Source organism: Aptenodytes forsteri, unplaced genomic scaffold (genome assembly GCF_000699145.1).
Source record: "Aptenodytes forsteri isolate BGI_AS27 unplaced genomic scaffold, ASM69914v1 Scaffold2, whole genome shotgun sequence".
NCBI lineage: Eukaryota > Metazoa > Chordata > Aves > Sphenisciformes > Spheniscidae > Aptenodytes > Aptenodytes forsteri.
In genome coordinates this window covers 14,004,332-14,059,531 of record NW_008795695.1, presented here as the reverse complement: position 1 = coordinate 14,059,531, position 55,200 = coordinate 14,004,332, and the positions used below count along the sequence as shown (strand labels likewise).

At 47.2% G+C, this 55,200-nt stretch overlaps 1 protein-coding gene and 1 long non-coding RNA gene across 2 annotated transcripts; one reads left to right on the top strand and one right to left on the bottom strand.

The window, feature by feature from the left end:
- Positions 1-10,982: 10,982 nt before the first annotated feature.
- On the top strand, positions 10,983-14,087 carry LOC103902024. The gene is made up of 2 exons (XR_657766.2): positions 10,983-11,719; positions 13,518-14,087. It is a non-coding gene; the product is annotated as an uncharacterized LOC103902024 (long non-coding RNA).
- Positions 12,696-28,851, bottom strand: CUNHXorf36 (chromosome unknown CXorf36 homolog). Its single transcript, XM_009283020.2, has 5 exons — positions 28,466-28,851; positions 23,303-23,567; positions 16,563-16,736; positions 14,482-14,770; positions 12,696-13,315 (listed from the first exon to the last, which is right to left on the bottom strand). Exons 1-5 carry the CDS (start codon positions 28,687-28,689, stop codon positions 12,975-12,977), a joined length of 1,293 nt encoding a protein of 430 aa, XP_009281295.1. The 5' UTR covers positions 28,690-28,851; the 3' UTR covers positions 12,696-12,974.
- Positions 28,852-55,200: the final 26,349 nt, after the last annotated feature.

Genomic DNA, 55,200 nt, shown 5'->3' with positions numbered 1-55,200 from the left:
TGGGCTGCACCGCCCGGGCTCCCCTTCACGCTGAGCCGGAGGGCACTGCCAGGCAAACGGGGAACGTGGAGACCTGTGAGGGAAAACACCAAGTTCTGCTGAGAAAGGGTCTTGGGAAGGGATAAGGAGGTTCGTGCTGGCGGATTTTGGCACCTAAGGGAGGATAGAGGGGTGGAGCCTTTTGCTTCAGTTTCCTTTCCTCCTTGCCAGTGATAACCTGCGTTGAGCATTTCTGCCCTCAGAGCAAACCCCCAGGGAGCTCATGCGCTGCACGGGTGGTGGATACAGGGCAGCGGTGGATATATGAGTTAAAAAAGTGGGTTTTCTGTGGCTGGGGAGAAGGGAAGAGCATTTCTTCTCATTTTCCAGAAGCTGGGTGGTGTCTCTGCTTTCAAAAACTTGAAAACACAGAAGGAAACCTTACAGAGAGGGAGAGCTGCTCACTGCTCTGTGTCTTTTTTTGCACCTCCTTCCTTGTCCAGTTACTTTGGCAAGCTATCAATCTGCCATGGAAGAAACCCTCTTCCTCTCTCTTCTGGCAAATTTTTTTGCTTCTTGAATGTCTGGTATGCTTTATGTCCTAATTTCAGTGCTTTTTAGTGGTTGGGCTCATCTCTTTTCTCAAAATATACATCACCTTCTCTTAACATTTATTTCCATGCTGTCACTGCCAAGCATCCTTAATGTAGCCTTTCTTTGCATTGACACGCTCGTTGTGTCTCAGCCATGCTCATCACCTTCTCTCAGTGTATTTAATGCTCAAAGGGGAGCAAGAATTTGGGTTTGAGGAGCAGGTTGGCATTAGGAGAAACTTCCAGGCCAGAGGATATGATAGAGAGATTAGCTCAATACTGTACATAGATCTGTGCCTGTCACTGACAATGGCAAATCCACCGGGATACAAGAAAAATAGTTCTTTTTAAAATAGGCATTTATTTGTCTTGTTGCAAGGTGACTCATTTGCTTGGGCTGTCTGAGAAAGCACTAAGTGTCTTAAAGTTTTAAAGATTGTGAAGGCTTAATGTCCCTTCAACAGTCCTCCACCTTAGTCTCCATTACTGAAATGCTGTTTTAAATGTTGGTTTAACTTGAATTACTCTGTGATTCTTTATTTGGTTTTCTTCGGTTTGCTTCTTGTCATGCTAAAATGCTCTGACTAGAGTCATCGCTTCCCTGCCGCACAGGTCACATCTTTCCCTCCCCTGCCTCCATCCTTTACTCCCTCCATCCCTTTACCAATCTTTATTTGGATAGTGACCTGAAAATCTATACTCTTCATCCTCACTTCTTCAGCTGGAGCTGTATGGTTTTTGAAGACACGTGTGCGCGGTCGCATTTCCCCTTCTCTGCTACAGCCTGCACATCTGGCCCCATGGGAGGCTGCTGCTGGCCCATGCCAGGCTGGGCTTCGTGCCCCCTGGCACTGCGCTCCTCCACCCAGGGTGTCCTCCCCATATCAGAGAGTGTCTCGCTCCTCTCGCTGATCACCTCTGGGTGCTCCTGACCTGCTCCCCTGTGTCTTGGCTTGGTTTTAGGTGGTTCCATACAGCAAGTCTTTCAGCTGGGAAATGCCTGAAGTTGTGATGTGCAGTGTCAATTTAACGATGTGCAGTTGACGTGTCGCGATGGACTCTGAGCTCAGCAGGCAGGGGCATCCCCCGCTTCCAGGGGGCTTGGGAAAGGGCCGTGGGACAGGAGCTTTGCTGGAAGGGACGTTATTTTATTATGGCCTTTTCCCCTGAGGTCTGCAGTGGTTATCAGGTCAGTAGCGGAAGGAAATTGTGATCCAATTAATAGGAAACAGACTAGAAAGAGTTGGGCTGCATTTGCATTTTTTTGCGGTTTCTGCCCCCTGTAATGTATTTGCTGTATCTGTTTGGATGGCAAGCTCCCCCCGAGCAGAGTTTATCTCATCTAGCTTGGGGTGGCACCGGCAGAAGCACAGCACCTCATGCCACGAGGTCCTCTGTCCCACCTGGGGGGGGGCACGTCAGGGTCATATAAACAACCACTGAGCAGAAAGTACTCGAGAAAGGGGGTCAGAAAAAAATAGAGTGAGAGAAGAAAGCATGGGGAAGGTGGGAAATATAAAGAGAGAGGAGAGAGTGGGGGTGGTTTTCTTTTAACATTTTCAATTATGTGGCCAGGCCACACTCGCTTAGTTAAGTTGGAATTGGAGGACCCAGTGGTTTGGGTGATAACGACCTTTCCCTAATTCTCTTCACAATCCGCTTTTGTCTCCTCCAGCATGCACCCAGAGGAAGTTTTTCCCCTGGCCCTTCTCCAGCGACGGCAACTTCTAGGAAACAGTTTCTCTTCCCTCTTCCAAGCTGCCAAAGCGGCCCAGATCTCAGCGATGCCCGCGCAGAGCTCCTCTGCAGCCGGGCCCCTGGGGAAGAGCAGTGACCTGGCAGCTGGGGCCGGTGGCAAAGGGGATATCCCCTGGGAGCAAACAGGGTGATGGCTACACTTCATCTCAGGGCGGGGAAAGGTGTCCTCCTCCCCGGCTGCTTGCCCCTGGGCAGAGCTGGGGGAGCACCACCGGGTGCTCACCAAAGTCCTCTTTTGTTTCAGTTCAGAAAACACAAAGGTCTCTGTTTCTGGACTGAGTGATTGCCCCTTAGCAAGGAGGCTGGGGTCTCTGCAGTCCTCCTGGAGAAATGACTCGACCTCAGCAAACATAAGGGAGTGAGGATGGTTAGAAGAAAAAGCAGCCTTACAGCCACAGACGAAGCTGTTTTGGGTAAAAGACATCAAGAGAGCACGATCATGGTAGTTAATCTCTCAAAAAACCCAAGGAGAACATGAGGAGACAGGAGGAGGGACAGGTTCCTGAGCTACAAGGCTTCACCTGGGAGGAAAGCAAGTTCTCCGAGCCCAAGGTTTCCAAACCCTAAAAAGCAAACAAACATCAGATCAACTCTCTTGGACCATTTTGAATCTATCAGAGGAGAGAAACTTGTATTAATCCACGTACAGCCACTGAAAGCTGTTTCAGATATCTCTTGAGGGTTCCTGCCCTCTAAAATTAAACCGGATTCATTTTTGCCTGATGACTTGCTTTTGATTATGACGAAGGTTTGTTCTGAATGAACATTTCCAGGCATGCAAAGCGGCTAGGCTGGCAAACAAATGTTTTAATAGGTCTGGGATTTCAAAGCTCCCATGTGCCATTACGCAGTGCTCTCTCCCTCCCACTCACAACACTGATGTTTAAGATGGTTTCTCTGGATCAGGATAAGCTTATTTCCTGCAAGTTGTTTTTTTTTTTTTCCTCCAAAAGGCAATATCAGTGGAAAATTAGGGTGTTTCCTTGAGAAGACAGTGAGTCATTAGTAGCTACGTTGCAATAGCTTTATTCATAAATATTGTTAAATTCTTCACATCTTTAACTTTATGGACATCACAAAGCTAAAGACTCCTTTTCCACTGAGGAAGATGTTTCCTCAGTCATCAGAAGTGGGTGCCCGGCCACGAACTGCTGCTCCGCTCCTGTTTTTCTCCCGATGATAAACGTCTGCCTTGAACGGGGTCGTACCCACCCTGTATGTCCCCTGCCTTGGCAGCGAATAACTGAGCAGGGTTTCTCACTCGCACCCCCGGGTAATGTTTCCATCAGACCCGTTATGTGCCAACTTTCCTACGGAGCAGCAGCAAAGTCTTAGTCGAGGCAAGGTGCATGGCCTCCCACCCTCCCCAGGCTTCTTACCCTGACAAATGGGCAGACCGGGGTCAGTTTTACCTGATTTTGCTCTTAACAGATTCGCTTAAGTTACTACTAGTTCTTCTTTGAGACACCGCCTGTGAATGTAATTGGAAAATACCGATTTCTTCGTTGCTTGGGCCTCCTTGCGCTGAGATTGCGTGCTGGCCACAGCAGCTCTTCTGGCAGGCTTGCTGCTTCTGATGTGTCTGAGAAAGGGTTTATTGTCAGCCTCCACGCTGTTAGCAAGTAGCTCCTTGGATTTGTCTTCTGGGGCTGCCTTATTGTAGTCTTGCACCTAATTTGCCTAATTTCTGCATTTCATTTCTACTTTTTGAAGGGTGTCTGTTTGCTTTGAATCGTTCCGTTGTGCTGCTGTTTAGCCACCTGGGGTATGTGTGTATTTATTTTTTTATTTATTGTTGGTACACATTTACTCTGAGCTTCTAATGTGGTGCCTTTAAACAGATCCCACTGTTGCAGGGCTCTTCAAGGAAAACTTGGGCAGACATCACAGCGGATCAGGCTTTCCTGTTGGCCTCCATATATGGCTTAAAAAGTTAAGTCATGAAGCAGCTCACAGCTGTCCTTGCAACCTGCAAACCCGGCCTCGACAAACCTCCCTCTGGATGAGTTCACTTGTCTGCCATGTAGCATCCCTCCATCCTCGTCCGGCAGCAGGAGGTGCTTTAGGGGGCTTTGCCCCCACGTGCTCCAGAAGAAGCTGGCCAGTATCTCAGAGCAGGAATGGGTGTGCTCACAGATCCAGGTCTGCAGCAGGGAAAAGAGGGACTTCGTAGTCACAGCTTTTCCAGTAATTCTTAATTTTTGCCTCTGTAGTACTGAGAGGCCTCTGTCCTCTAGTTCAGTCTGTGTTTCTGTCAAATTTATGAACAACCCTTCTCATAAATCCCATGAACAGAGACGTCCCTGGGGATGAGTCTTTTGAAGACTCTGGTCCAGGTAGAAAAGTCCTGGTTGTTTCCACGGCTTTTGGCATTTTATACTACCTCCTTGATTTGCCGGTGCTGAGGGGTTAGACTTTTTTTTAGGTAAATATATATATTTTTTGGTGGAACCTCAAGGTCGTATTTGTACTTCTGTCCTCCATTCAGAAGCTACTCTTTTCTGCCTTCCTTCCCTGGTAACTTTATATTGCTGGACATACAATCCTTCAGTCATGCAAAAGCTGTATTTTTAGAAAGCTCTGCTTGGCTCCTACCTAGGGGCGTGCAACCGTAAAGTTCAGCACTGCCTGGCCGGCCCTTCCCTGCTCTCGCTGCAGCCAGACCTTCACTCTCGTTAGGTGAAACACTCAGTCAGTCGGTAACCCCAACACTACTGTTGGAAAAAAAAGTCGAACAGCTTAACTTTGGAGAGCCTTTCTCAAAGTGCGTTGACAAAGCAAGTCAATAGCTGTTTGTTAGATTTTCTGGTCATTTTGCTCACAGAGTTCAACAGAAGTTGAAGCTTCCTACACAGCTTTTTTTGTTCACACTTTTGTAGACACAAAGAGAAACCCCTGTCAACGTTTGTCCCCAGACAACGCAGCCATTAGATGGAAAGCCCCTGAGCACCGGGCATCACTTGCTCACCAGGCGGCTGCTGCGGTCCTTTGGCACGTGGGAGGTTTAATCCCACGCAGCCTTCATGTGCCAAAGGCACCCGGAGGGGTGCCCCTCTCCACAGGGGGGACAGGCAGAGCAGGCAGCGCCACGAGTGGAAAAGGGAGAGGATAAATAATTCATTTCCTGAAACCTGGACAACTGTTCCCATCCCTTGCCCACTTGCTGAAGGGATTTCCATTTTCAAACACCAGTGGTGATGACTCCCTTCAGGGACGTGTGAAGTGGTGACGAGTGCCCTGACTGGGAAAAGAGATGTTTAATCCCAGCACTTTCCCCCAGCAGCGTCATTCTTCCAGTGCCTTTCTCCTCCTGTCCTTCAGCAGTACCTGAACTGTACACAAATCCCTGCTTTGTTTCGCTAGTAGAAATAGCGCAAACATATAAGGGCACTTTCTTTTCTCTATCTCCAGCTTGAGGTGGTGGAAGAAAAAATGAGTAAATGTTTACAGCTGCTCCAGCCAGAGCAGAGTGAAAACCCAAAGGTGAACTTCTCTCTTGCTCTCCCTGTACCAAGATTATGAACAGAGGGAGGTTTTCATCCCTGTGAAAAGTCTGCCGTTATTCCTAGTGACTTGATTATTTTTTCAGAGCAAGAAAAAAACCACTATTTTAAGACATCACTAAAGGAATGAATTTGACAAGCCTTTATCCAACTGAATGTTTAAATTTTGAAAGGAAAAAAAAAATCAGCGTGACTGACAAGGTCCTTTTAAAACACATAATATGCTGAACCTTACATGACACTTCTGTGGGTGTTAGTCTAAAAAGCTATCTTTACATGCAATGTAGCAAATGAACTGTGTAAGGCAGGGGTTGTAGCTATATGCATCGTTGCTAAGTAGTACTACAGGATTGTAAAACCTGACAAACTTGTTCTCTTACAGCTCCATGTCCCCAGGGAAGAGGCTGTGTATTCTTGTTCTTTAAACACCTGAAAAGTTCGTTTTGGACTAACTATTGCCATTTATACTCTACGTTGCAGGCAGTTGACCCTTAAAGAGGTGAGGGGCTTGAACTTCGAGAGGTGCTACGTGGGGAGCCAGTAGAGGTGAAGGATGACCTCTGGCTCTCACAGGAGCTCATCGTCCTTTTCCCGTTGAGGAAACGTTTGCCTGATCGTTCCCCTCAAAGGTTAGGAGAGGGCTGGGGGTTGTGTAGCCAGCCCCATCCCAGCTTGCTGGTAGGGAGAGGTGAGAAACTCAGTGGTGGGATTTTGGTGACCCTTAGGGCAGGAGTGAGGAGTGCCATCAGCAGTGGGGGCTATTTTACAGGGCAGGCAGCATCCTTCAGCTCCAACTGGAGACCTGTGGAGAATGGGAAACTTCCTCTCGTTGCTCCAGAAGAGCAAAAATCTAAAAGCCAGCAAGTAAAACTATGCCAGAAACACATACTGGCTTACTGCTGCTGCATTCCTCTCGTTGCTCCAGAAGAGCAAAAATGTAAAATCCAGCAAGTAAAACTATGCCAGAAACACAGTGTTTCTTTTTTCAGTGAGAAAATTGGCTTACTGCTGCTGCCCCATCCCTTCTGGTGGTTTATGCACAGATGGGTAACCCTACTATTTTACTCTCTGGATTCAGCCACCAAACAGTCACCTCTAACCTATTCTCTTTTAGGAGGTCTTGTCTCCATGTGAGGTGTGTGGACGGCAGTTTTAAGGGCTGGCAGCTCATCACACATGATAGAGATGATAACTGAGGTGAAGGGGTCTGGCCACCTCAATGTCCCCCCCTTCTACAGGGAAGGATCTCCAGCAGTCTCAGGGCCAGCCTCCTGCCCAGTTCGGTGCCATGTGCAGCCATGTTGCTCTTGCTTCAAGTGTCCCAACGTTGTCCTACAAACGGGGTCCGGTACCCGGTGTGCAATAAGCCCATCTTAGGCACAGAGCCGAGATACTTATTTAGTCCATGTTTGCGCCAAGACGGGTGCTAGGTGGTAATTCCACAAAGCTAGCACACCACACAAAAGAACTACAGCATATTTATATTGTTACATGATTAGCGAAAGCCCGCCTAAATCCATGCTCACTGGTTAGTTACGTTCAAATTAGCCTCGCTTGCTATGTAAATTAGCACGCATGATCCTTGCAGGTGTGGGGGGGCAAGTCTTTCCAGTCTTGAATTGAGTCGTTAGTCGCGATCCCCCCCTGCCGCCTTTACCTTTCCCCTAGTTACCACAGTTTCTTGCTGACTTCTTGTTTTTTTTGGCAATCATCTAGCCTCCGACGCCTTCTAGGGCAGGATGTTCCCCTTCTATCAGTCTTCTAGTTCTTCTTCAAAGGCATAGTCGTCGTAAGGCATGCATTGTTTATACAAGGTAATCAGGCTAGAAAAATGAAGACTACAGTCTAGGATAGGTATTAACCTAAACATATGGCTACACCAATGGTGGAGGCCCTGCAGCTCCTGTATCCATTTCTGTGCTCTTCTTACTGCGGCCCATGTAGCCCACTACCACGTAAGCTCACATTCCTGTCCGCCACTGAAATGCAGAACAGCTTATTCCCATCCCTTTATTGCTTTTTTTTAATTGTTTGAAGATGTTTATCAAGTGTCCCTCCCTAGCTTTCCATCCATCTTTTCCTCTCTCTTCACTTTTTCTGGACTTCTGTGTCATCCTCACCCTTCCTTGGGGGTCTCTTGTCAGTTGTTCAAGTCTTCCTCGAGGAGCAGTGCTAAAAACCCACCAACAACCTCCAGCTGAGGCCATCCCCGTGCGGAGGAGAGCAGATGAGTCTGGCCGTTTTTTCTAACCCATAAGAAAGAAACTGTGCGCGCCTCCCGCAACCCTCCAATGGACTTGCCATGAGTAGCTGTTTTAATTTTATTTTCCTTTCCCTGAAATTCATGTTTGTCTGTTTTTAATTTCAGGATGGCTACCAAGCTCCTTTCAGCACTGAATTAGAGAAACGTAGGATACAGTAGCAGCTAGACTCCCCTATTAATCAAATTAATGTGTCTTGGTGAACCAATTCAGAATACCGTGGCGCTGGCTCTTGTGATTTCATAACATCTCACGACATTCAGTATTTTTGTTAAAGCTCTGCTTTCCAGATTCATGTGATAATGGGAGAAGCTGAGGTTTCACTTAGGCAGAATTAGCAATAAAGTATCTGGAGCACCTGGCTGTAGGGAGTAATTGGCAAATGGGACCCAAGTGCATCCTAAAGTCTCAGAAAACCAAAAGCCAAATAAAAAGCACCTGCAAACAACTGTTGTTGGCTGACCTTGCTGGAAAGATGCTTGTAATAAATGTGCTTGTCTGGCTGCTCCTGTGGTCAGGAGCTGTTGAATGCCGATCCCAAGTTCTCCAAAGTGCTGTGATGTTTTCTGGATAGCCCCCTGTGGGAAGCTGGGAGGGGGATGGGAGACGAGATGCAAAGTGAGGCAAGAAATTATCACCCACAAAAGCTATGAAGTGGGAAACCTGGGCCTCCAACCCCCCAGGACCAATCGTAATGAAAGTGCCCCCTGCTAAAAGGCTTTGGGGTGCTCTGCGTGTTACCAGATACCTCGACTTCAAATGCCTGTGTGGGTTTTCCCAGCAATACCCAGTGTCCCAGCCAAGGTGCTGGTCAGGAGGTGCCAGGAGGTGTCAGAACAGCCCAGACTCAAGGGGCATAGATGTACCTGTGACGTTTGGGAGCACGAGGCCACTTCAGAGGCTTTGGCTCGGTGCCATTTCCCCTGTGCATCAGCCACGTCTGAATAAGAGGGTGGCTGAATGAAGACGAGGGTACAGAGTGAATAGGCACCGGGTGTATTGCTCGTGGAGGGGAACCAATTTTTACCAATTTTCCACTTTCTGTGATGAGGACCTGTTTCAGCCAACGCTGCCAGGGTGCTCTCTCTTCGGTGGGAGGAGTGCATGAAAAATACAATTTAATGCCACCGTTGGCTGCTGTTCCTTCCCAAGGAGCTGTGCGGGGCAGGGAGCAGCGGTGCGAGCACCACGGACACCTGCGAAGGCGCTGACTGAAGATGATACTTAGAGGAGCAGTGAACTACACTGGGTGCAACCGTGACTGTCGCTTGCTATGGGCTGCCCATACGCAGTCCCCATCCCCTGAGAAATGACAGTGTTAAAATATGCCGCCAGACAAAATATGGCAGAAAATACAGTTTTACAAACCTCTTGACATGAAAACTTTAAAAATATGTGGGATATGGGGCAGTAAGAGAGACACCCAATAAACAGCTGGACATAAAGGCGGCTGCAAACTACCCACAAATAAAGGAAGCGCTGAGGCTGACTGCGAGACTGGTGGAAGACTTCTCCTGCCATCCTTGTCCTGCTGCGGAAACGTTTTAAGTTGTTACCAGGAACAGTTTGCAAAGGCTCACACAAAGCCACTGTCAGAAATAACTCGAATGCAGAGAGGAAAAAATTGCTTGAGAGTTCTTTTGGGAAGGATTAGGTTTAAAATAATTGCCATTTATAAATTAATTTCACATCCTTTTGGAGCTTGGCCTACTAGCATTTCAAGGCTTGACTGGAGCTGGCAGACAGGGTGGGCATGGATTCTAGGGCCTGACTGCCAAGAAAAAGGAAAATATTAAGAGAAAAAATTGGCAATGAAAAAAAAAAGGCCAGGGAAATATAGGGAAATGAGATTTAGTTTAGGAAAATCATTGTTCTCTGAGCCATGGACTGATTTTATGGCTGGCATGTTAGTCACAGTCTTACATGAGCCTGGCTTTTGTAATTGATGTCTGAAGAGAAACTGGTGGAGAACACAGCTCCCAACGCTTTAATAATTTTTAAATCCATGATTCTGTTATTTGTTATTTTTAATCATGGGGGGTTTTATTTAAATTCATATCAAAGTCTATTGAAAGCAGTGGGGAGACTCCTCTCAGCTTCAACAACTTTGAATCAAGCTGTGTAAAAATAGATGCCACATGCCTCAAGACTTCTGCTGCAGTCTTGCCAACTGAGTCCAAGCAGCAAAGTAAGACCACGACTCTTCTGTTTCTTACACCCAGCATTTTAGGGTCATGAGTTATTGGGGCCCAGCCGAAGCCCGTGTGACACCTCTCAGTGCTTTCGCCCAATGCTGGATTAGACCTGAGCGATCTGGGCTTGCTCCTGCTGTTCTCTACGGCGCTGAGCACATGCCTTCCCTCTGCATTTCCCTGGGCTGGTTTAATAGCAGAGAGATGCTCTATTGCCCAGGAGGCATTTTGCACAGAGCTGTACAGTAGACGAACGGCTCCTTTCCAAAAGAAAAATGTGCATGGTGAAAATAAAAATGCCCGGGACACATGGGAGAGGAGTGAACCCAGGGTGGAGCCCTGTTGCAAGGGCTGCTCCTCCTTTCAATGCAAGTCAAGCCATTGGTAAACTGGAAAGCACTGTAACAGACGCCAGCCTGAGTCACGGAGCAACTGCAAAGGCCTCTCCACAGACCACAGCTTGGAAATCATCTCTGCTGAGGCATGGGTGGACCAGGCCAGTTCTTCATCTTAGCGCTTTTTGGGTGTTTTGCAGTGTGCGTCTTTAGTTACGACTGCATGAAGAAGGCTGCCCTCCAGCACTGAGAGGGTGCTGGCAGCTTGCAGCCCAGGGTGGGCAGCACCTCACCGCTGACCCTAGCAGAGCAGTGGTGAAGCGGGAGTGAGGCGGCTGACATCCAGCACTGCGGGGGGGAGGCCTCGCTGGAGGAGAGGGCCCGGGGCTAACGCCCAGCTATCAGGTAAAATCGGAGACCGAGAGATCGGAGATGCAGACGGATTCAAGAAAAACTGTTGAAAACAGATTGTTAGTCAGCCTTATGGATCTCAGCGAAGGACATGTTTTTCCTACTGGAAGAGAGCCATGATGTAGAAATAGACTGAAATCAAGAAAGAGGGCTGCAGCCGTAGCTTAGGCTGTATATTTAAACATTTTTGCTGTCAGACCATCTGGGCCTGGAGCTAAATTTACCTACAAATTATTTTCAATGTTTCTACTTCTTGAGAGTTGAAAGGTGCACTTGACACTTTATGCCAGGAGGAAAGATAAAATAAATGTCCTGGGTCAGATTTTCCCAGTGTCAGACCTGTGTGTGGTTTTGGATGCCTAATCTGTCTGCAACTCCTCACTTTAAGCCCAGGCCGGGTGCTCTGCGCACACAGAGCCCCTCCACAGCCAACACAAAAACTTGACTTGCATTCTTGCTCCTCGTAACTCTGGGGTTTTTTCTGCAATGCAAATGCACTCACATCTTTTGCACTCACATCTTTTTCTGCCCTTTTTTTTTTTTTTTTTGTTACTGACTTTTTTTTTTTGAACCATGGCTAAAGGAAGACTATGGGGGATCCAGGAAGTCTAGTTTCTGACTCAGCTCAGTCAAATTTGCTCGGTGACTCTCGCGCACCTGGATCCCAGGAGAAAGCCTCAAACTCAGGTGAGGTCTGGCAGTCCCCTAGACATCAGGGAAGGTTTGGTGTGGGCCTCTGATGCCCCACGGGGAGCACACGGGACAGGGACTGACAGATGCTGGATGAGAAAGTTGTGTTCTGCAACTCTGCAACTTTTGCAACCTTTCCCCACAAAATGAGGCACCTGCATCTAGCCTTGGGTTGGCCACTGCTGTGAAAAAAAGAGTCCACCGCCCCAAATTTTAGGTGCCTGAGTCACTCCTTTGGGGACTGGCTTACTGATTCCTCCTTTCAAAGGAAAATGGATGAAGATGGCTGTACCTCTTGCTGGTCAGGACTCCCCAGCTCTTGGAGGGTGCCCCAGCACCTACACTGGAGTATTGAGTGTTCAGCAAGTCTCATCGGGCTCAGGGTAAACTAATCTCTCATCCTCTGCCTGTGTTGTTTCTCCTCTTAAGGAAATTTTCCCATTTAAATGGTTTTGTGCAAATGGTTCCTTCAGTTTTCTTTAGAGACAAAAGTGTGAAAGTATCTACTGGACAATCACATCCCAGAGTTGGTGTTTTTCTGATCTTAAAACAAGAACCTTTATTAGTCTCCAATTACTGCCCATCAACTTGGGAAAGACTAAAAATAATTCTATTTGGGGAGTAGAGAAATTAAGTCTCAAGAGACATAGGGCCTTTCAGCTTTTTAATGCGGCTGATTGCGCCTTTCTGTTCTGTGTGCCATAAAAGTAATAAAATTTAAATATTTTATAAAAGTGATCTGTGATGGGTGATGGTACGGAACTGATCTGGTGGTTCAGTTTATCTATGATTTTAAAATCCCTACAAGGAAACTCTTAAATGCTGTTATCCATCCCACATCATGTATAGATCATCTCAATCAGAAAGACTTTCTTGGTAATAAAGCTCCTCTATCTAGCTAGTTGTGAGTGCGCTGCCTTCAGACGGTTTCTTTTTAACGGATGGCATGGAAAACTCTTCCAAGGCCAAAATACGTGAATAAGATTTATTAATCCTGTAGCCCCTGTCACTCACGATAATGCTAATAATCCATAAGCCTTACATCATGTCTAACATCCCATGTAACAAATGCATCTCTGGGAGATGAACAATAAATCCCATGTGCACTCTGCTCCCTTCTCCTCCGCCTTGGTGAGGAAGCCCCAGATTTGGTGCAGCTCTTTCCAGCTACCCTGGTTCCTTCTTGCTTCCCGCGCTGGCAGGAGGCTGACACTGCCCCAGCCCTTCCCAGGGGACCCCTCCTCTGAAGCCGTCAGTATTTGTCACTGTATTTGCAGTCAGGGTAGCGGTAGGCAAAACGGGAATCGCACGACCGCAGAGGTTTCAGGAGCTCTGCCAGCTTCGCAACCGCCTCGTTGACGCCCTGGTCATCGGCGAGACCACTGGCGCAGTGCTGCAGGAAGCTGTCTATTTTCTCCTGCACAGGTTGCAGGAATTTCCCCTTCAGGAGCTTAGGCAAAAGCTCTTGACATACCATGACGAGGCTGTGCTTCTCTCTGATGGAGTTACAGGACACAAATGCAGACTGGCAGTCCACAGTCAAACAGCTAAATATGTCTTTATACTCCTGCTGGCCGTCAGTCAGCTGGCTCCCTATTAGAGACAATTAAACCAGTTGTTAGAAGCACAGTAGCAAAATCTTGGATAATCACGTATGTCTGTACCTCTGTATTAACATGGGGTTTGTTACTATCTAAAGGATGCGGCTATCTTTCACCACAAAGTACTCTGTGCTGTAGCTGTGTACGGGCCAATTTTCTCACTCCTGAAATATATACATTTTTCTGAATGACAGAGCTCTGCAGAACCGCCTGACAGAGGAAGTGGAGAGGAGTCTGTTGAGTCAAACTGATGCAGAAAAAGCGAGAAGAACTGGAGTGCTAACCTAAATTGTGGAGTTCCTACAAAAACTACCACAAACAGCCGAACCCGTAATTTTTGCATGTTACCCAAAATCATTAAATTGCAACAACAGCTCATCTAGCTGGAGTCAAGTCAACAGTAATAGCTGTTGGGACAAGAAAAAGAAACCCAGTGGAAAATTCTCTGACAGCTGCTTCTGAATATTTGAGATCTACTCAGCTGAATGTGTGAGCTGAGCAAAGGCCTTTTGAAAATTTGAACATTCAAAATGAAATTGTTGAATTATTGGAGGCATAGTCTTTGACTAGCTCTACTTCCAGGAGTAGACCAATGTAACCTGTGAAAAGTGAATAGTAACTCTTGATTTTATGTAAAAATGACAAAAGGGGGATTTTGTTGTTATAATAATGATTATTTAGTTAATGTGATAAATGCACCTAAAAAGAGTCTGATTTGACCCAATACTTAAAATAAATCAAGTTATGAAATTTCTACTTGCAAATATTGACATTTGTGTGGCAAAAGTTTTAAAAGAGGTGATTTAGGAAGACTTCAAATGAGAGCGTTCAGCACTGTGCACATTGGATGCTGCTGCCACCCACAGAGGGGGCCGGGCAGGACATAAGCGCCCACGGTCGGTTACCAAACCACCGACAGCACAAACAAAACGCCTGTCGCCTTCCCGACTCAGAGCCAGGTTGGCAGGAGCTGCTGATGCTTTTGCTGTCGGTAAACCTCTCCGTGAACTTTTCATTATTTAATTTTGCAAGCGATGTTTGGTTGACTAAAAAAAAAAAATCAGCAGCACGGCCGAGCGTAGCAGGTGAAAGATTTGTTTCCCCTGCCTCGCTGAGCCCTCCTGCAACAGATGCGCGGCCATGGAGCCTGCTGAGTACCTTCCTCCTTGTCGATGATCCCCAGCATGCTGGCATCCCGGATGAACAGATGCCCGTTGCTAAACACGCCGAAGGTGCCAGCGTCCACGTGGGTGAAGTAGAAGAAATAGTTGAGGTCGTTGGTGCCCATGGAGCGGAGGACGGCGAGGAGCTGGAGGGCCAGGTCAGCGGCCACCTCGGGGGCTGCGCCATAGAAGTCACGCAGGGGCCGGGTGCTGGCGCTGACCACCAGCCGCCCGCAGGAGCCCAGGTACCGTGGGAAGGGCCATCCCTCCACGTCAGGGAAGATCTGCCAGGGAGAGCGGGAACAGGGGGATTGCCCCTGCCCTCTGGCCGCTGTGCTCTGCCCGCTCTGGACCCACCTCCCTCCCGGAGGACTTTCCAGTGCCCTGGCCGGCTTCAAGCAGCAGTGCCGGTGCCGTGTTTTGCTTTCTAAAGCAGGCTGCAACCCTTCCTCACCCCAGCCTGCCCCAGCAGCTGGGGAAAGCACTGCTCCGTCCCGGAGTAGCTATGCTGCTTTTTTTTTTTTTTTTTTTTCTTTTTTTAATTAAGGAAGAAGAATCTGATATTTCAAGACTTATTTCATGAGGGAGACTAACCGGAAAGTCCAAGATAATAATAGATTTCAAATTCATGAAAGTTTTAGCCACAGAAGAGCTAATTTTAGGTGTCTTTATGGAGCCTTTGATGGGTCCCTCATGAGCGCTGCATAGCTGAAGTCACAGCTTGGAGGTGAGGTGGGGCTAAAGCAGTTTTCGCTAATTTGGAAGAACTGCCTGGCCGTTTTGTAAGAGACTTTGCAGTCTCAGGGACAGAAGTGCTGGGTGTTTGCTACAGTGGGGACACTTGGGCTGGGCTCCCTGCATCACTGCAGCTCGTGCTAGCAGCGCAGTTTTCCAGGTGGAAAACAAACCTAATGACTTCTGAGCTGTACCAACACAAAGCTTTCTGCCATTTACATTATAACTTGTCTGTCTCCCCAGCGCCCCAGACCCTGCCAAGGCAGGGTTATGAACTCGTTCAGTTTCATGTTTAAGGTTGCTTCTCCCTTCTGCTGTGAAGGCATCTTGGGCACCCACGTAAAACCAAGCCATTTCTCTGCAGCATATTTTTCTCACCTCTTTAAGCTACATTCCCGTATCTTTACAGTGCTGAGAGCTGCAGCCTCATGCCCCAGTGAGCCGTGGCCGGGGTGGCTGACTGACCCCCGGGAGACTCCCAGAGCACGAGCACCGTTCCCCCTCCCTGGGAGGGGGGCAGAGCCCTGTGAGCTGCTGAGGGCAGCAGTGGCCTGGGGCAGGAGATAGAGGCTGCCGCTGCCTCTCTTCTTCGTGGAATCTCAAAGGGTTGAAAGAAACAGCAATGAGGACTAAAGGAGGGGAAGTGGTGGGGATGGGTGAGGATACTCCCTCAGAAACACATGCAAGGAAAGAGAGGAGCCACATGCCAGGCATGCCAGCAGGGGACCAGGGGAGGGGCGTGAGACCTCCCAGCTCTCTGCCTTCAAGCTCAGAGCCCAGTTGTATTTGGGATTCCACCAAACACCTCTGCAAAGCTACACGTTGCTACAGAGAGAGTTACCAGTGGCATGTAAATGGAAGAAACAGCTCTGGCTCATGGAGCCTGGGAAATCAGTGCTCCCCAAGTCCATGTTCAACCTCAACGCTGCGTCTTGGTCCTCCCGTGCTAAAGCATGCTCTTTCTCTTTCATAAATAGGCTGTGATTTTAAGTAATATATTAGCAATGCAAACATAACACTGTGAAGTATTGGGGACATGTAAAGCCCTGGCTTTCACAGTGCGCCAGTGCAATAACCTGTCTGGTTTCTGATTTATTTAAGGGGCTGAGCATCCGTATCTCTCCACAACTTCACAGGCTGATGCAAGGACCACTGCAGGAGTCTGCCTGACTTCAGCCAGCCAACCCCATAGAAGAAACTCGCTTTATGAAGGCTAGGGAGCTTGCCAAAGGGTAGCGCCGGGACTCCTCTGCAGCCAGGGGCTGGTGCACTTCTCATGCGAGGGTTCACTTGCAAGGGGCTGCAGGGTGGCGTTTCAAGCTGGGGCAAAGTGGTACCTACCTGTAACAAGATGGGGTGTGAATTCACTGACAGCGTGTACAGGAGGCGCAGTTTGTCCCGGTCGGTGAGGTGGTCCATGTAGATGCTGCCAGCGTCTGGCACCTCAGCGTAGCGCCGCACTATCCTGTCCAGGAGACGCTGGGACGGGCAGCGCAGCATTGGGCTAGACAGGCCCTGGTGAGAGGGCAAAACATGACAAAGGTGTTTATTTTCCAGCCTGAGATGTCGCAATGTGCTTGGCCCATGCTGGGGGTATGGGGACCTCTGTACTCTGCCCACTGCGCCTCTGACCCCTGTGGCACAGCTGCTGGTGGGTACGGGCACACAGGGGGATCTCTACAGCAAACCCCTCCCAGGAAAAAACGCCATGCCATCCAAAAATGCCTGTTCACAACTCAGGTTTCCAAAATGGCACCCAGTCTTTGCGGCACCGCCGCAGAGGCTGCAAACCCCGTTTCTCCCCGACTGCGTGGCACCACGTTGTTCCGTGCTGGCGGGCCTCCTCCCTCTGCCTGGATTTCCAGCCCTGGCATCCTGGCTCTCTGATGGAGGCCTCCCTGTCATTAAGCTGTTGAGTCACTTGCCTCGTTAAATAATGTCTTCGGATCACTTCACTAGTTGCTTAACCTGTGAGCAGCTTTCTTGGAAAAACTATTTGCTAAGGTCAGTAAACAAGCTTTAAAAATGTAGATACACACTGTATGTGGGTACAAGCACAGGATATATTCTCCCTCTGATAAACTTGCGCATTAACTATCAAAACCAAATTTGAATAGCCTGTGCATATTTTTTGTAAATAGCAGCAACAGATAAAGAACTGTTGGGCTAATGGAGTCAACCATTACTGTATTTCACCTTTCAGATTTGGAGGTTTGGCTTGTAAAATTGCACAAGCAGCCTATGGCTGGGATAAATGGCGTAGAATTTTATACCTTCGTAGTCAAAAGAGACCTTTGTTTTGAAGTCAGTCTTCCTTAACAGCCAAGGAGAGTGGACGTACGGACAGTTGCCCATAGTGGCACAGAAATGCTGCCCTGCCATGCCTATGCTGGGGAAGGGAATCAGGTTTTTGCTAAGCTTTTTTCTTCCAAATGATCCGAGTAGCCAAATTTACTCTTTCGGTTTTTGTTTCTAATTTGATGGCTGGGAGATGTGCTTCGGAGGAAAGGGCACTGGAGCTCACATTGCTCCCTGCCATGCTTCATGTTGAGAGCAAAGATTTGACTCAGGATCTCCCCAAGTCATTGGTAACTCTAAGGTAGGTCTCTCTCAGCCCTTCCTGCGTGAGCTGTTCATTTGGCATAAAACATGGCTTAATTACCCAGCCATGACAAAAAAATGAAGAAACAAGGAAAGAAAGAGTGTGCCGCTCTCCCGGTGGTAGGTGAAAAGGGGGGACTGGACCTCCCACGTCCCCTCCTCTGCCTCCCTGCCAGCCTCAGTGAGGTCCCAACCGCTCCTTCGTTGGCCATTGGCTGCATGGAACAAGCCCTGAATGCCAACAGCTGGTCAAAACTACCTGAAAAACTCAACCCCAACTGGAGCATTGTTTCGCAACAACCGAAGAAACATTTCTTTCCCCAAGACAATAAAACATTTGTCAAAAATAATTCTCCCCAGTTCTAGTTACAAGTCTTCATACACTCCTCTCCTCTGGTGTAGCCTTAGCAAGGAAATATTTTTTCAACTAATTATCTAAAACCATAGAAGGAGGGGGGGAAGGGATGGTTACGGATTTCTGTCTTGCAGCACTTGCAGGCATGTTGTGGCTGACTCTGTCACTTTCCCTTTGGAGGAGAAGTGAGAAAAAATGGGCAGAACAGAGATGTGTTGAAGAAGAGATAAACGGTGGAGAAAGTCTCTTGCAGCTCGGCGTGTATGCAAATATTTGCAGCCAAAGTTAGAAAGCCTTGCTGCCTCCAGGAGTTTGCAATGCAAAAGCTGACACCCTTAAGAGTATACGGTAGGAACCGAAATCACGGTGGCAGAGAGTGCATGAAAGTTGTAATTAGGATTTTTTCCAAGGTCAGACCTCATCCTGTTAACACAGACATGGACATGCGCTGCATGTGGTGGTCACGGCTGCTCGTTTCCCGAGGAACCATTTCAGGCATACCAGCGGCGGTGCGGGAGCAGAGGAGCAGGGCTGGGTGCTGCCTTGATTATATCAACCATCAGTGCGGCTTCCTATGACTTAATGAAGCTCCGATCCACCAAAGCTGGACAGTGGGGCCTTTTGATTTCGGCAGAGCTGTTCAAATGCGTAAAGTTCAGCACCTGCTCAAGTGTTTCGGTGGAGCGGGGCCTCCCCTACCAGCAGACTGATAGAAACATCCATACAGCAGAAAAGGAGCTGGAGTTGTAAAACTGTCAGACAAAAACTGTCGATGGAAGAAAAATTTGAAGAACACATACTTGAAACACTGGAGATACTGATTTATCTGGGAATATCTTAAGTCCTTTGCAGCGTCTTATCACCCCAGAGAATAAGACCTGACAGACAGCCTGATGTACTGCTTGTGATTGATATGGAAAGCGTCTTATTTACTTTGATTAAATACCCACATTTTTATATCTGATAATAAGTAGTTCCTGCAAAGCCTACCTGCACTCAACTGTGATTTTTTTTTCCTACTGCACAGTATGTGATGCATTTTAAACTCCCATGTATGCATATGTGTGCGTATCTAGTGTGGATGCACCCAGAATTCACTCTGACGTAAAGACGACCTCTGGAAGAAAACCTCTCCTCACTCTGCTTTCTCTTCAGCCAGCCCAAGGAGGGACGGCACAGCTCAGGGGCACAGCTCAGGAGCACAGCTGCCTCCTGCCCCACGCGCTGCCGCCTGGGTGCAGCTTCATCAAATGAACAAATTTGGGGTGGGTTCCAGGAGGAAACATTTGGATGTAGATTGTCAAGGCACCTGCAGCTCCTGGCTGCTTTGTTCACCCCCAAAAGAAGGAAACTGAGGACTCCCTGTGAAGCTATGGGACTCGTCCCCACTGCAGGCACCACTGCTATCGTCCTCCTCCAGCAGGAGGTTGGATGTGGTTGGTGCCACCAGGTTTACCGAAGCATGTCTCTGATGGTGAGGTGCAGGGTCAAAAAGGCGGCAGGTCTGGGAGGTGGCTCTGGGAGCCCGGTAATGCCCGTCCTTCCCTAGGTTCGACCAGCTGCCAGATCAGCGAGCTGCTACCTATGCGCTGTGAGCAAAGTGATGCATACCGGCCACATAACCACAGTGCCGGCACATCCGCCGAGGGCTGGCTGAGGGGCTGATCAATAGTTTCAAACAGTACATCCTAGAGAGAGGGGCTGAAAATGGCTGGCTTTTCACCTGGGTACTGCTTTTGTCTCTCTGCCTTCAGCATTTTCCAGGCTGTGCTTTGTAGGCGGGGCTGTAAATTTGCCCTGCGGGCGATCTGTGCTGAAATTAACCCGCTTTTTTTGTTGTTCTTCCCTTTGAACAGGAACAGTTTGAGGGGATGAGCTCCTGGGAGAAGCAGCCGATGGCTGGGGCTACTGCACAGGCTGAGCCCCAGCTAAATCCTGCTCATCTCCGAAGCCGGATGGATTTTAACACTGAAGACTTTGCTGTGTCCAATAAAGATTTTCATTGTGGCGGGTGAAATAATCACTGTGGCTCAGCTGATAGTTTGGTCAGGCAGGGCAGGGCAGGCAGCGTAAAGTGAAAAAACATTACTTCGTGGTCTGTAATTTTGATTCAAGCACGTTACGGTTTGTCGTAATTCTCTGCTCCATCAGACAAAATTACCTGAGCCCATTAGCTTTCCTCAGTGCTGCTATATAGGAAAAACTGTGGGGAGGGGAGTACAAACACCACTGGGGAACTGCATCTTTGTGAAACCGGGTGGGCATCATGTTAGGCATCAACAGCAGCGTGCTGTTAACACCTCTGAGAAGAGAGAGGGGGCAAAAAGAAGCCAGAAGAGCAGTGCTGCAGGTAAGCATTTGCAGTGAAGTATGGTAGCCCCAAGAAACGCCCCCTCCGATGGCTCATGCTGGGTTACCAACATGCGTTTGCCTAGCCAACACCGCAGAGGGGCAGCAGCGCTGGGCTGGGGTGCAGGCAGAGGCGCTCCTGTGGCTTTCAGCTCTGAGGAGGGCAGGTGGGATGGGAAGAGAGGAAGGGGATCCCTGGCTCTGTGGGGCCGGACAGCTTGGGGGGTATCCCTGTAACCTGTGGTGGCCCACACAACAGGGCTGGGGGCTGAGGAGGGTATCACGTACAAACTCAAACACACTGTATGACTGAAATGTTGTTGCTGCAGGCTGTTTTACAATTCAGACCACTGTGAGACCTGCAGCCATTTTGCAGAGCACGTGCCTGATCTTAAATAGTGATTGCTGCTGAAATTTGGAGGGGGGGGGGGCTAGGCCCCAGGGCCTCTGGATTCCTATGCTCCTCTGTGTGTCCAAGCCTATATGCAGTTAGAAGGGATTTATATCCCGGTTTAGGTTTCTCTGCTTGATTTACAGAACCAAAGAACCATGAAAACACGAGCGGAGCATTCCTGAGGCCGGTGTGCAAAGGTCTGGGCCTCCCTGCAGCCTCCTGTGCCCTCTCCAACTAAAAAACTGCAGGGGTTGCTGAACTGTCCCAGGGAGTTTGTCCCTGGGCGCGTCCACCCAGGCTGGCCCCCGAGCTCACTTCAGAGGCACCCTGGAGCCGGGGTCAGCTCAGCTTCCTACTGCTGCATGGGGAAATTCAAGCACCCAGGAGAAACTGGACAGGTGCAAGGCCAGGGTGCCCGGCCAGAGTCTCCACGTGGTGCTGCATGTGCGTGTGTGCGTGCATGCGTGTGCGTGCACGTGTGCATGTGTGTGTGACCCAGCCAGCTCAACCGGGGATTCAGTTTCAGAGAGGATGGGGTAGGGAAAGCTGTATAGCACATCAAGAGCCTTTTAAGGAGAAGGATTTGGGCTCAGCTAATGACTTGACTTTGCAGCAGATCTGAGATACCACAGAGCTACATTTGTCCAGTTACTTTTCCACCCAGCAAATGGAAGTTTTAAGCTCTCCACTCCTCCTGTTTTACATAGCACTGCTATGGGGGCAACACAGTTTTGCACAAACCCCTTGGACACTCCAGCAATGCCAGAGGGCCTGGCACCCTGCCTTGCCCTCCTGCAGCCCCCTGCCATGCTGCCTTGGGGGACAGCGATGGTCAGTGGGTGCCTGAGAAGCTGCTGCCTGCCACCCTGGGAGGAGGTGTCCCTGCCCGCAGCCCACAAGCTCAGGTGAGGGATGCTCTGAGTGGAAGTGATGCATATCTGCCCCCTCTCCCTAGCCCCTCTCCCAAGGTTACTAGACAAAGTACAGTGTAGCTTTGCTACGAAGAATTTCTCCCTGCCTGGCACATGTCATCCTGCACCTCACCCCCTGGGAGGGAGGGTGCTGGCTTCAGGGTGACCTGGGACTGTCAGTGACTCAGGTGAGTCTGTCTTGGAGCAGCTCAGGCACTAGCCGTGGCGCTGCTCCTGCTGCTGCTGCTGTAGCATGGGGTCTCCCGCTCTCCCTCCTCAGGCATGCGGCTCCATGGGGTAACAGAAGCGGAAAAACTAAAGCAGCGTACCTCTAGCGCTCAGCAAAGCTGAGCGGATGCAGCAGCATGCAGGAAGGAGGAAGCAGTTGCCTTTATAGAAAAGAAAAAAGTCCATTTTTCACAACCACTTCTCTCTTGGAAGGGGGAACTACTGGAATAACCCTTCTTTGCCTCTCAGGGTCTTGTTTAGAGTACATCCAGCCTCCACCCTGGCCCCTGCCCCTTGCCAGTGGATATTGCAATGCTTTGCTGTTGTTTGGATGGGCTGGGGGGATGTGTGTGCATTTAGGGAGGGGACTTTTGCTCTCAGATGCAAGCCAGCTGCTGCAAAACACACTGGTGTGCCCAGTGGCCGTCCCTGGCTGCCAGTGGCATCCCTCGGCACAGGCAACACTCAGATGCCAGCTCTCCTCTGGACCCTGCCCACTCTGCCCGCCCCAGCCCTGCCTGCGCGTCCGTCTCCCCGTGCCACGGCCGCCCGTCTGCCTGGTGGCAGTGACACCCCCCTGGCACGCTTGCCCTGGCTTCGCCTGTGACACCCCATGACTGCGACAGAAATGGCAGCGCGCTTCTTCGTGCCTGACATCATCTGCTATAGATGGCAGGTGGATGAGGAATCGAGGCTCTGGCTCTGACTGCCCATGCTGCTCATGTTGAAACATGATGGAAAACTAGAAAAAAACCCAGAAGAAATATTCCCACTCGACTGTCACTATGTTTGTATGCATGGCCTTACGTTATCCCCATGCCTGAAGCCAGCGGGTGCTACGGCTTTCCACAGGCCTTCAGCCTCAGCCTGCACAAGGAGCTGGGATCCAGTGCCCTCCTTGCTGGGGCCAAGCCCCAGCCCTGGCCAGGCTGTGCCACAGTGTTACCTATGTCTAGGGGGTTTGGCCCTGGGCTGGGGTGCTTTTCTTCCCATCAGGGCCTCATTTTGCTTCTCCCCTGCGGCAGGTGGGCTCGGCTGGGGGGACATGGGGCTGCTGCCTCTCCACCGGCCGGGGCAGGAGGGAGAGGGCCGGCCATCGCCCAAACTCACCCTCCACCAGGCAAGTCACAGCCACGTCTCCTTCAGATCCTTTTTTTCCCCCAAAACCATGCAGCACCCCCCTGGGACTCCCTCTCCCCGCTCCCCCTGCTGGTGTGGGGCTCAGGGGCTGCGGGGCACGGACCTGGACCAGGTCGGGGGTGAGGCGCTTGGCCCGCAGCCACTTCTGGAAGCGGTGCGTGCGGCGCAGGGCGCGCTCCAGGCTGCAGGTCTTCGTCTTCAGCAGGGAGGTGCAGATGCGCTTGTCGGCCTGGTCGTGCCGGTACTTGGAGGTCAGCCGGGTGATGTCGACCAGCCACCAGCTCTTGGCATCGTCAGTGTAGTTGCCCGAGTAGCTGAGCAGGTAGCTGGGGGGCAGCTTTAAACGAGAAGAAAGCCAGGTGTAAACCCTGCCAAACCAAAACGAGAGCCCCACGGAGAGCGGGTTAACAAGCCACACGGACACCCGCACAGCGCCAGCGCCACCGCGGTTGCTCCGCCGCACGCCGGCCCCAGGGGCTTTCTGCTGACAAAGGCCGGCCCCGGGCGGGCGGCCGGCCCTGGGTGCTGGGGTGAGGCGAGCTGGCCGAAGCCGTCGGCCAAGGAAACGCGCTTCGGAAAAAATGTCCGTCTTTGCTTCCCACTTAAACCATCCCTTGTCATGAACAGTGCCATGGGGCGGGGGGGGCGAAACGCCCAAATGAGGTCTTTTGGGCCATGTAGAGAGAGGGAGGGAAGGGAGAGGGCTGCAGGGTCTCGGTTCACGGGGAATCACTGGAGTTTATAAATTTCCTTAATCCTGTAGAAATGGACCCAAAAAAGGAGTACTCGACACTTTAAGGGACCCCGCAGAACAAAACCTCCTGACAATAAATGTATTTGGGAATACCAGAATGACCTTTGGTTTTGAGGTGGTGTCCTTAGTACTGGGGTCAACAGGTCCCCCCCTGACGTCACTGGCTGTATTTTAGCAGCCGGGATGAGTGACATCCCCAGGCAGCGGCAGAGTTCGGGGTGTGATGGGGGGCACGGGGGGCTCTGGGCGTGTGGCGCCACTGTAGCCATGGAGATCTTGCACTGATTTGCTCCCCCTACACAGGCACAGGAGGGGAGCATATGGGCCGGGTAATTAGGCTGTGACGATTTTTTTTTGTTTCAGCAGCCCCCTCAGCCCTGCCCACACACACGTCGCACACGCAGGAGCTGAGGAGCGCGGTGCCTGTTTTCTAAGTGTGTCTAACCTGCTCTTGGAAAGCGGCTGAACTCTGACCTTTGGTTTGGCCAATGTCACGCATTCGTTGCCTCTAAAACCTCCTGCCCTAACCTCCTTGCCTGAGCACGCAAGAAAGCACGTTCTAATTTAATCTCACCATAAATTAAAGCCGATAGCTCAGAATTGAAACAGGAGAGGCAAGAGGTTCCCTGCAGGATCAGCTAGCTGGAGTTAGATGAAAAGACATTAACATATCTGAAAGCTGAAGCTGATCTTTCAACTGCCAGTTGGGAAATCGGCACAGAGAAATTTTGGGGGGATTAATTTCCCCTGATTTCAGGCAAATAACTGACTCAGTGATGCTAGCCTCCCTCCGCGATCAGAGACCGACCAGCCTCCTCCCCATGACCCCTCTTGAAGGCAGTGCCTCGGTCCCCTTCCCCACCAAGGACCCTGTGCAGCTCAGCTCCGGGGCAAACACGGGTGCCCGGGGTAGGGGAAAGCCAGTCTCTGCGAAACACTGGTGCTTGCCCTGCTTTGGCTTTCGGCTCTAGCCATGTGCCTCCTTCAAAAAATGTGCCACGGAGATGCAGGCTGGCCAGAAGTCGAGGAGCCCGGCCCCTTGCGCAAGCACGTTGGGGGATTCAGGAATTTCGGTCATTTGGGCGTTTTGCCCAATATGAAATTAAAGCTTCCCTACAATTAGGGCATCTGACATGAAAATAAACACCTTGTTTGTTTTTGGTTTTTTTTTCAGTCTGGTTTTGAGCCAGGACTAAAGAGCAGAGAATAATTGCTATGCCTCACTGTGATTTGTTGTGCATCACGACCCCTCCCAGTGCCTAATCTGCAAAGCAAGTGCAGCGTGCCAGGCACGTACAGGGAAGACTTGGCTATGGGCTGGGTTTCTCTCTGTCTTTCTTTCTTTCTTTTTTAAGTTAAGCACAAATGTACCTTGTGATTTGGCTCAAGCGTGTGTGTTCAGGGGAGCTCACGTCAGGCAGATACCAGGAAAGCCCTGCCTCCCGCATGCAAGCAGCGTATGGATGTGTGAAATCCAGGGCTGAACGCTAATTTGAGCATGGATGGAGCGATTTCCTCCGCAGAGCTCCTGGGGGAGAGCCACGCGGGCCTGGGAACCCGGCATGGGGCCACAGCAATTCTGTATTTGGCATCATTTCTGGGCAGCGCAGCACTGGGCTGGCACACTTGCTAGATACTTTCAAGATTCATCATCAAGTTGTGCTGTAACAATAATTCACTCTCGAATGAAGCCTTTTAGCTAAGGGCCTGAATGTGCTTTAATTAAGTCTTTCAGTAAGATCTGTGTGAATAACTGAGTCACAGATTACAGATTTTAGATCAACCCAGAACTAAACGTTGAAGAAAATCAAACTTGTTTTTCTTTTTTCCTGGATGAAATAAAGTATTTTGTTTCAGCCAAAATAAATTTGCTTGCATTTGGAGTTTTACTTTTTTTAAAAAATTATGTAAGTTAAGACTTAAAACCAAAAATAAAGAAATGCCACATAAAACCCCATCAAATTGAAGCATTCCAGCTTTTTCAGACTTCCTTCCCATTACTTTTGGCCAAAGCTCATCACCAGCGTTGGCACAAGTCTGCAAATAGTTTTGGTCAGCTCAGCTTCAGAGTGTTTTGAAAATATAATATTTTATGAAAACTTTTGCTGCGCTCTGCTCTCAGGACAGTTGGTAGGCAGGCTTTGGTCTTCTCATTTACAGATGGATAAAGTTGGGCAAAGATAAGGGAAGTAAAGAACATTAGAGCATAAGATGAGTCACCAGCCGTTCTGGGAACAAAACCTACATCTTCTTACTTGTTAGTCGAGTGTGAATGCATGTCACAGCTCCCGGAAATGATGGAAAATTAATGAAGCATGTTCTAATGAGGATTAACACAAAGAAGCCCAAGTGCCATCCACCTTTGTGAACATGTGAAAAGGCACACGGGGTGGATCAAAGAGCGTAAGTGCCACTGAAATTTCCCCCGTTTAACCTTCCACTTGCCAAAAAATCCCGGCTGTTCAAGAAATCAAGTGGGAGAACAAGTTCAACCCCTGCAAAGAAAAGCCTGAAGCTGACTGACTGCTCAGGAGAACATTTTTAAAAGTTACCCTTTCCAAAGCGCTCGGAGCAGAACTGTGTGTTATCACTTATTTGTGTGCTGCACTGCTTGTGGGAAGCTGACTGCGGGCTCGCAGGAGAGAAAAAAAAGTCTCTTGTTTAGGAAGCCCCTCTACCTTCCCCGAAGCAGAAGCATTGTGCTGCCACACGTTTGCGGCTCTGCACTCCTGGACCCTGCTCGGACCCTCTGCACACCCACACCCCTTTCCCGCTGTCCCCTGGAGGAAAGCCAGCGTGGGGGCCTCTTGCTTTTGCTCACATAGCACCTTCTTTCCTGCGCCCCGGTGCAGCATGCAGCTGGCCACTGGCCAGCCAGAGGCAGTTGCTCACTGCAGAAGGCTACTGCTATTTTCAACAGGGCTGAAGGAAGCTGCGCGACCCCAACCTCCCCAGCAGCTAAGCAGGAGTAACCGAAACGGTGCACCTGCGACAAGCTGCATGTGCGGAAGCTTCTTTGTACCCGGTGGCAGGTCCCTAAAAACCCTGCACAGGTGAGTGGCAAAGGGGCTGCAGCAGGTTGGGGCATGGGGCAGGAGTCAGCTCCCATGCCGCCCTGCTGCAGAGAATAAAATGTAGGGCAGCCGTACCCTGAACGCACCCTCGGCCCCTGCAGACCCACACCAGCCCGTGTCAGCCAGCTGAACACGCTGATTGCAAATCCATCCTGTTTTTTGGGACAGGAGCCCGGGCTGGGTTGGGAGAAACCCAGCACTGCTGGCCTGGCCCTTCTTAGTTCCTCTGCACCTTACTTACTGCCTGCCCTGGCATCGCCCTCGGCACGAGCTGGGGGAGACAGAAAGCCAAGAGGGCAAAGTGCTGAGGGCTGGGACCTCCGGTCTGCCACAGCAAGGGGTGCCCTGGCATAGCAAAGCCACAAGCTGCCTTCTTCCAGCAGCAGTAAGGGAAGGATGGATGTTTGGTATTACAAGTCCATCCCAGACAAACCATTATGGTTTTACTATGCTACATTTTATAGGATAGTTTAAGACAAAAATGGTGATTTGTCCAATATTATCCTACTTACATTATAGCATTAAAAATACAATTTTACTATAATCATTTCTTCTCCCCCAGGCTTTTATATCTATAAAAGAAAGTGCATTTGGCTCTATAAATCATACCAGACCCAATAAACCCTTCCTCTGCCAAGCACTGCCTTTAACTTTCTCCTCAAATACACTGGCAACATCTTCCCTGCTGTCATCAGATACGCTCTGCTTTGGAGCCTAAAACTGATTGGATCAGTCTGACGACCGCTTGGACAGCATATGTCTCATCGACTTCGAGGCAGATGCAATTTCTGCCTCTGCCTTCAAGTTCTCGCAGAAACCTCCCAAAAGCGTCATAATAATTTAGCCCCATCTATTTTCGAGCACGTAGGTAACCTGATGTGCAAAAGTCCTTGTGCCTCAGGCAAGTTTAGATCACTTTTGATCTTAGTTAATACGCACGTGAAATTCTGCACATTTGTGTTGTTACACATTTGTGTACCACACCTGGTACAAAATTATATAGCATGTTTATATGTTTGTAGTCAGCATAGTCCGTTGGGAGCATACAAAGCTAACCCCCCTTTGCCTTTACTCAGTTGCTCATAATAAAATATTTCCAGTACATCTAAACAAGCTGATTTCTTCCTTCCCTCTTCCCTTCCCCCATCACCGCCTTGAATTGTTTCGGAGCCACTCTCTATGCAGAAAGTTGTGCCTTTTACTCCTGCTTTCAAATTGTAATTCAGGGCTGAAGTCTGATCATGTTTGTGTGACTTTAAAAGAAAAGAGACAAAGCAGCAGCTTATAGACATTAATTAAACTAGCAGGTGCTGTAGTGGCAACCGGGTGCTAAGTTACTCTTTGCTCTGTCGTTCATTAAAGTACTTGGAAATACTAACAGGCAACTTTAGAGTTATTATGCAGAACGCTTTAAAAATTACTGTGCTGAGTTTCTGACCTTATTTCTTCTTTAAAGAATTTCTTGCAAATGGATGTCCCAATGCAGGCGTTGCATTTATCAAGTCCCAGGAAAGTCCGGCCAAAACTGTAGCTGGGTTTGATGTGGGGTGCAGACGGAGAAGCTGTCGCTGCTGTGGAAGGGTTACAGCTCAGAGCCAAAACCAGGAGCAGCATCAACGAATCTGCAACTCTGGAGCGAAGGCAACATATCCAGCGCCCCATCTACAGTAGTGGAGAGCTCTGCCTTTTGCAAGTTACCCCTCTCTACGCTTTCAGTCTCTTTTTGATGACCTCAGCCTGCAGCGGTGAGCCCTGGAACACGGCAAGACACGCTGGATGCGGGAGACCCTGCCGCAGTCCCCATCCTGCCAGCTGGTCACTGGCTCTATCGGCTTGAGGTTTGGGTGGGAAAGATATGATGTAGGGTGGGGATAAGGAAATACATGGAGGATGCAGATAACTTGGGTTGCCATGGTTACCTTTCCTTTACTTGGTGCAGCTGCTTCGGCCCCTGCTGACCCTCCCATCAGCCGACTTGGAAAACAACACGAAGAAGTGCTCATCTGCACTTCGTGCAGACAAATGAAGGATATCCTGTCGTTGGAGCAAAGGGCATATGCAGGACACTTAGTAAAAACTGATTTGGAAGGAATAATAGTGTGGCAGAAATGCACATTTTACCAGAAGCCAGACCCTTAGCGTTGCTTTATTCCTGGAGATTTGCGATGGCACATCGCTTGACTTCTCGGATGCTTTCTTGGCTCAGTTTCCCCTTCTCACAGAAGCGCTGAAAAGACTGTCAGGTGGAATCATCGCCGTTTTGTTTCTTGAAAATAACGTTGTTTAGAAGCGATTGCACCGCAGCGTTTCATGCCATGGAAAGCAGGATAGCCTGAAGCTTTCCAAAGCACCCAGCTGACGTAACAGCTTGGCCTCTAAGCCGCTCTTGAAAAATGGGGCTTTTTAGCAAGACCTGCAGGCTTTTGAATACCTTTTCCCAATGGTCCTGGCACTGGAAAGAAGCTAGAGAAAGGGACAGGGGCTAATGCGGGAGCTTGCCAGAGGTTTCAAATGCGCTTAGAAACAACTGTGATCACACCCAAAAGCTGTTCTCATTAGGCCAAAGACTTGAAAGCTATGGAAACTGCTGGCTACCCATCCTGGCCTGGATGCTGGGCGCAGGACTATGCCTCTCCTGGGCCCGGAGCGGCTGGGGTGCAGGCACGGGTCCTGGCAGGCTGCTGCAGGCAGCTGCTCCAGGCCAGGAAAGCAGGCCTTGAAGGGGCGTCCCTTGTTGTACCCTGGCCCCAGACAGTACAGCACGTAGTGTGCTGCTGTGGTGGCACCAGGCTTTGCTCCTCTCCTGTCCCCAGCTGTCATAGTTTGATTGATGCGGGAGGCTCTCCTGGGCTGTATCTCATCACGGGAGGAGTGAGGAGCAGACTGAAGCTTTGGAGATTTCTCACCCCCCCCACCAGACCACTCACACCATATGGGCAAGCCATTTCCTAGTACATTTTTTTAAAGAAAAAAAGGGTGCGCTGTAGCCATCCTTTATTATCCCCTCCAGTGTTTAACTGCAGCCTGATGGGACTAAGGGACACATGAGCCGCAGGGGTGCGTGCTGGGCTCTGCGATCGCCCCTCGCTTTCCGGAGGGGCTGCTGGAGGAGAGCAATCCTAACAGCGCAAGGCAGCTCTTTCAAACACAGACGCTCATTAGTTGCGGCACTTGGGAGATATGGGGTCTCTCCTAGACTCTGTACCCTTGTGGGAGGTTGCTTCATCTCCCAGTGTGTCCCTATGCACAAAATGGAGATAGTGACATTTAGGGTTTGTCTACAGGGTGCAGCACAGGCAGATGAGGATAACAAGCCCTGCTGAGAGGTAAGGGGGATGTAATGAACCCTGCCAGCGCTGCAAGTGAGAGGGGCTGAGCGGTGCTGGTACGCTGGCCAGTGCATTCAGCACACAGCTCTGCATTGCGCCATGTTCACATTTGGCCTTATACTCCAGTATAAAGCTCTTTGAAATATGCTGGTGGAAAGAGCCATACCAGGGCTAAACACCACTATTAACCGCTTCCCACATCCAGAAGTTTATCCCTGGCATTTCCTATTGCCGGTACATTGCTCCTTTCCCCTCTGCAGAAATCAGCCCTTCCCACTGTTTCCTGCCAGTAGCTCTGCAACGCTGGCCGTGTGTTCACATTGCTCCCTGCCCAGCTATTCCCCGGATGGTACCGAAATTAAGTGCCAGCAATCTGTCTTTATCTTCATTACGTAATATATAAAATACATATCCTTCAATTTCTTTAATAATTTAATTGCCTGCCTTCGGTCTTCAATTTTCCGTTGTAATTTTAGGAGTGGAGACCCAGGCTCCTGCCTCCCGGCGCCTCAGCCTGCACTGCCTCATGGTGACCCATGGAAAGGGGAGGGCTTCAGCCTCCGGGGCTGGTAACCGGGCCTTTCCCACAGCAAACCCCGTGGTCTGGCACAAAAAACCACTACATGGATAGCAGGGTTTCTGTTCTATTTATGATGCCTTGATGGCTGTGTTGTTCTTGCAGTTTTGCATAGTTTAGGCACATGTAAAGCAATGTTTATCTTTCCCTAGGAACAGCATGTCTAATTGTGTTTTCTTACAGTGTAACACACCTGCATCACCTTCAAGTATTATAAAAGCAACTTTTTATTCAAAGAGTGGGAGCTGGTCCATCATACCCACCTCGAGCTTGCTACTGGCATTTGCACTTGCCCCCAGGGTCTGAGCCCCCTCGTTCCCTCAAGCATTTTTGCTTAGGCTGGACTGTCCCTGAGCACAGACGATGTGTGTAGGAAACACTCAGTCACGTTCACGGCACTGAAAACAAAGCTTAAAAATGAGTACACATACCTCTGAGCTAGCCTAAAATGGCAGCCAGGAAACCACAGCTTGCTGTATGTTGTGAGAGGGGCTGTGCTTCTGAAAGCAGCCTCTCTTTTAACGAGGTGGTTCAGCGGTAATGTCAAACCTGTATTCGTTTTCCTTTCCCTCTAGTAACACGCCAGATAGGTATTGTGGTCAGGTGGCAAAAGGCCAGGTCTGCAGTAGCCTTGTAGGTCTTCTGCTTGTGCCAGGTGGGGGTAGCAGGTCAGATTTTCAGGGCACTGATTGCAGTGGGATCTGCTGGAGCTGCCGATGGGTTGGCCCTAACGACCCGATGGGACCTTCACAAACCTTGTAACAAGACACTTCTATGCAACACTATTAACCACATGAGAACATGGAGCCAGTGGCCCTAACGGAAAAACCTAGTTAGTTTTCCAGAAGTTATAGTTTCTAGAAGTTTCTAATATGGACTAAAATGTATGTACTGCCCTATCGAAGTCAGACCAAGTGCAGAAAAGCTTTTGGAGTGGTTTCTACCAACAGAGGTAAAAGGGTTTATTTAGCCTCTGTGCCCTGATCTGTCCTTTCTCCATATGCCACGAGGGGTGTGGAAACCCACCTGGCAGCACAGCCACACTCCTGGCCACAACCCTGCGGGCAGTGGAGCTTTCAGGTCCCAAAAATGCCCAGTCTCTGCAGACCCCAGTGGCTGTGGGTTTGGAGGGATATGGCCGCAGTCTCCAACTGCTCATCGAGGTGGGAGAGGACCTGCCCCCTCCTGCTGCTGGCTGTGGAGGAGATGAGGGGAGGACAGGCTGATTTTCCCAAGTATTCATGGGATGAAATACACCTTTTACTTAACCCCACTCCCAGTCTCTATCCAATCTATTAATGCAATCCAGCTGTTCCCCACTGCCTCTTTCCACCCCAGTCCCTTGCCCACCTCCCCCTGAGCAGCTCCGGCTGCCCCCAGGAGTGGGTTTCATGCCAGCAGAGCTTTGCAGCCACCCCCTCCCCATCTCATCGGTGCTGCTGGCTGGCTCACCCCAAGCAAATGTGGTGCCAGCTCCGTGTTCTGGATCTAACTGGGACACTGGAAATGGCTTTGCAGAGCAGGAGACCTTTTTAATTAATTAGTTAATTAATTAATTTTGGGTAATCACCACTAAATGCTTCAGAACAGACCAGATGCAGAGGAGCAGAAGGTGCAGTGCTGCTCCTCCTCCTCAGCTGACATTGCCACCAGGGTCCTCGCTGCTACTGACCTGCATCTGCTCATAGGGACCTTGCTGCTTGGGCAACCTAAGCAGCGTGTTTCGGGTGTCACATCACCTCATTTTCCTCTTCAGCCCAGGTTTACTGCTGCAAAAGAGCCTTCTCAGCAAGTGCGGGGTTGCTGAGCAACAGAGTATAGCTTGGTGGGTTGCGGGAGGGTTGCATCTCACTGCCACGCACAGAAAAGAAACAAAATACAGGAAAAACCAAACTTTTGCTGGAAGAGGAGAGGCTCCTGCTCTTCCTGAGGTCCTCGGTGGGCCCTGCCTGGATCTTGCTGCCTGCAGGGCCCGGATAAGACCTTGGCCGCTGCACAGAGCGGCTTCGCAGGACAGGGTGGAAGTCAGCTCAGGGTGTGGTGCAACATGATTATTCTTAATAGTATTTTTCATTAATCACATCCAAGATAATCATTAAACTAGTGCCAAGTAACCAGTACAGACTTGATATCGAGCTGCTTATCACTTCAATCCTAGTTTAGGCTGGATGTGTGGATTAATAGCTAGAGCAGCTTGACACATTTTCAATTCTTTCAAAATGAAAAATGTGTCTTTTTGAATGCTACAAAACTCGTAACATTTGGGAGGATGCGATCACTTCCTTTTTCTGCGTTTTCCTCCTGATTGCACGATTATGAAAGAAACATCTGTTTTGAAGTGATCTGCAACAGAAAATTTTTGTTCCAGTTGGATTTGTAATGGAGAACTTCTGTTATACACTTTTATTCTCTCCACCCTGTTTCTTTCCCTTTTTCTCTTGCTGAAAGATGAAAGAGAAAGGGAGAGGAGGAAAAAAAAGCAAGCAGACAAAACCCACTGCCCAGACTACAAATACAGACAGAAAAAGGGGCTGCTGAGGTGTGGGTGGTGTGAAACACCACAGCTGAGCTGGTAGAGCATGTTTGCACTTCAATTCACTACGAGAAGATTTGACGTTGTGTGTGTGTGTGTATGGATTTTTCTACATTTTGAATCAATGAAAATACCAAAATAGGAATAAAAATTTGACTTTTTTTTTTGCCTCACCAGGAAATAATTCCTATTGTTTGATAAGCCTGAATGTAATTAATCAGAAGCATCGATAATCTACTCTATTAGTAATACAAGAGAATAGGTATTGTTCTGTATCAGCGGTATTTTTTTGATTCTCCCTGACTCCATTCTTCTGCTGCAGAAGAGGAAACCTGCTGTTCAGAAATCCCTGCATACTGGTAGGCAGCTGGAAGAAAAAGCCAGCTAGAAGAAAAGCCTCAGGCACTGTGGCCAACAGATAAGGCCAGTTCTAGTTTGTGAGAGGCTGAAATGTCAGTACAAAAGGCCACCAAATGCTATCAGCTACTGTAGTGTTTGCAGCATTTATGGGAGATCGCGCCAAGCAGCGAAAATTGTGGAAGAGGATCCCAGATTTTGGTGCATCAGTGTCCACAGACAGAAAATGAGATACAGGGATCTTGAGCCTGAGGGAAAATGATAGTGAAAAGAAAATTGGCTGCACACCAGATCGGGGTGCGCTGGTCACTCCCTGCACAAACCATGCAGGAAAGAGGCGAGGAGGAGCTGTCTGGAAAGGGCACAAAGCTCCTTGTCAAGGAGCACTTGCCCTCCGTCCGTGGTGGCCTTGCAAACACAAGCGGCAGCAGCGCGTGTGCTCCTGGACCACTCGTTCAGCAAAGCAGCTCCTTAGGTGGAGTCCAAGTCCATGTGACTGCAACTGAAACACTGGCGCGTGCATCCTGATTTTCTTTGACAATATTGCAGCAAAGAAATGGAGCACCCCTCCCCAAGCAAAATCAATCAATAAATAAGATCCTCTTTCTATAGAAAACAAGAAATATTTTCACGTCAAACAATTTTCCAGAAGGGAAAGACCTACCCACAATATTTTTCTTGGATATGTGCTATTGATTCTGTGTCCCAACAGTTAAAAGGATTAAAAATAATGCAGACTTTTTGGTGTTGTAACTTCAGATTTTCTATCAAATTCCTCTGTGAGGCAGAAGCAGGACAAAACAGGGTCATCTGCAATAAAAATGGCATGGCAGGGAGACACTCTCGGAATGGGCTGGCTAATGAACCGGAGCTGTTAAAATAGCAGCCTGGTTTCCAAGACCAAAGTGAAACACATTTAAAATATGGGTATGAAAAGATTCCTTCTGAACTAGTTACCTGGTAAAGGACAAATATTTCAAAAAATATGCCCTGGAAGAATAAAACATGACAGATGTTTGATCCAGTGGCAGACTACTAACTTTGTCAAACCATGTATTTCTTTCTAGATACCAACTGTTTGGTCCCATTTGATTTCTGTCCATCAGATTGGAATCTCTGGTTAATTATTTTTGAGTGGGAGTACGGTAATCCATATTTTTCATCAGCTGTATTGTAACTGACATTTGTAGGTGACAATAGTGGGGACACTTTTTCCACATGCATTAATAATTTTTGGTATTCAGGCATCGATTCCTGTTCAGGTGGGATCAGAGCCGATACAGAACGGGTGCTGTTGCGTCTGGTGCAAACATGAACAGGTTCTTAAAAACTGGCTTAATCTAGAAGTGTATTAATTGGAAGGAAAAATGAATCAAAACATGAAATATATTGATTTTCTTTGTATTTTTTCATCTCTCTCTTAAAACCCTGGCTTCTATTCTCTTCTGGCTATAAATCTGGTATTTTAATGTTTCGGTAACTAGATGTGTGACCTAGGCCACCTCCCTTCCCTTTAGCCATTTTCTGCCACCAGCCTCCTCCTTCCATTTTATAAGAAAGAGCAATCGAATGAAGGAGGCTCCTCCAAAGCCCCCCAGGTCTAAGCAGACTTACAATCTGGAAAACCTTTTCTACATGTAAGCATTGGTGTCTGGGGTCCAACAGTGTGAAGCAGTAGAACATATACATAAATCATATTTGTTTCGGCTTGTGGAGGACTCAGGTACATGATTCAATGCTTTATTACATTGGGGTTTACATGTCTGGATCCAGATTTTCTAGGATAGGCACCAAAATCCCTGTTAATGAAGCAGGGTAAGTAAGTGAATCAATTCCCTGAACGTGATTTAATCTCGGATCAGGTTCAGTCATGAACTCAAAGAAAACCTGAATAGCTCATGCTCCGTGAGCAATGGTCGGCCCCAGCCTGCACAGACTCTGTAAGACAGTCTGTAATGCTTTGGCTCCACATTAAATTGCATATGTTACCAGGCACCTTTGAAGGCTTGTGACATGCTCCAGTACGTTGCCAGAATAGGAGAAAAAACCAAAAAGTATGTTAAAATCTGAGTTTCAATGGTTTTATAGCCAAAATGGAGACCATACGTGGCTTCAGAGGAGAAATACTCTAGAAAACTCCTAGAAAGCAATTAGCAAGGAGGTACCATTTCTTCTCATCAAATTGCTTTGCTCCATCGCCAGTTTATTACTTCTGCCTTTAACTTCCACGGGGGGCAATCGTGCATATCAACCTCCCTTATATCACACATTTATTTTTCCTTCCCCTGCTGCTTTTTCTACTCCCATCTCTGCTTTCCCACTTGCCATTTTCCCTGTGAAACAGCAGCCTTTATGCTAGCTGGGATGCCCTGGGAACCGGCACCGGTTGCAGAGCAGGGCCTTGTGGAGCCCCTTGCAGGCAGGATACCCTTGTGAGGGGCATGGCCAGGCAACTCCAGGACTCAGTGCGCTCCTCCATCCTGGATACCCGTATGCAGGAGACTACAAACCCGTAGCAGAAAGCTGTCCTGTCGATGTGGGGACATAACCAGCTGCTCTTCCCCACTCTTCCTTAACTCTCCTGTACGTTAGTTATTTTCTTGTGATTTTTAGCATCCTTAAAGTAAATTGGTGACTACTTTGAAGATCCATGTTAGAAAATGGAGTGCACACACATGCACACATGCAAATACAAGCACGCATGCACAGACTCATGAAGGTATGTGGGCTGCTCTTCCTTGCATTTCCAGTGACTTTGTGCCTGCAGTTCTGGCACCAAACGAATCTGGAAGCGGAACATCAAGAAAGGGTTAATTTAAAAAAAAAAAGCAAACTTTGCCTTGTTTGCACTGATCTTACATCAGTTTCCATGGAAATGGAAGCAGAACAAGCCAAGAGCAGTGGTGTAGCCAACTTCAGCTGCTGGCTTCTAGTTCTTGCTTCTGTTTCCATGGAAATAGATGCCAAATCAGCAAAAAATAAGGTAACTTGTTTTAAAATACTAGAGTTTTAAAGGCTTGTCCTTATTTAACCTCAGTCAGGAAGATAGCTGGTGAGGGGAGGCAGCCAGCAAGGAAGTGAAAACTTTCAGAGGCTCTTTCAACTGCTGACTGCTTGTTGAACTCTGTAGAGAGTGAATTCATGGAGCAGCTATCGATCTTTAGAAACATTTTGTAACTTTCCTCCATGTTGTAAATAAAATACATTTTTCTCTTGGGTTGGATAGTCACAGTAGTCTGTAGGAGGCCAAACTAACAGCTCTCTGCAATGCAGCCGTGCAACTGCCTCCTTAGACTGTCTTTGCCTCCAAGAGTTCAGAAAGAGCCGTGCTTTCCTCAGAGTTACAGTATGCAAACTACCCCCATTTCAAAAGCAATACTTTGTGTCTCAAAGTTTCGAGAGAGAAGCAAAGGAGGATTAGCTGGGGGAATTCCTGACAGTGTTTTACAACAAGCATTCCACCTTCTTTTTTTCCTAATCCGGGAAGGCAAAATTTCACCAAGATAAAAGAAGTTGACCATAACCTATTGCTTATAGCAAAATGTGGATGGGGAAGCAGGGAAATATGAACAGAATCCAACCAAAAAATTCTGCTGCAATTTCAAGAACTGAAATTTCATCCAAAGCTCATTTTATTAAAACCAACTTTAATAGAAAGTTATTTCAAGGTTGGAGGTTGGCTTTGGATCCTTAGCTGTTGCTGTGGTGGAACTGTCTGTAAGGAAGAGTATTTCTTGGTGGGAAGTTGTGTGAGGACAGAGATGACAGTCCCATCCTCAGCCCCATTGTTCTTTGAGTTGGTTGTGAATTGGGATTGCTCCCAGATACCCTCCACCTCTCTCTTCCCCCACAACCGCTTTGCTTACATGCTCCTCAGGCATCTCTTTAATAGGTTGCAAACACACCCTAAGACAACGGATCCTATCACAGGTCACTTGTGGGCCCTTTTTTGGTAGCAGCATATATCTGGAAGCCAGAAGTGGAGGTATATGTTTAAAAACCATCTTGGCTGGCATTTGTGGAGAAGTAAATGCAATTCTAATGAGACATTTCTTCATTTGCAGTATTACATTTTTCCTTTTAATGACATAAAATCTGCTCTTGCAAGGGCACGTGCTTCACTTCACACGCTAAGTATATTCCCTTGGGCTGCTGAGGGAGTAAATAAATGAAGAGTGTAGGCCAACCTGATTTTAAAGAAGTGGATCAGGCCTGGACTGGGGCCTAATAGTTGTTCATTTTAGGTATTACAAGGATTGCGCTCACTTTCTGACTGGCTTCTGCTGAACTTTGAAGAAAACCCAAGAAACCTCAAGACCTTCACGAAATTGCCAAAAAAAGGTAGAATTTTTTGCATAAGGAACCTTTTAAAACATGGGAGATCTTTTTTTTCTTTTCTTTTTCTACTACACACATTGTCTTAAAATTCAAGGAACTTGCTCTGGTTGCTTTATCAGACATTTATTGCTGCTGTTGCTGCTGTGATGTGATTGCTTCGAAGCTGGTTTTGAGCTGTTGGGGTCCTGCTTGAAGGGGAAAACCCAGTGCCATGTTACCTATAATCCTCCATGGCATTTCACTAATATTTCCCCTGGAAAAGCTTTAGTCTCTGCTGGAATGGAAAAAAATATCAGGGAAGCAATGGAAAGCCAATTCATACATTTTAAGGGGGGACGGGGGGAGCTGAGCGAGCCACTGCTCCCCAGGTGTTTGTAATTACTCTTTCAGTGTACCTTTTTGACTCTCCATTACACAACAGTTCATCATCCTTCAGGCTTGCACCAGTGCTTCCAGGCCTCCAGGTCACTAACCCGCATAAATGTCATGCCCCTCGGCTTGCAATGGTTAAATCACACAGGGAGTGAAATAGAAGCTATTTGCCAACTCTTCTGCAAACAGCTCGTAGCACCACAGCATGACTCAAGGGATCATGAGAACAAACTACAAGAACAGCAAGTTGTGGAGCCAAAACCAAGAAAAAAAAGATAAAAAACAGAGCAAGGTCTGACATGAGGTCCTTGCGGCAAAAATTACACGCCTGCACTTTTCTGTGAGTTTCATAACGTCGGCAGATCAACCTTGCTGCACCGTGCGCTCTGGAGCGTGCCGACAGCCCTGTCCTGGGCATCCTGCTCTGCCAGCCTGCCTGGCCGTGCTGCTGCCCCTGCCCCGGTGCCATCCCCAGGATGCCGCGGCGGGTGGGCACAGAGCACGGTGTGGCAGGAGGGATGGAAACGTCCAAAGCGAATACAGGCTATCCTCTGCTTTTCCTGTAAAGTGACCGTTCCTGGAGCAGAGACCGCTCTCATCAGGAGGGACTATCTCATCGGTAAAGCGGAGCAGCAGCAGCCGCCAGGCACTTGCTGTGGGCACAGGGTGCCACCACGCTGGGAATCTCCCTCCCCAGGGCTCTGGCCAGAAGTCGCTGTATGTGAAAACCTCTTCCCAGAGGCACCTGACGATGCTGGACGGTGATTGAATGATGCGTAAAAACACGACCACAGGCATCCCTGCCGGTACCCCATGCTGGGCAGGGAGAAGCGGACAGGCAGGATGTGGAGCCGCTGCTACCTGCTGGGTCTGGCACCCGAGGGGGCTCCTGGCCTGGTCCCTGCGGTTGGGAAGCCAGCCTTTCTTCCCGGCTCCGGTCCCAGGTCGTCACCTGCCTCGGGTCAAGCTCCTTCCCCTCCAAGATCTTCCTTGCTCTCCTACTTCTCAGCGCAAGATTTTTTGGGGCAAGTCAGAGTGGACGTGCACGACACCTTGCCCCGCGACAGCCCCCTCTGCAACTGAGGCAAGTATTAACAAAGAGCAAATGTGACCAGAGAAGCAGCATGATTGCTTTGCTCCAAAGCTCAGCCTTGACTGGGATGCGACCTTCGTCCAGACATCTCCCCAGTGGACTCTTAGTGCTTATGAATTTTCTCAGTGTCTGCAAAATTTTTAGGTTAAAGTCTAATTTGTTCATGAGCTGAGATCATAGGGACAGTCATGGAATAAAAGGCATGTCACCTTTTTTTTCCCTCCTTCATCCATGACTGGATAAGGCTGCCTTGTGTATGGCTTGCATTATGTACCTGTACAGCCTTTTAATCTTTTTATTGTTTGTACTAATGGGTTTAATTCTGGAGGTTTTTGCATTGGAAATGGAAGGCCTGTAGCTTTCACAGCACAGATGGGAGATAAAAGCACCATAATCACAGAGCAGGGTCAATGAGACTTTTTCCAGGAAGATGCTAAAGGCATTATTTGGCATTAACAAAGAAAGAGATAATTAGAAAATATGCAAAGAAGGCTTTATTCCTGTAATTAATTTCAAAGTTGGAAGTTCCCTAGTGCTCTTCTGTTCAAAAGTGACAGCATACGAGCCATCGTAGAGGAGATGTATCTTAATCATAAATCAGAAACAGGGTGGAAATTGAAACTTGTGTTTCCACTGACTTTAAAAAGAAAAAGCTGTAGTCAGGAGTTAATGTGTATTCTGACTCTGTGTGAAGAAAATACAATTGTAAATAAGTATTGACACATTACATGAAAGGCAAGAGGAGGATGTAGTCAAACTTGGTTTCCTGGGAGACTGGGCATTCCTCTCCAGAGAAAAATAATGCTCAGAAGTCACTTCGATAGCTTGAGGCTGCCCCTATGTTTGCAGCTGCTTTTTTGCACTAATTTCTTGCAATTACTATCAGCTCCACTGATGGTAGCAACAATGGAAAAAGAGTTCAGCAAACTTCCTCTACCTCCCATCATTTCAACGCTGTCAAAACTGTTTCTGAACAAGTCTAAATGGCTCTGCTTTAGGAATACCAGCAGCCACAAACATCTTGGTTACAGCCTTGCTCCCATCTGGATCTTCAACTTTTTAACAGGTAACCTTAACATCTTGCCATGCGGTAAGATCAAAAGTAAACAAAGGAAAATGGCATGCACAGCTCTCTCTATATATAGTTTTATGCCTTCTGCCCCCTAGCTCATGGCCGTCGCCCCCATCACCATGTCAGCAGTTGCAGAATTATTTGGTGCAAAGCGCCCCGCTTGTGAAGGCATCGGCCTTGCTACAAGAGATGTGGTTGGATAGCTTTAGCACTGTTGTTTTTACTTAGAAAACCTGGATCCCTCAAGGCAGCTGATGTTGCACACAGAACCACACATTTAATATTAAATTGTTTGGGGTTTTTTTTTGTTTGTATTGGCAGCTTTACAATTAGGCTTTTTAGTTTAATCTGGGTTGAATTGATATTGTTGGCTTTGTATCGTGGGTAGTGCTGGCTTGGCTGATGACTGGTGTGGGTGAACATAACTCTCATCGTGTCTCCTCACACCATGAGGAATGCACAACCTGCACACACTTGCAAGTTCACATTTGTGTACGTACTTTTAGCATTGACTCTAGAACAATCATCCCTTCAGCTCAATGTAGCATATATATATTCATATGTATCACCATTCACATGGCAAAATTTTGCACGTTCACACACACTCGCACGATCTCTTTGTAATAACTTTTGCACTCAGTTGCTCATGGGGTTGGTTAGGTCTGTTCTCTTACATTCAACTCCAGCTTTCTCTAGCTCTAGACCTTCAGCTTATTGGCAGGTGAACTTGGCATCTCGGATCAAAAAATGCACAAAGGTAAGAAGATTACATACAGGTTCTATATGGCTTTATTTTTTTCAGTTCATTCAAAGACAATCCTTTTATGTTTACTAGCTGCTTGTAGGTCCTACTCTAAGGTTTCTTTGCTTAATGCAAAAAAATATATGCATGAGCTTATCACAGAGTTATACACAGCAGTTCAGAACGTGCAGTTAGCATTCGCTGATGGCAGCACTGATGGTGTATTGAGCATGTGTTTCTCAGTGCATGGATAGAGTGTTTTAAACAGCAGTTTCCTTTTCTACTACTTGCTAACTTCTAAATTCTGTTGTCATTGCATGATCTTCAACACTTTGCTCTCAAGCGAGTCACGCTTTTTAAATTCTCCTGGAAATATTTTTTACGCATGCAGGAATTAAAAAATTATTTGTGTGTCCTCTGCAGTAATATCTTGTGGAAATGACAATGGTTTTCTTACCTCACAGCTGTGTCCAGGGAATGTTCCTGTATTTAACATTCCAAATCACTACAGTGATGCCTTAACTCGAGACGGATGAACTGCTCTCCTCCTTCCAATAAAATTATTTTCTCCTGACGTGTTTTGTTCAGTCTCATTCTTGAATGTAAGCTGGGAAAACCACCCTGCTCACTGTCACAAGTTAGTCTTCGGCCAGCGGTTGGTGCCTGCACACATTGCCTTGGGTACACAGCAGATGCCACAAAGGACCCAAGTGCTGGGATGCTGCCTCTGTTGCGCAGCTGAGGAGAGCGCTCGCCCCAGCTGGGGAGCATCAAGCTGTAGAAGACCCTTCAGTGAGGAAGGGGACACCCCGCAAGGCCCACGGGCAAGCAGGACGCAAGGGCTCATCAGCAAGAGAAGGGCTCTTCTCTTAGGACTTACAGAGCTGCCTTCCCCTATGGCAGCGTTAAACTGCTAATTTTTTCAAGTTCTGATCAGCAGCTTTGCCGTCTGGTTTTAGATTTCTCTCCAGTACACAACTATTGAGGCTCCCCTTTGAACTCCTCCCAGCTCCCTTTTTTCCTTTGCTTTTTGTCCTTGCCAGTTATTTTGTATTTTGTGAAGGACCTTATTCCTCAGTTTTTGTTATTCTGAAGACAGTTATAATGCAAATCTTTTTTCTCTTATTCATTTATCTCGTGACAAAATAAAGTTTATTAAATTTAGCAGTAAAAAAGTTTTAAATTTTAAATGTATGATTTATTTTATAAGGTAGTGCCAATTATTTTTGAGTTATAACAATAAATCAAGTTTGCTGAAAGGCATAAATATGAATGTCAAGTACCTGGGGCATCTTATAAAAATACAGAATAAGACAAAGGAACAAGACGCCTGGTAGGAGAAATATCAATAGCAATTTTAAGGCTCCAAAAATGACAATTTTCCAGAATATTTAGACTTTATACTAACACAAGCAAAAATCTTTGTTCAGAATACAACGTAAAGACATGACAGGACACAATGTCATTCTTTTACAGCCCATGTAAGATATGTTATGATACACCGCAGTAACTCTAAAACAAAAAACTTCAAAGACAACTTACTGATACAATGATTAATGTAAGTTTTATGAAACATTCAAAAGGATATTAACAGAATAGGTCAAAGTATAGAATGTCATTTTTTTCAAAGATTTCATTCCTCTTTGGCAATTGTAAGCGTAACATTTGGCTAAATAATTTTTGAAATGTCCACATTCAAAACCTTTCAGTAGTTGATCAGACTGTGGAATAATTTTTGCACAAATCTTCTTGAACCTTTTGATTGGCTTCCCAATTGTCACTGGGAATTAATCATAAAAATTACAGTAGCAAGCTTAAAATCATTTGAATGTCCCTAGAGCTAAGAGGCAACTAAATTTTAATTTCTTTTTAGTTATTGCATTATTCCTGCTCTTTGCCCTTCCAGAAGACAGGGCAACGTTTTGGCCTGTCCTAGAAAGGAGTCCGGCTTGACTGCAAGCAACTCCTGCCTGTGGAGGCACCCAAAATAGACACCTGGCTCATACCCAAGCGATAGTTTCCAAGCGAACCAGCTCACAGCTCAGTCTCAGCGATCTTCCTCACACAGAGACAGACTCTGCCACCTCGTTCGGTAGCACATTACTCCTCAAGAAATAACACAGGCTACTTCCAGAATGAAGCATTATTCTCTGCGAATAGGCTTAACACGATCTAGATCTTCGAAACGGCATTTCTTCGTGGAAATAGACCCCATTTGCTCCAAGCCCCTTGGCCGTGGCTGTCCTATTCAGCCTCTGATAGACCACTGCAACTATCTTTCTTTCAGCCCGAGTTATCCCGGCGCTGCCGTGGTCCGCAGGCAGGAGGCAGGTCTGTGCGGGAAGCACAGTCCGTAGGCTGTCGCGGGCTGCTCCCATCCATTTCGGAAGACCTGACATACCGCCACGATTTATTGGCAAGGTGTTTTGGACTTCAAAGCAAGAAAAATAGTTCAAATTCATGGTTTTCTTTGCTGTGAAAGGGAAATTAGTTTCTTACCCACTCCTCCTTCTAGACCGGGATATGACTCAGTCCCTGATAGTTTAAAGATGATCAGAGCCGATACTGGATTTCTTTTGTGAGATGTGTCGTTGCTGTACTAAATGCTTAGGATAAAAATACCTTCTGCTGCAGTCTGCTGCTGCACTGGAAAACAAACAGGACTTCTTCCTTTAGACTGACTGTTACGTAGCTGGAGGTAGATTGCTTATCATCTGGACTTCAGTCAAATTTATAGTTTTAGGACTTCCCATCTAATACAATCTAAAATTCTTGTAAAAAGAATGAAACATACTTGTGTGATTTGGGTAGTGGTGATAACTGGGGAATATACATCACGGGCAATGGTTTCAGAAAGGTTTACTTTTTTGCTCGGCTTCAAAATGAAAAATATCACAAGGAAACACGGGTTATTTGTGGTGCTAACAATGCATATTTTTGAGGGTCTCTGGTTTCCTGTGGCGCCTCATCCTTAATGCACTTTATTGTGAACGTGTTGGCACACGTCCTTTTCCCAAGCCAAAAGCCACCTGGCAGTTGCAGCAGGAAGAATGAAAAGCAACATCCCACTTTCAATGGTAAATTCTCAACCTATGCATGATTTGTTGTAACAATCTACTCATTTGCTCTCCTGCAGTGATAAATTACTAGTGTCTGGACAATGCTGTAGAAGGAAAATTATTTCATAATACCTCCTAAACTTATCCCCCAAAGCATGAAAGTGTCTCCTTTATTTTAAAACATGGGAATATCTAAAGCAATATACTCCCCTTGTAGATTTTAAATATTTTTGAAAGCCATAGTTTTATTTTGCCTCGAACATTACCTTTAACTTAAATTAAGAATACAAGCAAACCTGCATCTTATAGACAAAAAAAAAAAAAAAATTAAAATCATAATTAGTCGTTTTGGCTGCCTGGCTTAAAATACTTTGAAAGTTCATTAATTTTCAGATGGCTGGAACTGAACATAGTCTGAACACCAGGTATCTCCTAAGGCTTTTCGAGTAGAATATCCCAAAGCAGGGTGCTCACTATTATTATTTGCTTTTGAAAATCTTGACTGGGAGTGACATTTCTGTTAGCTAGATCCCTTAACTCCAGGTAATACACAGCAGAGACGCACTGCCCCTCTGTACATATGTTCATGCCTTTTTAAAACGATACTTTAAATGCTAGGTGCTTGAGCTCACTAATAATTCCCTGACTACTAGTTCAATCAACATGCTAGTCCTTATATGTAGTAAACCTCAAGATGGCACTCTTGAACTACAGAGTTTTTCAGGGAAGCCGATTATGAATTTCTTGCAAGGAAAAAAAAAAAAAAGGAATTTAATGGTGAGTGTGAACCTGTGCAGGAATAACCAAAGCAAATATCAAGTAGAACCGCAATATCAGACTAGGACTTCAAAGTCTACTGGAGTTCACATGACAAAATTTACTTGAAAGCACTGATTGCAATAAAAATGATTGTTGATAAAAAAACAAATTTTGTGAACAAATCCATGGTTTTTTGAAGCTTCTTCCAGTTTTTTTCCTTGCTCGCCGTTCCTTATTCACTACTTCCTTTTCTCTCACAGAGGATGTTTTCATATTTCCTCATGAGTATCTTGAGGTTTGCTTAGGTGTTGCTTGGATTTCGTTCAGATGTGAGGTAGAACGCATTTGGGTTCAATATTTATGCTAGTGGCAATGGCCTATAAAGGCTGTGCCTCTCAGTTCCTCCTTCCACAGGTGACTCATCATCTCTCTAGGTGCAATGGAGGGTGCTGTGCCGGTACCCCTAACAAAAGTCCCTGATGGCTTCGCCCTGGCTTTTCCTGCTTTCTCCTCATGCAGCATGGGGATGGGGGGAGGAAGCCCTGACATCCCCGAGCACAGAGGGGGAGGAAGGACACCTACCCGCCCCTCATTTGGGTGCTGTCTAGCTAACCTGTTCCTCGCCAGCCCCACGTGAGCTCCTTGCTTTTTTCTTTTTACTTTTCACGCATTGTAGCACCGTTCCCTGCATCTCCACCAGGCTCCTGGGTGGAAATCCTGCACGTGGCTGGAGACAGGCTGTCTCAACACTGCCTGGGGTTGGACACGGCTGCTGTGCCGTGGCTCCCATGCAGCTATGGAGCAGCTGGCTCCAACCTAAGCACTGCGGTGGGTGGGGAAATGCTGGCACGGGCAGGCAGTCACCCCTGTTTCGTGGGGTAAGAGAGGCTCCTCCTCAACCCAGGCTTATGTGAAAGTGGAGCTGGGAAGGGGGGCAGCAGCTCCCAGGCCTCCCAGAGCCTTTCTCCCTCTCTTCCTTCTCCTCCTCCTCCTCAAGAGGAAGTTTTGTGGAAGTCAGAGAGATGCTCCATGGGGATCAGCCATGGGAGGGAGGAGGGAGACCATGGGGGACCTACCCTGGCTTGCAAAGACTTTTTGGGGTCTTTCTCCCATGGTGTTTGCTCCTTTCACAAGAGCCTTCCCTCCCTCAGCAGTTTTCCTCAGCTGTTGCTTGTCTCCATGTTGACTTTGGAGACTTGCAGTCTTGGCTGTGTCTTACGTGAGGTTAGGGTCACGGCTGGCACCCACCCAGCCCACCAGCCAGCCTGCCTTGCTCGCTGCCCTCGTAGCCACCGCGTTGGAGCCGGCTGCCGAGCACTCTTATGAAATCATCTGCTGACTCACCCTTCCCTTGCTTGCCTAAGTGAAATCATGCCTGCCTTTAAAAATCACATTGCAGCATTACATGACATATTTATCCACTTCTTTCACTGTCGTGAACTGCTTCAGATAAGCAGCTGTGAGGTTTCTGGAAAAGACAGTGGGTTTTTTTTGCTCTAGGGCCATTGAAAAAGGCAGGGCATTTGTTTCTGCTCTGCTTGCTGGTATAAATCTGAATCTGTTGGATCACTGAAGTCATTCCTGGAAATACTGGGAACTGCCTTCTCCAGACCTGGTACAGGTGGGTCCAAAGGTGGGCAGCTCTGTTTTTTTAATGCTGTCTGTGTCTCTCACATGCTGTTTCTCTCAGGTATGTTGTGTGAGCACAGTGGTGTGGCTGCTTAGGGCAGCAGATTGATGCCTCTGAGGATGTTGCATCGTGTCAGCATCCTTTCCTATCCTCAGCCCCCATTGCAACATGGACTCACACAGACAAATCTCTCTCGGCCAGGTTTGGTTTTGGTACCAGTACTGTGAGCTTTTTCAGTTACTATGCCTAGATCGGAGACCTTATTTACTTGCACCCTATTTTGCAGAGTCGCTGTGTCATGCATTGAATCTTTGTCCAAGCCAGGCTCTGGCACAACAGGGAGATTAGCTACCCAAGGCAAGGGCCTGATGAGTGATGGATTTTGGAGGTGGACAGGCAGGAAAAAAAATGAGTGGGATTTTGCTTAGATTGAGTCAAAACACAAAACTTAAATTTTTTTAAACTACTGAATAAGCCATTACACTACATTTTGATCAATCCAAGTATTGGTTTTGATTCTGATTTAATTACTTTTTGATTCAGTGTTGGTTTTGATTCTGATTCATCCTACACTTTAAAAAATTTTTTGCTTTATAAAATAGTAGGTTAATTTTTAATTGGGAAAAAACTAAGAGTTAAAAGTTCTGATGTTTCCAAAATTTAACAAAAAGAAGGTTGCTTTTTCAGAAGTAAAGCATTTCAATCTGACTTTAAGAAAAACACCACCTCATTATATTCTTCAGGAAAAACTATTCGCCAATTATGACAAACCTTATTTCTTTCATATTTTGATGATTATTAAAACAGTAATGAAAGCATGCTTTGGTAAGTGATATACTACACCTTGTTTTTTACATGCTACAGAGCTGAGTAGAGCAGAGACATGGATATTTTTGGCTCTTCACAGACTGGTTATCTCAAAGGCGCTGAGAAAACCTTTTAAGCACAGCAGTCAAGAGGATACTTTTCAGTCCTAGAAGTCTATGTTCTACCATTAGAGAACTTACTAGGTAACTTGGGCAGTTTTATGATGTGGCTGGCAATCTAACAGCTAGCTGCTTCCAGAAGGACCTGTGCTGCCAGGCTCTGCCTTCCCCAGTTCAACTCTATAGTCCCACCATCATTCCCCCTGCGCCAGCACCAACACTTGGCCAAGCCTACAATGAGGAGGTCTGGAGAGAGAAACTAGCAAAAAAATAGTTCTACCAGAAATAAAGAGTAGCTTTCCGCCAGTTTAGCCCCCAAAGTCTGCTCTTCATGGAACCCCTGCAAGGTACCAATGCCAGTAAGGGAAAAGGACCATGAGCAGGACCATCCTGAGCAGCAGGCTGGCTCGTCTGCAGCAGAGCCCAGTACCCCAGGAGGCAGCCATGCCACGGAGCAAGAGGACAGTTTCAGACTTGGTGTTGCATCTCTCCTTTTCCTTTTGTGGTGCTGCATCTCCCATTTTCCTGTTGCTTTCTTCTGTCATTTGAATTGTTTCGTATGCTTGGTCCTGTGACATCTGTGTATCTCTATAATGTTTTCTAGAGCTTAAGTAGATTGTCAAAAGCATTAAGAACCTGTGGAGTACCCATGCAAAGGTGCAATTCATCAGTTCAGGCTGTTGACTTTTGGGGGAGGCTGAAGGTTTCTTCTTTACTTTTAGAAAGTTACAAAGGCATTTAACAGTCTTCCAAGTGAAAAGCATCATTTTTCTATCACTCCTGTTATGCCGGTCATTCCCAGATCTCAAGTATTGACATACCCCCACATTTCTACCTGATGTGAATAAATTCTGGGTTTTTTTTCCATGTACAACACCCCAAAAAATTGCAAACACTCTTTGAGCTTTGACACTAGAAATTTTTACTTTCACTAGCTGCAAGATGAAAACTAATGCTCCCCTCTGCCTTCGCTTGGAATACTGATTTGCAGAATTTCTCACTGGAGGACATGGTAGGTATTTTTAAATCATGCTTCCTCTTTAATGTGGAGAGCCATCTCTGGGAAAAGTTTGCAAGATCAGGCCCACGGTCATCGTTTAGTCAAACTGCATAATTCTTAGGTCTTTTAATCTTTTCTCATAAATCAATCCTCCAATCCCCTTAATCGTATTTGTTGCTCGTCTCTGAATTCCTTCCAATTTTGCAATTTACATTATAATTAGGGCTTAGTGAAACTGATGAGAAAGTGATTTTTGGGGCCAATTTTTATGCTGCTTGTAAATATTCAAAATCTTGCTTTCTGCAGGATTGTGAGGGCCCCCGAACTGCGTGGCAATGGCAGGGACCTGAGGAACTCCCACTCCTGGGGCAAGGACAGATGTTTTCCCAGATTCTCCCACTGTGACTTGTCATTAATTAGTATTCATTATCCCATTGATTTCCCTGGGACTATAAGTGCCTACAGCACATTTCACAGTGAATAAGGACAGAGGATCTGCCCCAGCCTGCACCTAGTATCACTAAATCACTGCTGGATTTTACTCAAGGTGAGTAGTGCTAGGCAGCAGGCAGGGCAATGGGTTGTAATTGGGCTGTTGGGGGAACATAAGGCAGCAGGCAGAGAGGTTCGCTGAACGAATGGCTGTGCTGGTGGAAGACATTGCTGGGCAAAACACCTTCCCTGGGTGTTTTTGACTGCAATTGCATGCTCTGCAGGCAGCTGGGACAAACGGTGAAGTTAGAGCCTGCACTCTGCTTTTGCTGCCCCGCACCCCTCCTTGCTCTCAGATCTGCTGGGGTGCTGCTCATCCGCGCTCCCTATAACCACTGTCTGGAAGAGTGTTTACATAAATCCAGTGGGACCGAAGGTGGTTTGCAGATGGGAGGCCTGAAACTGGCAGAGGAGCAGCTGCTGCCACCGCAACCACCTCCCCTGTTGCTGCTGGTTTGTCATGGGGACATCTGCCCACGGCCAAAGCTTGCCCCCGCACTGCACGTGGAGCGGATGAGACAACACGCATGATCCTTCATGCTGGGGAGAGAAGGTGGCCATCATAAAGACCTGATGGATTGAAACTTTCTCAGCCAGCACAGCTGACTGGGGTGTATGCTTGTCCATAGGTGAAGGGGGTGGCTCAGGGTAAGGCCATCTGTGAGCCTTTGTAGAAGAAGCCTGTGCAGAGAGTCCTTGCTGTACCTCTCAGATCAGCTGCCATCTACACCTCTCAAGGACCCAGAATTGGTTTCTGATTCTGTTTTTCTACCTTAAGTTTTTCTTTTCTTATGTGATGGCTGCAAAGAATTGGAAATCTGCCCCACTGGCAACAGACTGAAGACTCCTGTGAGGGTCTTAGCTCAAATGTAACCTACAGAACAACCATTAGAAAATAAATAGCTGAATCCCTGCCTGCCTATTTTGTGCCCATAACCATACCAGCCATATTGTCATTTTGGTTCTGCTTCCTCTGAGTGCACATATGAGAAGCTACCAGCGTATGTTTCTAGTCTCAGTCACACAGGTCAATGAAAATTAAGATTTTCATGTGCCCTCTGCTCACTTTTCTTCAAACATTTTGAAGATTCTTATGGGGAAATATCTCATATTGCTCTTATAGTATCGCTTTATAATAATCATTATTCTATTACATTAAAATACCCTTTTCCTTACAGTATGGATGCTGGAACCAAAAGCAGAATGAATGTTCCCATGTAAACAGAAAGTAAGAGACAGTGTACTCTCCAATAAACAGGCAACACCGGTAAGGGAGAGCAGCGTCATTATCTCCATTCTGCAAACAGGAACATAGAGAGGTGCAACATCCAGCTGATGTTGAACAGGAACTGGGCATGGGGAGGCCCTGGAACTGAGTCAGTCCCAGCTCCTTGACTACAACCCAAGCAAGCCATTTTATAGATACTTTCTCACACATCATGTGCAGTCCAGCCCTCTCAACCTTCTCAAGCAAAAGTGTCACCAAATTCGCTGAATGATGCCCCGAGTAAGGACTGCGTGGTTCTCTCTGTGCCATGCTGCCGGGAAGAGAGACCAAAAAGTATATTCATTGTCCAAATGTATCACCATGGCAACTAAAAATTATAGTCAGGAGTACTGTAGTTCCTTGGTTTTATCGTGGCCTTCAGGTTCTACTTAGTGATAGACACAGTCAATTGTTTTAGTATTCAAGTATGGATAATAGACTAATGGTAAGAGCACTCTGAATATGTGAAACCAAAGAGCTTTTCTCATTTTTCTTAAGTCGGCCCTAGAAGATAAGCAAGAAAAAGAAAAAAACACACTCTTCACACAGTGGAAACCAAATATTCTGCAACTCTAGAAGAAAGAGGACTTTGCCCAAGATTTTTAAATGTAACTATTAATTTTATATGACTCAGTTTTCCTATGTCCAAATTGAGACCTCTCAGCAATTTGTTTTCTGAAAACCAGGTTTCTTCAACCTGCCTCATGTTGGATTCCCAGGAATCCAGTGTTGGAAATCATTAATAGTTTTGAAAACTGAGGACACTTTGTCACTGTGCTGTGACTGCAGCACTTGAATGGGATTTAGGAAATTTGGAAAAAGTCCTAGCTCTGCCACAGACCTATGGTGTGGTCTTAAACAAGTCAGGAAATCTGTCTGAGATTCAGTTTGCAGTCTGAGAAAAAACAAAGGTAAAATTTCATTTTTCCTCTCCATCATTAATACTTACACTGTAAGTGCTCAGTGTTGATGACTATCTCTTTCTACAATGTCTATCACAGTAGCCTCTTCATTCTGCAAGATTAATCACAATTAGTAAACAATAATGCAGGTCTGCACCTAATTAAAACAGTTAGAGAGTTACTTAGGTAGGTTTGGCAGACCTTGCCAAGCTTTGCCCTGTCATGGCTACAGCGCTGTCTGTATGAAAGTTATCTAGATAGTGCTGGTTAAAGTGTATGCAAAACTGCTGCAGTCCCATTTTAAGACTATGATATAGATATCAGCAGGTACTCAAGATGATTCTCAGATTTTCTCTCCATCAGGCAGATTAGCAGGGAGAAGACTATGAGAGACACAGAAGAAGCAGAACGGGCAATGGCACACACTGCCTCAGCATGAAAATCGCATTTATCCGAGCCTACAGAAAGGCTGTCTGTACAGATCCATGTAGCCCAGTAACCCCATCACTGATGGGGCAAAGAGTAAGCCTTGGGAAGTGTATGCATATGGTGCTTGTGTCCCAAGAAGAGTCTTTGACAATTTGAGGCCCATTTCCTTCCTGAGATGGATGGGGAGGGAGAAACATCCCTATAACTGCTAGTTCCTGGTGATTTGTTTTTCATGAATGTGTCCTGTCACTTTTTGAACCCATTTTGCCATGTCTGCTTTTTCAGCCTTATCTAGAGAGGATGTGGAGAGGACTGGGGGAAAGATGGGCTCAGGAAAAGGCTAGGTACTCAATGCCACCTTCTTATCAGTCCTTGCTAGTAAGACTTGCTTTCAGCAATGCCAGATCTCTGAGACCAGTGGGAGAATCTGGAGCAATGGAGATTTACCTTTAATGGAGGAGGATCAAGCTAGGAAACATTTAGGCAGGCTAGACATATAAATCCATGGGACTTGATGGGATTCTTCCATGAGTGCTGAGGGAGCTGGCCCATGTCCTTGCGAGGCCACTCTCAATTACCCTTGAAAGGTCATGGTGATGGGTGGATGCTTGGAAGAAAGAAAATGTCACTCCTATCTTCAAGAAAGACAAGAAGGAGGATCCAGGTAACTACAGACCAGTCCACCTCACCTCCATCACTGGGGAAGCGAGGGAGCAAATAATCTTGGAAAACACTTCCAGACATGCAAAGGATAAGGTGACTAGAAGTAGCTGGCGTGGATTTATGAAGAAGTCATGTTTGACCAACCTGATAACCACCTGTGATGAGATGCCTGGCTTGGTGGATGAGATGAGAGCTGTGGATATTTCTTGTCTTGGCTTTAATAAGGCTTTCCATGCTGTCTCCCATAATATCTTCATTGACAAACTGACGAAGTATAGGCTAGATAAATGGTCAGTGTGGTAGACTGAAAACTGGCTGAACTGCTCAGCTGAAAGACTTGTGATCAGCATCACAAAGTCCAGCTGGTTGCCAGTCCCTGGTGGTGTACCCAGGGGTCGACACTGACACCAGTACTGTTTAACGTCTTCATTAATGACCTGGAAGCTGGGATAGAGTGTACCTTCTGCAAGCTTGCAGATGATACAAAACTGGGAGGAGTGGTTGACACTCCAAATGGTTGTAGTGCCATTCAGAGGGGCCTCAACAGGGCTGGAGAAATGGGCTGACAGGAATCTCATGAAGTTCAAAACAGGGAAAAGCCAAGTCGTGCACCTGGGGAGGAACAACCCCATGCTGGGGGTTGACCAGCTGGAAAGTAGCTTGGCAGAAAAGGACCTGGAAGTCTTGTTGAACACCAACTTGGACATGAGCCAGAGAAGTGCCCTTGTGATAAGAAGACCAACAACGTCTTGGGCTGCATTAGGCAGAACGTCACCAGCAGGTCAATCCTTCCCCTCTACTCAGGACTGGTGACACATCTGGAGTCCAGTATTGGGCTCCCCAGTACAAGAAAGACATGGACATACTGGAGCAAGTCCAGCAAAGGGGCATGAAGATGATTAAAGGATTTTGAGCATCTCTGCTATGAGGAAAGGCTGAAAGCTGCGACTGTTCAGCCTGGAGCAGAGAAGACTTGGGAGATCTTATCATTGTCTAAAAATACCTGATGGGATGGTACAAAGGAGACAGAGCCAGGCTCTTCTCAGTGATGCCCAGTGACAGGATGAGAAGCAATGGACACAAACTGAAATACAGGAAATTCCATTTAAACATAGAAGAAAAATTTTCTTACTGGAAGGGTGATTGAACACTGGAACAACTTATCCAGGTAAGTTGTGGAGTCTTCATCCTTGGAGATATTCAAAACCTGACTGGAACAGCCCTGAGCAACCTGCTGTGGTTGATCCCGCTTTGAGCAGGGGATTGGACTAAACGATCTCCAAAGGTTCCTTCTGCCTCAGCAATCCTGTGATTCTCTGACAGGACAGGAGGATGGTCTATGAAAATTGCAGTGCTCCTTCAACGTAATTTCCTGTATCCAATAAGTCTACTGTTTTCACTGTGGTATGTGTTTTCCTTTGTTAATTTATGACTATTATTAAATTGAATTAAATTAAATTAATTTATCACCACCATTTATTGATGATAGCAGAAGTAGGCCTGGAAGACAACAGTTGGAAAGGATTCCCCAGTGGTTATTTGGATTCGGATCGTGTTTTTAGTTTGCTGGGTATAAGGCCTGTAATACTCCAGAAGTGAAGCTCATATGTGAGCCTAGGCCCACCAGTTACTGCTGGGATTGTGACGGACCACTTTTTCAATCTTGTTCATCACTGTTTAGATGCATCTTGAAGCTGATGACTTCCCTGCATGGTGACAGAGTCAAAACTGATACAGGGTGAGCAAACAGCTCTGTCTGCATCCAGAAGTGACTCATTATGGGTCTCCTCCAGCTGCTTTTTACTATCCTCTCTGCCAGGAGAGCGGTTTCTCTCACCTGCTTCAGGCAAAACAAGCTGGAGTTGTAAAACCCAATGGTTTAAGCACTCCTAAGTTATTATGACTGAGGAAGGTTAGAGAGGGCTCAGACGACCAGCTTTGCTGGCAGGTCAAGGGGGTTGGAGCCTTTGGCTGGAAGCGGTGATAAGCAGCTAGGGAGTGGGTGAGGAACAGTGGTCTCTTCCAGCACCCCTAAATGGAGGATATTCAGACCCTCAGAACAAATTCCTCCTATATGCATCTTTGTAACCTCTTCCACCAAAACAGAGTTTAATCTCTTCTTCTCTACACAAGATGCAGAAGCTTACAGTCTCCCTCAACAGGGTAGGCATATGGAAAACGGCAGTCAAAATAATGTATGCAAAGTTAAAATTTCAGTATTTTAAGCCCTATATCAATTTCTTCAGACCTTCAGTAGAAAGGTTTGAATGCACAAAGCTGCTTGCCAGTGCTCTGATGAATTTAAACAGGTGATTTATGATGAAGAAAATATGAGCTGGCAAATCGCTCATGTTTTTTGTTATTTTTTTCCAAGGACTAGCATTAGTACTGGTACCTCCTGGACTGAACCAAGGTGCTGTGTTAATACGTGCAAAATTACTGGAAGCAACTTTGAAAATAGCCTATATCATAGAATCATAGAATCATTTAGGTTGGAAAAGACCTTTAAGATCATCAAGTCCAACCGTTAACCTAGCACTGCCAAGTCCACCACTAAACCATGTCCCTAAGCATCACATCTACACGTCTTTTAAATACCTCCAGGGATGGGGACTCCACCACTTCCCTGGGCA

Excerpts from the sequence above, each read along its gene's own strand:
- CUNHXorf36 (XM_009283020.2), bottom strand. The coding sequence starts at position 28,689 with ATGGGGCGCTGGATATGTTGCCTTCGCTCCAGAGTTGCAGATTCGTTG. Across the intron at positions 16,737-23,302 it reads TCACCCCCGACCTGGTCCAG|GGCCTGTCTAGCCCAATGCT; the intron begins GTCCGTGCCCCG and ends CCCTCTCACCAG. Across the intron at positions 13,316-14,481 it reads GATCATCGACAAGGAGGAAG|GGAGCCAGCTGACTGACGGC; the intron begins GTACTCAGCAGG and ends TGTCTCTAATAG.